General features: G+C 45.7%; 1 protein-coding gene across 2 annotated transcripts; it reads right to left on the reverse strand.

Moving 5' to 3' along the window:
* Positions 1 to 21,834: 21,834 nt before the first annotated feature.
* Positions 21,835 to 39,383, reverse strand: LOC123081023 (very-long-chain (3R)-3-hydroxyacyl-CoA dehydratase PASTICCINO 2A). 2 transcript variants are annotated; one of them, XM_044503989.1, is made up of 8 exons: positions 39,068 to 39,383; positions 38,871 to 38,982; positions 38,677 to 38,784; positions 38,531 to 38,584; positions 37,775 to 37,845; positions 37,574 to 37,655; positions 37,372 to 37,468; positions 21,835 to 22,128 (listed from the first exon to the last, which is right to left on the reverse strand). In XM_044503989.1, exons 1-8 carry the CDS (start codon positions 39,124 to 39,126, stop codon positions 22,058 to 22,060), a joined length of 654 nt encoding a protein of 217 aa, XP_044359924.1. In that variant the 5' UTR covers positions 39,127 to 39,383; the 3' UTR covers positions 21,835 to 22,057. The 2 variants fall into 2 exon arrangements, with proteins under 2 accessions (XP_044359924.1, XP_044359923.1); XM_044503988.1 differs by lacking the exon at positions 21,835 to 22,128 and adding an exon at positions 36,907 to 37,278 and having other exon boundaries at positions 39,068 to 39,380.
* Between the last annotated feature and the right edge of the window lie 32,706 nt (positions 39,384 to 72,089).

Genomic DNA, 72,089 nt, shown 5'->3' on the forward strand with positions numbered 1-72,089 from the left:
CAGATACATGTAGTCCCACTCATAATATATTTGTAGTTTTGTATCCAGTGGCCTAAACAGTTTGTCAGTCAATGACCAGAACTGCATATATGCTACAGTGATCTAGCTAATAACAGGGTTTTTCTGAATGTAGGTACTCATTTTGTATTTCTACCAATTTGTCAGTCATTGAGCAGAACAACATAGGATTACTAGTGTTACAATATATTGGGATCACTACAACCATTCATCATTACCTTGGTGAGCCAAAGCCGTCTACGAGGGGGCCAGCACTAGCATGAACCTGCCTAGCTACGTAATCCGACTACCCGACCACCTTAAGAAACGAGTTGTACCTTGGTGTGCATCCGGGTTGCCCGGAATCAGGAGGCTACCGTCCAGGCAGGGCATGCTCCCATTCATGTTCCTCCGGGAGGGGGAGGGGGTCCGGGCCAGCGCTTCCTTTGCCATTGTTCTCCTTGTTGTAAGGCGTCGAGGGGACACCTGAAACGAGGTACCTGAGGAGGAAACTGACACTCGCTAGAGAGGTGTGGAGACCTCGGGCCTTGAAGGGAGCATCCTCTGTTTGGGGAGGAGTTGTCACACTGCGGCGCGTTGTGTCTCTGTTGCCTGGCGCCTTCTGGTTACCAAGCTCTCCACCGTACGGGATTCTTGTTCTTGTGGGCCCGTCCTTGATTGTGGGGCATGTGTCCGGGCCGGGTCTCCGCACAACAGGGTATGCTGTCGCAGCCACACAGCTCACAAAGGTTGTCAGCCATGAAGCTCAAGCACCTGAACTGGAAGATATGATAGTTGTCAAATGGGACAACGAGGATATAACTCCCCGTCTCATTGGAGACCAATTTGTGTGGACCGATGGGGAAACATCCTGACAAGAGGCCACCGATTTTCTGCTTTGGAGGGGCCATCTCAATTAGTTCAGTAGATCTGCACATGCCGCCCCAAACTGGCGCGCCAACTGCTAGAGTTTCATGACTGGCAGTGCCATCGAACAACGACATATTTGTTCAGATGGGAGTGCAAACGGCGGCTCGATATGGTAAGGCACGAGACTGGAATTTACCCAGGTCCTACAGGAGGAGGTAAGACCCGTCTCCTGCATTTGGTGATTTTATTACTACAGTGCTCACCAGCGGATTGCCGGCGAGATCAGCTTGTTGGGTTACAAGCTCTTGACCTTTGTAGCGGCAAGGGGGAAGCTGGTGATAGGTGAGAGCCCTAGTTTTAGGATTATCTTTTTCTAGGGAAGTTCTAGGATTATCTAAAATGTGTCGGGTGTCTCTGCCTACTTTGCACCCTTCCTTGCAAGAAGATTTAGGGGCACGTGCACGAAGATTTTTCAGCTGTCGTCGACAAAGCCGGACCGGCTCCGGTATGAGAGCGACGACAGTGACGCGTTGGTGGCTCGTTCTGATGGCGGCAATGGTCGTTGAGTGGTCCATGGACCTCGATTTAATTATTATTATGTTTGAGGTGTTTTGCCCTTTATGTGGATCTTTATAATATATCCGATCACATTCACAAAAATTATTTCAAAATATCAATATACGGAAAATATGTTCGTTGCAGTAGAATATTGGTGCTTCTATTCGTCGGGCAGATGTGTTTCCTTCGCACAAAGAAAAGCTACCATCACCAAAAACCCAAACTGGACAAGAAAAACATTGGGTGTTTCGATGAAGCTACCATCGCCGCGGCGTGCTGCATGGCAGCATCCGCCGGTGTTTCGATGAAGCATTGCTAAGGCGCCGGAGCTGCGTCAAAGCATCGTCGGGCTCTCCGGTGCTGCGATGAAGCATTGCCGGGGCTCCGGGGCTGCATTGAAGCATCGCCGGGCTGGTCGATGTTGCGTCGGAGCATCGTCTGCGACCAGACAAGATTCCGGCGAACGGCAGCGCTGCATTGTTTGCCGGGGAGGGGCTGCTGCTTCTAACGACTGGGCACTACGAGAGAAGAATGCGTAGGAAGAAGATGAAGACACGTTGTTGGGAGCAGTGGCGGAGCTTCAGAGAAAAAGTTGGGCGGGCCAGGTTAAAGAAGAGCAAAAAAAAAAGGCATTTGTGAATACTCGACACCTTTTGTTCTCACTGAATTTTCATCGTATATGTTATCAAACAAGTTACTGGGAAGATACTAATGATAACCTTATCACGCCTTGATTAAACGATCTTCTTACACTAAGATGCACTTCACAAAAAATGTTATGCATTAGGTACGAACAACCTGCTGATTCACCAAGAAAGTATATATTTTATCTTCTATTTCCACATATGAATTGATAATGGGTAGCAAAGGCGTTCCATGACTCATGACGCGGTGATGAGGAGACCGCCGGAAACGGCCCCGCCGCTCTAATGGGCGGTGACCTTCTCCACCGCCTTCCTCGATGGCAGGCCGGAGTGGCGCGTCCAGTGGCGGAGCCAACGTATAAGCGTTGGGTTCAAGTGAACCCAACGAAATTTGCATGGTACGTGCGCGTAGGTACTTGTTTGGTTCACGTGAACCCAGTAAAAAGTGGTCGCTGACCCCATCAAATAAAGGACCTCTCGTGGATAGCTAAATAAAAAGGCCAAAAGCCCATAAGCAAATGTTAATGAGTCCATGCCCAGGCCTAAACCGTGATTATAGCCATACAAAACGCACGCAGCCGACGCCTCATCTCTCGTCCGTTTGTTTTCCAATTCGCATCTCTCCTGCTGGCTCTCCTCTATTCGTGTTGCTCCGCCACTGCGCGGTCGCCGAGGCGCCGGCAAGTAGGCCGCTGCAGATCCGCAGCAACAACAACTGTAGCCCAAAAATTGTGGTAATTAGATTACGTTGTCAATTTTCTCTCTCTTGTATATGCCTAATTGGCTAGTATAATTTTTTTGCCCCTAGTTTTTTGATTTGTTTTTCTCTATGGACTTCGATTGATATAGGCTGCGCAGGGAATGGTATTATTCGAAGGGAAATTAGTCATCAGATCCAGATAATGATATAGGCATATCAAGGTCACCCATTAGACGTAGGTATGTCTTGCACTTTTCAGTTTTTAATGCAACAATATGTTATTCGTGATACTATATTTTTCTTTTCGTTATACTCCCTCGGTTCTACAATGCAATGCATCTTTTTTTTAAAGTCAAATTATGCATACTTTTGTTAAGATTATAGAGAAAAATATGTATTAGAAGAATACCAAAAACATATCATTAGATAGGCGATGAGACATATTTTCATAGTGTATGAATTTGGTGTTCTAGATGTTGATAATTTTTCCTACAAATTTGCTCAAAGTTGACGGAATTTGACATTTAAAAAAAATCTATGGCCACTACATTATGAAACGGAGTGAGTGGGTGCTATATTTTTTGTTGCAATTAGGCGTTAATCTTCATAAAGGGAAAGGTGTGATAGCACCCGGGAGTCCCGACACCCTGCTATCCTATGCGTTCAGCCGTTTTCAAGATTCGTGATGTGGTGTGGACAGCAGCACTGCAGCATGCAATTTAAGAGTCATGTTAGTTTAAGCAGGCAATTTAAGAGTCGAACAGGGCCCGGTCCTAGGCTGCAGCATGCAGAGTAGGTAGGGAAACTATTCCTGACCAACTTGTCAGGCCCGGCTACTCTAGCAAGGCGAGATGTTCACGCAGCCCGTCATGTCATTCTTATCTAGCTTTTCTTTGTTTTTTTAGTGAAGAGAGAGGAGAAAGGTGAGGATAGAGCGAAGAGCCTTTTTTATGAGCCCCTGTGTGTAAGAGAGAGGAGGAATGGAAGGAGAGAGAGGCTGTGACCTGTGCGAGAGAGAAGAGACAGGAGAGAAAAGAGTTGTTTTCCGTGGAGGAGAGAGGCTGTGAACGGAGAGGGAAGAAGGTGTGTGAGAGAGAAATGTCAGAAGAGAGATGTTGTGAAAGAGAAAAATAATTGTTTTCCATGAGAGAGAACGATGGTAAATCTTGGGAGGAGAGAGTGATTCCACCGTAACTGTTCAAATAGGCCTGTTAAACAAGAACCATCGCAGAGCCTTGCACAGATCTCCAGAACTTTATTTTTTATGAATGGTGATGATAGAAGGGAGTCCAGGAACCCGGGTTTTAAAAAGCCAACCTCCTTCATAAATTAGTATCAAGTTCTCGTAAGGAGTGAATGAGTGAACCCAATGGCCAAATTTTCTGGCTCCGCCCCTGGGCGCGTCGGCTCTCTTTTCCTAGATCGTCCGGACTTCTGTTTCTTACGGAACAGCGATGGGAAGATCGAGGAAGGGAGGCGTGTTCGGATGGGGAGAGGATCGCTAGCGGGAATGAGATGGTGCTCCTTGACTGTGTTGTGCGCGTTGGCGCACGTGTCTTGCCGGGTCGACGGCGGCTTACCCTCGCGCCGGGAGGTCTTTCGCCGACGATGGCGACTTCTAGCTCTGGATCACGTCTCAGTGTCCTAGCTGAGCCGCAGGTCGGGGAGGATGGTGAGGAGGCCTCGACCGTAGCTGCTTCGTGTGGAGAGGAGCATGTGGCCGTGAAGGCGGCTTCCATGATCCTGCTCGAAGAGAGTCCAGCGGACGGAGGTGCTGCCTGGTCAACTGTCTCGCGTCGTAGGAAGACGAAGGAAGAGCTGGTACAAGAGTTTTGGGAAGACGTTGGTTTTCCGACGCCGGCGTCGCACGCTTGGGAACGTCCGGGATCTTCATCTCTGACGCCCATCTCCGGCCAGGTACGGGATAGATCAATTTCGACTGACGAGTTGCCTTCTCAGTGCAGGACCACGCCGGTGGGAGTTGACGTCGACAAGCCGCCGGCTGCCGCACGCCACATCCGCCGGGGCGTGCTAATTCGGCCGTGGAAAGGGCCTCTTCCATGTCCGCGGCCGATGCAGCCCGTCGCCCTGGCCCTGGCGGCATTCATGCCGCCTGCGTCGTCCGACGAGCCCGCGACAGATAATCCTCAACGGTCGTTGCACGATCCACATTCTGCTGCAATCGTGCCATGCAGTGCGTCAGTTTCGCCCCCGGTTCAAACCCTGCCTAATTCTACGCTGCCAATCAAGACCGGGATGATGGGTTCGAGTGGTGGTGGGTCCTCTGCCAGCGTGTCGCACACGTCAGGGTGGCCCCGTTGCGTTGACTTCGCTCATAGGGGAGGAGTCGTACGTGCCTGGGCCCTAACCCGTACGTGTGAATCGCTCCCATCACCATCTCGTTCGCCGCCGCCGCCGCCGAAATCCTCTTCATCGTTGTTCTGTGCTGAAGCAGCCAAGACCTATGGCAGCCTTAGGTGGTGTGGGTCTAAACGAGGCCATGTTCGTGCATCTGCCCGACTCGGTTTTTAAGGAGCACCTTGCACCATCATGTTCACTAACTGGTCTGGTTATGATATCGGGAGGTTCGGTGACGGCAGCTGTTGTGGAGGCTGAGATTGCTAGAATCGCATCGGTTCAAACTTCATGGAAGTGGGAGGCCGTTCCTCATGGTGATGATGCCTTCTTGGTTGCCTTTCCATCTATGGAGGTTTTGCGTCGAGTGTCTGCTTTCGAGTTCAAAGTTAAGTCTCACAATGTCATGATTGCTATTAGTGAATGGAAATCAGAAAATGATGTCAAGCCTGCATATAATCCGCTGAAGCCAGTTTGGGTACATGTCACTGGAGTTCCACCGCCACTTCGCCACTTTCTTGGTTTGTGGGCAGTGGGATCCGTCATCGGTGCAACACAAGATGTTGACTTGATTTGCTTACGACGTCGTGGCATCGTGCGTATTCAGGTGGCTGTCCTGAATGTAAATATATTCAAGAAAGAGGATAATGCAGGGAGTGCCTCAGTGTCGGCTGGGGTGTATATCAAATTAAATGGTTATGACTTCCGATTTGTTCTCGAGGATGATGATTTCAAGCCCGATGATGATTTTATCCCTCGTATTTGGGAACACCATGATGATGGTCCCGACCATGGGGCTAACAGCGAGGATGACTTGCCTGATCGTGACGCGAATAAAAAGGCAAAAAATTCTGGAGTCTCCGGTGCAGCTTCGTCTGAATCTCAGTCTGATGGGAGTGGGACCGTCCCAATGAACACGGATGTTCGTTTTTCGGATGCACATAGAGTTTGCTCGCACACAACCATGAGCACCATTGAAGAGTCACGTACAAGCCTGGACCTTCCCAGCCGAGTCTCTGCCATGCATCAGATTAATGGGGAGTTTTGTCCACCAGCTGCTGGGCTAGCGGAGACCGTCGGCTCATCTACATGTCCAGCTGATATGCATGAGGCTACAGATCTCCGCCAGCGAATGGACGTGCTGGTTCAGCAGCCGGCTGCTGCTGTGGTCAGCCAACCCACGCAGGCTGGTCTGCAGTCTTCCAAGTCGTCTCACGATGCTACACAGATGGCGCCATGTGTTCGTCTCTCTGCACCGACTTCGTCTTCAACACCTACCATGTTCGCTCCTGCATCAGTGTCGATGGATCGCCCGGTGACACCGGTGGCTCTTATGTCTGAGGGAAGCTCTCCCCTTCGGCGTAGTAACCGTCACCCCGTCTCCATTGACGGTTCTTCTCCAACCGACGAACATACTATGGACAAGGCAATGCGACGTCAGGCTGCACGTAATTTGCACACCGTTCCAGGTAACTTATCCGCAAAATCTTTTCTTTCCTTTTCAGATTCACGTATTTCTTCTAGCTTAAAGAATGTTGGATGCTCTATTGGAAAGAATGATAATGAAATTAATTTATCGGTTGGGGTGCTTAAACATATGGAGATTGACCGATTAAAGGTTTCTCCGAAGTGTAATGCCTCCATACCTAACCCCGAAACCGAGGAGGAGGATGAAGCAGATGCCAAATATGATGGTCCGCTTATATCCCACTTGGTTGGTGAGGTTACCGAGGTTGGATTGGATGACGCAAGACCTGGCTCCATGTTTTGTGACTTCATAGCGTCCTCGCGGAAATCTAAATCACACTCCTCTAAAAAGAAACAAAAACCGCCCAAGAAGGCGAAGAGTTCCACACCAATCCGAGTTTCCCCATGAAAGGCATGTTTATAGAAGAGGTCTCTCGGACTTGGCTAAACATAAACACGTCGGTGATTGTGTAAGGGAACATGGATTGGATTTTGTGGCAATTTCCGAGGCTGGTAAGTGTGATTTTCGCCCGCATGTCCTCGATCACCTATCAGGTGGTTTCGACTACGCATGGCATAGTCTACCAGCTCGTGGAAGGTCTGGAGGAATTCTTCTTGGTATTCTGACAACAGTCATGGACTTGTTGGCCTTTTCAATCGGTGAATTTCATATAAAATATCACCTAAGAAACAGAGCTGGCAATTTTACATGGACTCTAGTCGCAGTCTATGGGGCTGCCCAAGATGAGCAAAAACCGGCTGTCCTTCAGGAATTGGTAAACCTGGCGAAGGATAACCCGTACCCAATGCTTATTGGAGGGGACTTCAATATCCTTAGATACCAGGAAGAGAAAAATAATGACCGTTTTGACACTCGTTGGCCCTTCCTATTCAACGTTGTGATAAACAGTTTGGATCTTCGGGAGGCGAGTATGTCGTGGCGTCAGTTCACATGGGCTAATAACCGATCTGTGTCGACATATGAGAAGCTTGATAGGGTACTCATGGATACCGAATGGGAACTAAAATTTCCTCTGGTAACCGTATGAGCCCTAGAGCGTATCGAGGCGTTATCGGATCATGCACCCATCATTCTAGATTCTAACTCTACGAACCTAGCTGCACGTAGTCCTTTCAAATTTGAATTGGGATGGATGCATCGGGAAGGATTTGTAGACATAATCAAGAATGTTTGGGAGAGGCCTGTTGTTGGTCGTACACCTATTCACAGATGGAACTTTAAAATGAGGGCCATGAGGCAACATCTCACTGGATGGGCGAAACATACCAACGGGATAAAAAAAAGAAAAACAACGACTCTGTACCATTATTGATGACCTCGACAAAATTGCTGAGACGCGCACCTTATCTCAAAAAGAGATTGAATTGAAAAATCAATCTAATGAGAAGGTTGCACGTCTTTTGCGAGAAGAAGAGATCAAATACTACCAAAGATCCAAAGCTGATTTCATTCTGATGGGTGATAGTAATACAAGATACTTCCAATTGGTCGCCAATGGGTGGCATAGGAAGAAATGTATTTACAGTCTCCAACAAGATGAGGGGCGGATCGAAGGTCAGGAGGAGCTCAAAAAGTATATCACCAACTACTACAAATCTCTGTTCGGGGCGACCGCCGAAGGGAACTTCACCCTTGATGAGACCTGGACAGATGATATCCCACAAGTCACGGCTGAAGAAAACGATATCCTTACATCACCATTCTCTGAAGAGGAGGTGAGAGCTGCGGTGTTCCAAATGGAACATAACAAAGCTCCAGGTCCAGATGGTTTCCCCGCAGAATTCTATCAGAATTTCTGGGATATAATCAAGTCTGACCTAATGGAGTTGTTTAATTGCCTTCACGCCGACAAACTTGACCTATTCAGACTTAATTTTGGTGAGATTGTCTTGTTGCCGAAGATTAAGGAGGCTGAACGGATCCAACAGTTCAGACCCATATGCCTCTTTAATGTCAGCTTCAAAATTTTCACCAAAGTGGCTACAAATAGGTTAAACTCGGTAGCTGACCATGTTGTCCGGCCATCTCAAACGGCTTTTATGCAAGGAAGAAATATACTTGATGGCGTAGTAATCCTGCATGAGATTGTCCATGAGATGCACCGAAAAAACATGAGTGGAGTAGTATTCAAGGTCGACTTTGAAAAAGCCTATGACAAGGTCAAATGGTCTTTCCTCCAACATGCCCTAAGGATGAAAGGTTTCTCCGATAAATGGAGCGAGTGGATCCATAATTTTGTAACTGGAGGTAGTGTGGCCATCAAAGTCAATGATGATGTAGGCCATTACTTTCAAACAAAAAAAGGATTACGACAGGGTGACTCCATGTCCCAAATGTTATTTAACATTATCGCTGACATGTTGGCTATTCTGACATGTTGGCTATTCTGCAATATGCCGATGACACGATTCTCTTTATGGAACATGACCTGGACAAGGCTCGAAACCTTAAACTCTTGTTGTCAGCGTTTGAGCAAATGTCAGGTCTTAAAATAAACTTCCATAAAAGCGAACTTTTCTGCTTTGGAGAAGCCACTGAGGCAGCGGCCAAATATGCTGACCTGTTTGGTTGCGCACATGGCCAATTCCCGATTAAATATTTGGGAATACCGATTCATTATCGGCGTCTCACCATTGCGGAGTGGAAGCATGTAGAGGAGCGGTTAGAGAAATGATTGAGCAGTTGGAAAGGCAAATTGCTCTCAATTGGAGGACGAGTAGTTTTGATTAACTCTGTCCTCACAAATATGTTTCTCTATATGCTTTCTTTCTTCCAACTCCCAAAAGGGGTCCTGCAAAGACTGGACTATTTTAGATCCAGATTCTTTTGGCAAGGAGATGGTGAAAAGAAAAAATATAGACTGGCTAAATGGAGTGTGGTTTGTAGGCCGAAAGACCAAGGTGGCCTTGGAATTCATGACTTGCAAATCAAGAATGAGGCCCTACTTAGTAAATGGTTGTTCAAACTTCTTACTGAGGATGGTGTTTGGCAAACCATGCCGCGCAACAAGTATCTAGGCCAAAAGGCGGTGTCTCAGGCATATTGGACACCTGGCGACTCGCACTTTTGGGCTGGCCTAATGGCGGCAAAGAAACATCTCTTTAGTCGTGTAATTGTCACTGCAGATGTCCTAGTATGAGGACTTAGTCGTGAGGCCACGCATCTATGTGGTAGCTTGAGAGGGGTTGATCGGGACGAGAAACGCGAGGCGGATCATCACATAAGACAAGGATTTAGACAGCTTCGGGCCCCGGAAAACAGCATCCGAAATAGCCCTACATGCTGTTTGTGGCTAGGTCTCATTATGCTCATGAGGGAGTCGCCGCATAAACCGTCTCTCCTCTTAGTTGTGTCTAGCCCTAGAGATTATCTTCTTGCTCCCCCTCTTGGGGTGCCCTGCCCCTTCTTATATAAGTTGAAGGGGCGGGTTACATGTAGAGTCCATCTCGGACTAAGACTTAAACTATTCTGTCCTCTCATCACGGGCCTCTCTCCATGGGCTTCTTAACGTCTTGGGCTTCTTACAAACTGGCTTACAATCTGACTTACCATCTGGCTTACCATTTGGCTTACCGTCTGGCTTAACATCTGCCGGCTTAACTGTCCGGCTTATATGACTGTGTCTGCTGGGTTATAGTCTGCCGGGTCACCAATGAAACATCAAGTCCCAGCCGGGTCTTATCTCCAGCCGGGTCATACCGCGGGGTATATCCCTGACATTAGCCCCCAGTTTAATTTGGATTCATCCATGTTAAACTGATCCTGTAAACCAAACACAAGAACAATTTTGACAGATTATGCTCCGGGTTAAAAGCTCTTGTAAGCCGGCACCTGATCATCCTTAATTCCTTGGCATTTCCTTCTTCTAGAAAATCCGAGTCAATAGACCAGCTTCATAATAGAAAAAATTGGACATGAAATACTCATCTGATTTTTCAGCCAGCTTAAAGATGTAGAACTCCATTATGTTCATATCACTTGTAGCCCCCAAGTGTCGGGTCATTATGAAATAATGAGCAGAGACTTTGTAAATATGATCATGTAAACTTGAGCAGCAACGTGTAGCCCCCAAGGGCCGGCTAAGTAAGATAATACTGAGCTGGGACTTTGTAAATATGATCATGTAAACTTGAGCAGCAACGTGTAGCCCCAAGGGCCAGCTCAGTAAGATAAAACTGAGCTGGGATTTGTATATAATTCATTGATGATAACATCATATGATGTAATCTCCACCATGGGGCTTGAATCCACGTCCATAAGGTTAAGAGCTTTGTACTCTACCAACTGAGTAGTGGATCTTTCAATATAATGGGCTGAAGCTTGTGTACCTTGAATTTTTGACAGGAGCAATTGGTAGCCCCCAAGGGTCGGCTCATTACAATGGGATGAGTCGGGTCTTCAATAAGGCCAATAAAAATGACTTTGCATTAGCCCCCAAGTGTCATGGTGCATGCTCGCAGCGACATGAGACTTGCATATTTGATGTAATCTCAACTTGAATAATGTAGCCCCCAAGTGCCGGGTCGTAAGCCTGCAGCGACTCGGGACAATTTCCTCCATTGTGAAATAAATCATGCCCATTGATAAAATAATAGCCATTGCGCTGAAGCGACTTTGAAGACCTCCATCATAATACTGGCTATTGATAACCATAATAAAAATCCAGCTATGTTGGCAATTAAAGAATTGAATAATATAATCCGGTTTGGAAAACCGGTTCCTGTGATATTGAATCGTACTGCCGGTTTAGGATACCTGTGCAGTAAGGGTGATAACCCAATCCTTAGAAGCCACTCACCTCCAAATGTATGATGTTTGTCATATGTTCGCGACTTATCGTCCAAAACCAAGCCGGGTTAAATTTAAACCACACTTATACTTAGATCTGAACAAAAAAGTCTCAAGACAAAATCAAAGATTGTTTTCAAAAAACTTAAGCCAAATAGAAAGAAAAATCGAGGCTTCTGATTCGAATACGATCAGTAAACCGTTTCAAAGGGGTTAAGCTAGGATTCGAATACGATCATGTAGCCCCCAGTGGCTTTGGCGTTGCGCCAATCAAGAGGGTACCGACAGCTATGTTCTCTTTGGTTCGAATACGACCTATGTTTGAACAGAAAGCCCCCAAATGACCTTGAGAGTTTCTTTAACGACTCTGATTCGAATACGATCAAAGTCGGACCCAAAAGGGGTTAAGCTATGATTCGAATACGATCAAGAAGCCCCCTAATGGGTTTGGCATTGTGCCGATCAAGAGGGTACCGGCAGCTATGTTCTCTTTGGTTCAAATACGACCTATGTTTGAACAGGAAGCCCCAAGTGACCATATAAGTTTTGGCATTGCGCCGATCAAGAGGGTACCGACAGCTATGCTCGATGAGCAGGAAGCCCCCAAGTGACCATAATAAGATAAGCCGTAAGGCAGGATACCCATGTTTGAACCGTGCATCATGGCAACAAACTCTCTTTGGCAACCTTTAATTTTTCTGAGAACTCGAACTTGCGAGAGATTAATTCTTTTTGAACCGGAACTTTAAACCGGATTTGAAAGCTTCAAGACTTTGTGGGAGACAGATTGTCCTTGAGCCGGATTGTGAACCGGATATTGAGAGCTTCAAAGCTTTGTGGTAGATAAGTTTCCCTTGAACTCGATTTTGAACGAGAATCCTCATTTTTGAGCCGGAAATCTTCTGACGGCCTTTAAATTTTCACCAATATGGCGGTAGCCTCCGGGACCGGGTTATCTTCCCTTCAATGATCCGGAGTTCTTGAGCCTGCTGAAACTAGCAAGATTTGTTGAGTCATGTCATTGTAGCCCCCGAGTCTTAAGACTACTCGAGGAGTTGGCTTGAGACTCTCCATGCTTGACCATGATATGACCAGTGGATCGCTGGAATATGTTAAATCTCGGCGGGTTATAATTGACCCTGTCCATTGACCCATCCAGTGTAATCGAGGGCCATAGCTTGATGGTCTCCTTTGTAATAGTGAATTCTGCATAAGAAAATGCACGAACGAGAGTAATTATTTCTCAAAGAAAAATATATCAATAAAAACTTGACAGGATGGATCTCACCTGATATGTTTTATCAAAGATTATTAGCTGTAGAGTTGCAGCAACGATGACAGAGGTGACGGTTTAAAAACGCAGCACCGGGCGGCTCAGAAAGATCCTCCGGGTTATGTTGACACCCCCCCCCCCCTTTTCAAACCCGTACTTTGTGTTCTGATTCAGATAGGCGACTGGACACAGAGCGGCTCCAAAGCAGGGGCGGCTCACCCGCGGCGACTTGTTGGTCTGGTAAAATTCTTCTTGAGCTCTTTTTGATCCTTGATCTGATTGCCTTCACAAGACCCCCTCCGTGATAACCAAGTTAAATGATGCCTTGAAGGCATTATCCATCCGAACAGCTGATGATGCCAAATCCTCAGGTGGCTCATTGGAAACTGGTATTGCTGCCGTAACTGACTTGAAAACTGCACCATGATTCCCACATCAACTGCACTACTAGCCCTGGATACGCCCCCTGCTGCAATCTCGCCACTGATTTATAAGTGTAATTGTGGTCAGAGAAATTTTTGAACACTGTAGATACGTTGAAATTTCATCCTCAGCTTAACTCATCCGACGCTCTGTCTTGCACGTTTCTGAAGTCAAGGCACAGAAAACATTTGTGCTGGATCCAACTTGGTAGCTAGGCCTCCCTTGTCTCTTTGTTGTAATAATCCGCCCTGCTGCTGTAGCAAAAAAAAATTTCAGTTGAAGTGTCAACCTGCTCGAAAGGTGTCATCAACTTAGCAGTTTTCTGCCAATCCTGATTACTTCGTCCTTTTATCGTAAATAGTATTCCCTCTGTAAACTAATATAAAAGCGTTTAGATCATTAAAATAGTGATCTAAACGCTCTTACATTAGTTTACGGAGGGAGTACTTCTTTTCATCCTCAAAACTGTACCCGTGCTAAATCGCAGAGCCAGGTTTAGTTGAGCTCACTGGGGGCACTAGAACTAAAAGAAACGGATGCCCTGGTTGCATTATCATCGACACAAGAGGTGCGCCCTGACTCGGCTCGCAGGCAGCCAGGTCCGCAGGGGCCACGGCAGTAGCAGCCAGGCAGGGTGGCGCAGAACGAGGGCCGGCAAGGGTGATGGCCACTCGCAGCAGACGGCGAGTCCGTGAGGTGAGGGCGGCTCCACGAGACCACGACGGCAGCTCAAACTCAAATTCGGCGAGATGACTCGGGCCGCTCGTGGAAGAGCGATGGGCCAGGCTGCAGGTCCATGCGGCGGCTCTGAGCGTGGACGATGGAGGCCGGGCGGTTTAGAGCGGTAGTAAAGGCGGCGCACAGCTGCAGCGGCGAGGCGGCTCACGGCCGCGGCGCGAAGTGGCGCGGGTGCGGAGCAACCGGAGCGGGGAGGAGGTGAGTTGACATGGCGGCGCGGGACATGCTCCGGCAGCGAGGCGGCAGAAGCAGCAATGCGATCCTGGCGGCGGACGGGGCCTTCGGACCGCGGCTGCCGCAACTTGTAGCAGAGAAGGGGGCAAACCGACGAGCTGAGGCAGCCACGGCGGATCAACAAGGGCGGCTCAACAGCAGCCGATGCATTGAAGGCACGAACCATCGACCACGGTGATACGCCTGGCGAGGCTGTTCGGGACAGAAGAAGGTAACGGAGACCGCGTAAGCGGAAGTGAAGGTAAGGCCGTGGCGGCGGCGGGCGACTCATAGAGGCGGCCTCGCGGCAGGGGCGGAGGCGCTCAGTCGGCAGTGCGATGTAGGAGCAGCAAGAACGGCAGTTCGGCAGCGGTCGACGAGTTGGACGCGCAGACCGGCGACGCTGGAATCGCAGCAGGTCAATGAGGCGGCTCACAGGAGGAGCCCGAGCCCGTGGGCCATCTGTGTCCGGGTCATCATGCCAGCAATATTTCCACTTTAACCACGTATACTTGTGAAACTAGGAGTACTAGTCCATGGCCATGACTTGTCCGACAACGATTCACTCAGAAGCCAGCGGCTCACGGAGCAGCATGGGGTGTATGCCACGGCGACTCAAGGCCAGATCAGGGGTAAGCGGGTGGTGGAGCCATCGATGCGGGCAACGGCAAGGCGGCCAGCGAGTTGATGAAGGCGACTCGGCGTGGGCGGCTTGACGCCGTGGCATCGCCGCGTTTAAGGCGGCCAAACGACCTACTGGCGGCAGCGACTCGGCGGCTCGGAAGAAGAAACAGTAGCCATGCTAGAAGGGCAGCAGCAGAAGCAGCTCGTCACGCGGCAAGGGGCTCAAAACAGAGACCTGGCGGGTCAACCCAGGCGGGCTTGACTCCTCGTCCGGGTCGTCGTGGTCGTGTGGAATCCATGCCCGTTCTTTGTACGATCGTTGCACATGAAAAGGTCTCGTGTTAACCAGCAAAGCTTCATCCGATTCAGACTGGTGGCCAGCGAACAGTGGAGGCAGCGCCACGCAGAGTCGGCTCCTCGAGGACGGAGGCCAAGTTGTCAGGTTTGAACCGGCGGGATGCGTCTGTGGAAAAGGAAACACGGCGGAGTCGGTAAGGCGGCAGCGACGCGTGACTTCAGGCGGTTCACTGGCAGACGGCTCTTGGTCTTGGCTGCGAAAAACGGCGACTGACCCGGCCAAACCGCGGTGGAGGTGGACCGGCTAGCCACGGCAGAGGTCGGTGAGGCTTCAGCAGTGGCTCAGCGTTAACCCGCCATCTCGGAGGCGGCTCGGCCACTGAGGTGCCGGCTTGAAGACAACCGCGGCAGCTCGCGGCGACGGCAGGTCATGGCAATGACTTGGGGTTGAACCTGTTGCAACCCGGCGACGGCGTGTAATGACGGCGGCTCGGTGATTTGATAATGTGGAGGCAGCGCGCGGCAGTTACGAAGCACTCGGTCGCGGGTTGAGGTAGGACAGCAGGGTGATTCAGAGTCCGGGTCGTCAACGGGGCGGGTCTTCCGAGGAGTCCCAGCCCGCAGACAATCCGCTCCCGGGTGCGTTGATCCACCTGACGTATCATTAATCATCAATTCGATTTCTTATTGGCCTTCACAAATAATGTCCGATCCGTAGTCTCATCTGAAGGCTTGATTAGGACTTGGCTTTGCGCGTTTTGGTGATTTTGGCAATTCTCATGGAGAGCTGGCGCGGCACCGGCGGTTCACGGTGAAAGCGATTCTGATAATCTTGCCAACCGACCGGATGAATTCCATTAATCCATAACTTCCCATCTTGATCAAAGCTGATGTATATCTTTTCAAAACTTCCTCGGGAAATTTGCAAACTTCTTGAAACCCTAGTTAAGATCCCTCCAAAAACTCAACATCACCGTGCGCAGGCCTCACGGTGGGCGCCAACTGTCGTTGAATTGTCACGACAGATGTCCTAGTATGAGGACTTAGTCGTGAGGCCACGCATCTATGTGGTAGCTTGAGAGGGGTTGATCGGGACGAGAGACGCGAGGCGGATCATCACATAAGACAAGGATTTAGACAGCTTCGGGCCCCAGAAAACATCATCCGGAATAGCCGTACATGCTGTTTGTGGTTAGGTCTCATTATACTCATGAGGGAGTCGCCGCATAAACCGGCTCTCCTCTTAGTTGTGTCTAGCCCTAGAGATTATCTTCTTGCTCCCCCTCTTGGGTCTTTTGCGATAAGGGACGGGTCGGAGGTTCATTTCTGGGAAGACATCTGGCTAGGCAATGCCAGTCTTCGAGAACAATATCCAGCGTTGTACAACATTGCTCGCGAAAAGAATAATACTATTGCGCAAGTGCTCAGTTCATCCCCACCCAACATTTCGTTTAGGCGGGATTTGATTGGCCCCCGACTTATGTCATGGCACAATCTTTTATCCCGTCTGGATTCGATTAATATTAGACAAGGCCGGGATGTGTTTCGCTGGAACCTTACTACATCAGGGTCATTCACAATAGACTCTATGTACCGTGCACTCATGCATTCTGAGGTACCGGTGAATAATAACAAGAAAATATGGAAGTAGAAGATTCCACTAAAAGTTAAAATCTTCATGTGGTATCTCCGTAGGGGAGTTGTTCTAACCAAAGACAACCTCGCACGGCGCAACTGGCCAGGGAGTAAGAAGTGTTGTTTTTGTACTCATGAAGAGACAATCAAACACTTCTTTTTCCAATGCAAGTTTGCACGTTCTACGTTGTCAATCATCCAAATAGCGTCAAATTTGTATCCGCCCACAAGTGTCGCCAATATTTTTGGTCATTGGTTGGACGGTATTCCATATAGATTCAAAACGCTAATACGGGTGGGAGCATACGCCTTACTATGGTCGCTTTGCCTATGTAGAAATGATTTGGTTTTCAATGATAAAAATGCTTCTCCTTTGCAGGTTATTTTTGATGTACGCACTCCATTCGTACGTGGTCTACGCTACAACGAGCGGAGTACCAACCGCTGTTCAAGGCGGTGTGTACGCGGTTGGAGCAGGTGGCTACGGTGGTTTTTATCAACATGGGTGGCAGCATAATCTCCGGATCGGTCCACCATCCTTTGCGACATAGGCATAGTGTCGGTCTATAGGACTCTACTGTCGCCGATTTGTCATTTTTTTCCTTTCATTTTGTCAGACTTTCCGTGTTGGGCTGTGTGCATCCTAGTTATGCAGAGGCCGGGTGTTACTCATAATGTTTTGTATCCGCTTGATGCTATATTTCGAGATAATAAAAGCGCCCTTTATCAAAAAAACATGAATGGATAATGAAATGCATTACTATGCTCAGTTCAATCGATGGATAACAGAAATTCACTGCTCCGGAGATAATTAGACCCGGCGACACGGTGGTCTGGAGGTGAACATCGAGCTCTAAACTCAGCGTTGGCAGTAGACCAGTAGTCCTAGTTGGTAGCGCAGCAGATTAGAGCAGTCAGCGGAGTCAGGGGTCGAAGGCATCTGGGCGGCACCACGGTAGGATCCCTATGGCCGGGGCCGGGACTAGCAGGTGCGGAGGCTGGAGCCATAGAGCAAGCAGCAGGAAGTATGCGTTTAGCAGCGAGGAGGTCGTCCGATCTGCATGGTGAAGCCTGATGGGTTGGCTTGGCTGTCGACACGAAATCATCGCCTGCATGCAGGCGACAGCGGCATCGTGACAATGCCTTCGTCTCGTGGCCTGGTGGGCTACGAAGCGTATAGGTATAAAAAAATGCATGAAAAATCTGGGCAGGCCATGGCCCGGTTTAGCCCCAACAGAGCTCCGTCCCTGGTTGGGAGCCTGCGATCTAACGGTCACCTACGCCTAAATCAGACGGCTGCGCAGGCGGCTGATCTTTTCTAAGATCATTCGACTTACGCGTAGCAGGCGCCTATGATACATTTATTAGTTCGGAACAAATCCAACAAAAGTCCAAAACTATTTACAAGAAACAAGAGTTCTTTTTCTTGAGGGACAAGAGATTTTTCTTGGAGGTTGGAAGTATGGATCAGACGTGAGATATTGGAACCGTTTCTCTCTTCTTTTTTTCGCGGGACGAGAAATTGGGAATCGTTATTAGGAAACAAATCAAAGCCAGAATCTGGCCCAAGTACGCCCATTCAATCAAAGGAGGCAGTTTTTAGAGAAAAGAAGATTCCGGAAGATATGAAGGGAACAACTTCTCTTTTATAGGTTAATAATCTTCCTCGAGAAAAAATCCGTTCAATCTGTACCTAGAAGGCGGAAGGACATTGACGAGAGCATCTGCGGCTCAATCCGGTCCGATCTATCACCTAGTAGCTCGACCAATCGATCAATGGCGTCGTCGAGTCCGCGATGCTGTCAGTGGTCCAAGCTCCCGCGTGACATCCTAGGCCTCGCCATCGACGGCCTCCCATCCGCCGCCGCCCGCCGCCGCGGCATCTGGTGGGCAGTCTGCTCTTGGCTGCTCTTCTGGTCTGCGTTCTATTGGCTACTGTTAGAAGGGAGTGAGAGATTTGGTGGTATAATTCGTTGTATTGCTTAAGCCTTGTGGGCATATATATAGGAGTACAATTATCTACTTGGAGTACAAGATAAGCCAGAACAAATCCTAGTCTATCTCGTCTTTCCTAATAAACATTATACCCAACATCCCCCGCAGTCACAACGGTAGTGACGCAGACGATGAGACTGGAGAAGAATCCGAAGGCAAGCCGACGGACACCCCCCCCCCCCCCCCCCGTCGTAACGGTCGACGCATCACAGAGTCGTGGCTGGAATGGAAACCAACGAGGTTGCTCAAGCAGGCGGTAGCCCTTTGTGCCGTTTGTCGATGTAGCCGAGAGCGTGGGTGGTGGAGCCGTGTGAAGAATGCCGTGGTCGATGTCGAGTCGGGTTAGCCGATGTCGAGGAAGTCGCCGTGGAGCCGCGGGCGCAAGGGGGCGCTGAGTTAGCATGGGCGCAGTGGTGTCGAAGTAGGGGTGCGCCGGGAAGAAAAAATGTTGTTGACGACGCGTCGCGGCGGGTTTGCCAAGCCCGGGGACACATCATGGACGAAGGCACGCACCGGTGTTGCCAGCACCGGGCATGCGTAGACGGACGAAGACGAAGTTGACGAAGCGCCGACCAGGCTTGCCGGGCCCGGGGACACGTCGTGGATGAAGGCACGCATCGGTGTTGCCAGCACCGGGCATGCGTAGACGAGGGACCTGCACGAGCTGTACGCCATGTCGGAGAAGTCGGAGGGTCCAGCAGAGAAGAACTCGACGACGATTGCGGCGTCCATCGACGCGGGGCTGATGTCACCAACAAGGGACCTCGTCATCGACGGCCTCCCATCCGCCGCCGGCCGCCGCCGCGGCATCTAGTCGGCGGTCTGCTCTTGGCTGCTCTTCTCGTCTGCGTTCTATTGGCCGCTACGCGCGCTCCTAGATATCCTGGCCAGCTTGCGGCGGGCGTGCTCTTCCCACCATCACACGGCAGACACCATCGATCATACTCACTTCGGTGCGGTGAACCGTTCCTGGCGCACGGCGGACTCCATCAACCACGCTCACTTCGGTGTGATGTACCGCTCCTGGCGCATGGCGGACTCGGTCGACCGTGCTCGCTTCCGGGCGGCATACTGTGCCCACTGTATGGTCGAGGCGGTGTGCCGTTCGTGGCCCGCCGCCGCGAATGAGCACATCCCCTGCCTACCCCGACGTCGGCCGTGGATTGTTCTGACGTACCCCTATTTCATAACAAGCTCCGACGACAACAGCTCGTGCCGCCGCCTCTCCTACTTGCCGGAGAACACGGAGTGCATTGGCTCCACTGACGACTGGATCGCCCTCCGTCGCGTTGTTGTCGATGATGTGCATAGCTACCTCTTGCACAATCATTTCTCCGACACGACATTGGCACAACAGCTGGACACTTTTATTGCCGACGCTTCTAGGCTTTTCGATGTCCGCAAAGTGCTCGTGCGGTCGACCAATCCATGGGATCGTCGAGTCTAGCCGCCGTGGTCCGACCTCCCGCGTGACAGCCTAGGTCTCGTCATCGACCACATCGCCTCCTTGCTGGCCGGCACCCTGCCTTGCTTCCGGCCGGCACCCTGCCCTTCCCACCACCACGCAGTGGACTCTGTCGACCACACGACGGAGTCTGACGACCAAGCTCACTTCCATGCGGCGTACTGTTCCTGGTGCACGGCAGACTCCGTTGACCGCGCTCGCTTCCGGGCGGATTACCGTGCCCACACCATGGTTGAGGCGGTGTGTCTTTCCTGGCGTGCTACCGCGCGTGAGCATCTCCCAAGGCCACCCCGACGTCTGCCGTGGATCGTTCTCACGTATGGCTATTTCATGACAAGCTCTGACAACTGGTGTCGCCGCATCCCCTCCCTGCCGAAGAACGTGAAATGCATCGGTTCCACCGATGACTGGAATGCCCTCCAGGGCGTCGTCATTGACAATTCCTGTGGCAATGCCCGCGAAACGCATAGCTACCTCTTGCACAATCCTTTCTCCAAGATAACTGTGCCGCTCCCCGAGTTAGACACTCTTATCGGCGACAATGTCTCTATTCTTTTGGAGGTCCGCAAGGTGCTCATGCGGTCGAACCCTCGTGACGTGGTCGCTATCTTGACCAACAACTACAATTACCCGATCATCCTGGTCCGGCCCGGGAAGGGGGTGTGGCTGCCCAGGCTACGATCGGCTCCCTTCATCTACATCATTGACATTGTCTTCATCGGAGATAGACTCTACGGGATCACCCAGGCAGAGGACCTCATCTCCCTCGACATTGCTTTCGGTGTAGATGGCACGCCCATCATTACTAGAGCCAAGCGTGTCATAAGGCACCTGCCCAAGGCCGGTGATCATTCTAAAGTGTGGAGTAATGTTGATTTTCTCCGTGTGAGGTCATACCCATCCAAGCTTGACGATGGTTATGACTTGTGGAGCGATGTCGATGAGAAATATCACAAATATGTTGCCAAGGATAAGGGCGAGCAAGGTGGTGAAACCCTAAACGGGGAGCATGACGAAGACCGTGTACGATATATGATGACAAAGAACACTAACGACAACACAATTAGCGAAGGTATCCACTACGACAAATCAGATGAGCTCTTGATCACTACATTGCAGATCGTCGAGTCTCTTGGGAAGTTACTCATGGTGAGACGGAAATTGCATTGTCCTCCGCTTGGTTACTACTACACACGCAGCGTGGACGTGTTCGAGGCCAACATCACCGCGGGGGAATGGGTGCCAGTGAAGGATGGATTGTGTGGCCAAGCACTCTTCATTAGCAGATATTGTTGCAAGTCCATTCATGCATCTGGAGAGATAGAGAAGGATGCAGTTTATTTTGCCGACACAGGCGAGGTGCTCGACCTGAGGTCTAGGATCATAAGCCAGCCACAGAGAAATCTTTGGTTCAGATGGACAATGTGGCTCTTTCCCCCGGAGCCAGATGTCGATACAATATAGGATAGGATATGATATTAGAAAATTTAATTATCTCTGTTAAGCGAATCACATGGCATCAATCTCTTGGATACTGAAAGTAAAGATGTCAGTTTTTGAAAACAATTCTATTAGTGTGTTCACAATGGTATTAGTTATGAGAATTTTTGTAGTTACATCTTTGTGGATTTTCCTTGTACACCTAAAAAATATTGTTCAAAACACGTCCCAAATTATTTGTCTGATACAGATGTATATAAACATGAAAAGATACAGATTTAGATCCGTATCTAGACAAATTTAGGACAAGTAATTCGGGACAGAGGGAGCAGTAGGTAAAGCTTATATTCAGCAAGGTTTACGTCAAATGAAATGTTGGTCTTTACTGTTTAACATTGTATCTAGCAACCAAATGCAAATTCAGCAACAACCACATTCACATGACACAAAGTTTAATAATCTAGTGTCCAACAAGAACAGACTTTTGATTTTCTGTCATAAATGAGAAACATAGTGATGTGTCACTGAATTTTGTAAGACATATCGATAAGATTTACGCGGTTTTTGACTTTGCAAGCGCCTTCTTACGCTGCCCAAGCATGTAGGTGTACATATGTGGGCTTCCTGTACCCAAAGTTAATATGGTAAGCGCACACACACTAGGTGCTAATGAATGAGACATGAATCGTCGGCGAGGACAGGAAAAGGTACCTGAACGTAGACTAGGAGTTGTTCGCACACGAACACGTCACCGTGTACCCTCGACGCCAGGGGTGATGCACCGCAGCTCACGTCAAAGGAGACCCGTCCGGAAGCGCGGTACGCAGGCAATCCGACGGGCGCTTTTGTTGACCCGAAACCCCACACGCCCGGGAGGGACCCCGTCAAGGCGCATGGTGGCTATGGGCTACCCTAGGTCGACCTGATCGCCCCTAGGGCCTCGAGGTTCGCCGCCCTGCAACAAGAAGAACAGACGAAGAACGAGGAAGAAGAAGAACTAGGGTTAAGGAGAAAAAATAAAAGATAAAAAGTGATAGATGATTTGTTCGATTGTGTGTTGTTCAATCGGCCGTCACCCCTTAGGTATATAAGAGGCGGCTGGACTTCCCGTGCAAGGAAGAGGCTTGGATTCACGTCCAAAACCCTAGTCAAATTTGGATTGGTTTTGTCCGAACTTTTCAAAATTGTTCGGTTTAAACTGGCTGCACCTTGCGGGTAATTTTTGAGGTGGTAAACGACCTCGGATGAAAACAAGCCCAAAAGCAATCTTGAACATTTCGACAAGATGAACAACTTTCATGTTGAACACTTTTAGATCTGAGATCATCTTCAATGGCTAATTGCTCACGCATTGTATCAGACATCCATCAACATGTGTCTGATGTCCAGCGTAATATATTGATCCCTAGCTGGTCCGCACCATATTGACTGTAATTTTTGCATGCGAACTCGGATTGAGATGATTTATATATGAAATCGATCGCCTCGATGATACGGAGACAATTCCTTTAGAGTGCTCCTTCATCCGAGGCCATCTTGAGGATGTAATCAGCCGAATAGTGTTCTAGATACAAAATCTCAGTACTTCGAACACAACTTCGGCCTTAGAGATGAGACCGGATGGCTATGACCCAAATATCAAAGTTTCTCCTTTTGACAATATGGAACTTCCTCATTTTGAGCACTTTTCCATTTAAGGCCTTCTTAATTATATTTTCGATCATGCCAAAATCTGGTGTCAACACATGCCCCCCCTGTTTTTCGGCAAAACTTGTGTGCCGAAAAATAGCTTGCATGAAGTTTGTTCTAAGCGCGATGTCAACACTTCATCGGCCATTTGTACGTGCTTAGGATGATATGTATATATCGGCCATTTAGATTAGCAACAAAGTGAAGCTAATTGAACATATGATGATTTGCTAATACCCTTTCATGATGTAAAAAATTATATTGCATGCATGGATTAAAATAAGCCCATTGAGGGTAACCAATCATACCTGATGAAGAATTCCATGGCATATGCATCAACGACATAGTTGAAGAATATGGATAATGTGTGGACCGAAGATGTTGAAACCTTTGGCTTGGTCCTTCATAGTTTTCACTCTTTTTCTTCTTCATCTTTGCCGCACTTCGTGTAATGGATGCTTTCACATAATTCTTATTTTGAGTACTTCCTTTAGGAACCCATGCCATGTTCCTTTCTTCAAGTTCTTGTGCACTAAGTTTTCGTAATTTCTTTTTTGTCAATATGATAAGCCGAGTGAGCGCCCCGGCTGTGATTTTGTTTGAACTAATGACAATTCTTGTTTTACCTTGTGCACTTTCAACTTCTTTTCTTCAGATTTGACACTTTGATTCTCGACAATTGATTGCTTCATCTCATTGCCTTTAGTAGCCAATGTTAACACTTTAATTGGCTCTTTATCCTTTAAGATCAAATATGAACTGGCACTCTTGCGACCATCTTTTTTAACTCGATATACTTGTTTGATCACCTCTTCCTTCTTTCTTGAGCTCCGGACCGATTCTTTCTTATTGAAACGGTCTTGAACATATGACAGCTCACTGGACGTTGATCTTCTTGGAGCTGCATAACAATGGTGAGATGGTCTAAAATATGATGGGGAATGTGCCATTGTATCATACCTGTCCCATGATGAATATCGATCTACATGAGCATAGGGAGGCATCTACGACATTGGCATTGGCGGCCCAAAATATGGATATGAACACGTTGCATTAAAATTCTCTTCTTGCCAATACCGATTCTTGGATTTGCGCATAGGGGGTGATCTTGATGCTTTTGTATTAGTTGGTCGATAAGCACAGTTCTCCTCACTTATCTTCTGATATTTTTCCAATAGTTGCGCGAACGTGACTTTCGGCTTCTTACCTTTTTGCTTACGTCGGCCTTTGTTTTCTTTGGTTGTGCTTGCACCGGTCTTTAGATTTTCTTGTTGCCCCCCAGTCCTTGGCGTCTCCATTGTAGCTTCGATGTAATTCTCGCCCTCAAGATTATGTTCATTATATATGCTCTTTAACAACTTCTTTACTTGAAAGCTTGATCCCATGACCTGCAGTTTTTACTTTCTCTTTAAATGGATCACCTTGAATCAGCCGATGCAAAAACCTTTTACCATCGGGACCAATTGGAATAGACTCGTTATCTCTTGGTGTCTCAACAAATTTCAATCGTCCTTTATCAATGGCCGATTTAACTATTTGACGAAACTGCAATCCTCAATACTATGCTTGAATGAATCATGCAACTTACAATAAATTCGTCCTTGGATAGATGGCTTGACATGGTGATCAAGAATTCTAATGTAATTATTTTTCAACAACAAATCAAAGATTTGATCGCACATGTTTGAATCGAAGGTATACGTTTTGTTTTTTAGCCGATTTTGGTGTGCGAACGGCTTTGGAAGTAAGCAAACGAATGGTTCAGATTTAGAATCTCCCCATTCGGCTATGCATTGTGTTTTACACCCTATCTCCGATGTATTTGGATAAGATATTATATTAGCATCGGATTTCTCAAAAGAATTTGACCTTGGCTTTAAATTTCTGAAACGAAAATAGTTAGAATACACATGTCTCAATTGAGACCAAGTGCAAGCCAAGTAAGAAACAAGCAAAGCTACCCAATTAGATATGAAATTTTGATAAAGCAATGGGGAAAACTTTGGCTGCAATAATAGGTCACTATCGGTCTTTATAAATGGCACAATAGATTGACCGATATGTTCTATAACAGTTTTATTGCTAACAAGTAAATTTCCCTTCGTCATTGGTCTTTCAAAATTACTTATGAGAATTTCTCTTATAGAAGCATCAACAATAAAGTGCCGACCAAATCGGAAGATAGGTAAATCACTTGCTAGACATACCTTTTCAAACACGTTGGGAGAGCATGATGGTTGCGTTACTTGAACGATAGGTTGTTCCTCTTTCGAATAGCTCCCCAACACCTTGTCATCCTGTTTTTCTAGAATAGATTCAGCATACGTAATATTTGATTCGGTCTTTTCAATAGCCGAATTAACTTTGTTATCCGAATCACCATCTTTTTTGATAATTTTATCAACACCCAATGCTTTCTCTTTTTGACATAATCTAGCTTGAATTGCAGCAGAATTAATAGGCTTTCCCTCTTTTATTAATTCATGTAGAACAACATTGCATTCGTCCCAAAAAGACGTAAGATTTTTCTTAATGTCCCAATCTGGATAGAATTGCCCCCCGACACTTTTAGACTCTTTTGGTAACGAGATGTCACCAAAATTATGTAATTTTGCAAGGGAAACATTGTATGCTACGATACTAGGTGAAGACACATGTGATCCTATAGAATTTTCACTTATTCGGCTATTAGCGTGAAGGTGCGAAGCCGAATTATGAATACCCATAGTTGCATATGGTGCCAAACAATTAGTAGCATGAGGTGTAGCATATGACAATTGAGGGTAATTGGCCGGATAACTAGTAGTAGCATGGCCAATTCCCGTATCCACCGGCATGTTTTGATTAACATATTGCAAGCTAGTTGCCGATGAATAAAAAAGTGAAACACTTTGTTGCATACTATCAGAAGTTCCTATGTGAAGTGTTTCAACTTGATTAACGGAACTCATCATGTTGTTCATCGGCATATGGATTTGTGGGGCTGCCGATGCATGGGAGTTCGTATACATATGTTCCATGTTGCTAAAATTATATGAGGTAGAAGCATGGAGATTTTGTTGCATCGGCTCTTGCACATAATTAGATGCATGATTGATAAAGCTAGGGCTAGCAGATACATTATGCTCATTAAACGATCTAGCAACAACATATGCATTATTTGCATCTACATAAGTGAATTGGGTATTCATGTTACCTTTGTAGATTGCAAACCCTAGATGACGATCTCTTCGTAGCAAGAACGGGCCGGAGACCGTTCAAAGCTTCGTCCTCAGCGGAGTCGCCAAAAAGTGTGTTTGCACACGAACACGTCACCGTGTACCCTCGACGCCCGGGGTGATGCACCGCAGCTCACGTCGAAGGAGACCCGTCCGGAAGCGCGGTACACAGGCAATCCGGCGGGCGCTTTTGTTGAACCGAAACCCCACACGCCCGGGAGGGACCCCGTCAGGGCGCACGGCGGCTATGGGCTGCCCTAGGTCGACTTGATCGCCCCTAGGGCCTCGAGGTTCGCCGCCCTGCAACAAGAAGAACAGACGCAGAACGAGGAAGAAGAAGAACTAGGGTTAAGGAGAAAAAATAAAAGATAAAAAGTGGTAGATGATTTGTTTGATTGTGTGTTGTTCAATCGGCCTTCACCCCTTAGGTATATAAGAGGCGGCTGGACTTCCCGTGCAAGGAAAAGGCTTGGATTCACGTCCAAACCCTAGTCAAATTCGGATTGGTTTTGTCCGAACTTTCCAAAACTGTTCGGTTTAAACTGACTGCACATTGCGGATAATTTTTGAGGTGGTAAACGACGTCGGATGGAAACGGGCCCAAAATCAATCTTGAACCTTTCAACGAGACGAACAATTTTTATGTTGAACACTTTTAGATCTGAGATCGTCTTCAATGGCTAATTGCTCGTGCATTGTATCAGATATCCATCAACATGTGTCTGATGTCCAGCGTAATATATTGATCCCTAGCTGGTCCGCACCATATTGACTGTAACTTTTGCATACGAACTCGCATTGAGATTATTTATATATGAAAATCGATCGCCTCGACGATACGAAGACAATTCCTTTAGAGTGCTCCTTCATCCGAGGCCATCTTGAGGGTGTAATCAGCCGAATAGTGTTCTAGATACAAAATCTCAGTACTTCGAACACAATTTCGGCCTTAGAGATGAGACCGGATGGCTATGACCCAAATATCAAAGTTTCTCCTTTTGACGATACGGAACTTCCTCACTTTGAGCACTTTTCCATTTAAGGCCTTCTTAATTATATTTTCGATCATGCCAAAATCTGATGTCAACAGGAGTACCAGGATTGATGCATAGAAGTAATCAAATGAATAGTTCCATTTGTTGGGCATTCTGATGCAGTACTTCTCTGATGCCTGTCATTATCAATTAAATGTGAAAACAGGAAAATTAGCAACATTCGTACAGTTTGTGAGTGCATTGATCAATTGCTCTAGTGGATTTCATCAGAAAAGATAATACCTTAATGAACAGCAACGCAATGTATATCAAGCCAACCTCGCTGCTGATGCCGGTTGGGTACCTGCAGACATCCAGGTTCGACTCGATGTAATAATTTATTCTTTACATAATCATAATGTTGCGCTGACTTACAATCTGCAACCTTATGCCGAGTTAAGCCTAGTAGCAGTGTAGTGTAGCCTCACCTAGGCCATAGAAGCTTTGATGGGGCAGATCAGAACAGCTCTTTTGTGCTGAAAAAAGGGTACTTATAATCTGCATTGTAATATTGAACACTAGAGTAACTAACTAAGTCTTCAAAAGCTGCAGAATTTACCATTTGTTCATATCAATCATGTAATCAGCACATTTTCACAAACCGTAGACCATATCCATGACTTTGGCAACCTATAAACTCAATCTATATAAGTACCTACTATTAAAGGGAGGAAGATTTCTTACTTCTACTTTAATTACCCCTTTATATCTGTTGATTTTGTGTTAATCATAAAAATTGACCGCTGAGGTAAGAGATCTGCTTGGTTTTTCCACCCGGTTTTTCCCTCATCGATTTCCCCATTCATTAGGCCTCCTATTGTGTAATCTTGAAAAAAAAAGAAAAAGAAACCTCCACGATCTATTCTTTACGGATCTCCAAAGAAACTCCACACCCTCCCTACTGTACCCCCTCGTATCGCTCCCTCCAGGGCGATCGCGGGGGGGGGGGGGGGGGGGGGGGGGGTTGTCCCTAGCGCTCCAGCCGCCGCCCCTCCCTCCGTCTCCTCCACATCGTCATCCCCGGAGACGAGCGTCGGCTAAGCCCGGGCGCCGCCAGTGATGGGGGCGGCGGGGATCTCAGCTGTAGCCCCGTGATCTGGAGGGATTGTAGGCGCGAGATCGCCCTCGATCTTCGTCGTCCCGGCGGTTCGGCGCTGCTCCGGCGGCTTCATAGCGGGGGGGGGGGATTGGGAGAGGACATAGCAAAGTGGCAGTGCTTGATCCCCGGAGCAGCGGCTTCGGTCATGGCGGTGGCGGCATCCCCTCCGCTAGGGATGACGTGCCAGGGGTGGTGGGTCCTTGTGGCGACATCGGTGATGGCGGATCTTGGGATCCCGCTCCCAGGGACGTTGTAGGACGCGCGTGGCGGCCGGAGCTTCCCCCACGTTGACGGCGCTGGATGCAGGATCACGGCGATTGTTGTCGTCGTATGGGCAACGACAGCGGCTGGCGCGACGGTGGGTACTCCCTATAGTGCCCGGAATCAGGTCGACAACCCCTCTTCATCAACGGCGGCGGACTCCGGGATCGTGCGGACGATTCGGAGTCTGGATCTCGAGGTGGTGATGGCCTTCTGAGGCTGGTGGCGATATGGGACGTCCCTTCCATCAACGGATCGGATTCGATGCGGCTCGGCAGGTGATACATGTGCATCTTTCGGAGTTGTCGGGCGGTGCCTGTCGCCGGCAGGTGAAGCCACCGGTGGATGTGCTACCAGCGAATGCTACGCACAACGGCTTATATGGAGACGTCAAGTCATGCTTTGCTACCGGCAGGTAATGCACGGTGGCTCTAGCGGAGGTGTCATGTTTAGCCTGTGGCTGTCAGATCAAAGTGGTGCGACAGTAGCGGGAGGCAAGCGGTATGGGATATCTTTGTCTTTTGTTCTCTCCTCCGGAGGTATCCGGCTATCGAGGTGCCGGTAGACGGATAAGGGCGGATGGTACAGACGGGTTCAGCGACGAGTTTATGCACTCCGGTGGAAACACAAGATCTCTGATCAGACTTTGTCGTCGCACGCCTGTGTCGTGTCTTACTGAAGGTGGTGGATTGAAGCTTGGTTTTGTGGATGAGAATCCGGAGTTCAACCTTGTGGTGGACCCGCCATCATTGGTGCACATGCGGCGATTCCTTCTTGAAGGCATAGCTTAGGAGTTGTGTATTTTTCGGTTATGTTGTATCTTGTATCATAGGGACTAGTGGCTATCTGGGGAGGCATTGTCGCGAGGTATACGACCTCAGGGTTTGTTTCCCGCTTTATTTTCGGGTCCATTGTGTTCAGCTGCTGGATTTTGCACTATTAATAATATATGGCTGCATGCATCGTCCTGATGCAGAGACCGGGGTTATCCCCTTTTCAAAAAAAAAAAACATAAACAACTCCCGACAGGTTGCCGAGAAGAACTCCACGATATCCTTTTTGCTTTAAGTTCGACACCCCTTATCATGGAGATTAGAGAACCCCTGCTCCACATCATCGAGGTTCGAGGGTCCCATACTGCCACATTTACAATAGAATCAATTCGGAAATATGGTGTGATCTACATATAGCAGTCTCTTCCTCTTCTATGAACATGATCCTCCTTGAGATTCCGAATCTTGAATCCCATCAGACCACCTATCCAGCATGTCATAGGACGAATTTACCTCACGATGGTTGACAGCGACGAAGGCATCTATGTTCTTATCGATCTGTGTGTGCAAGATTGATCTGAAGAAGGGGCGGTGATGCTGGTCCACGACTTGGCCGGTAAAACCTGCGAAGTGCTGCTGCCTAATGCGAGACGCCGGCCTGATGTTGAAGCAGGTCCTGATGTCTTTTGCTCACCGAAGTACTGTCCTGGCAAGCTCCGGCTGATACTTTTGGCCACGGTAGACTGATATACGATACGAGAGACGCACAAATACTCGAAAGCAGGCCAGATAGATGGAGTTTTATGAGGCTGGCACAAGCACACACGGTTACAGCATGTAACGTGATATTTTCTCCGGTCAAAAGCACCTGGCAGCGACGGGATCATATATTGCAGTGTAGAAATTATAGGATGCCTGAATTGTTGTATTATTGATTGACCCTCGTATTGTAAGCGGCGATGGATCGATTCGGAGGTTATGCTGTCATGCATGTTGGGAGAAAACCTCCATAGCCTCCTGCTCTAACCGCGTACATACCATCTTGAACAACGGTTGGTGCTCCGGTCGTTGTATAGTAGACCACAGACAAAGCAAGTGCGTACACCGGAAAATAACCTGCAGAGGAGAAGCATTTTTGTCATTAAAACCAAATCATTTCTACATAGCCAAAGCGACCAAAGTAAGGCCTACGCTCACATCTTTATTAGCGTTTTGAAACTATTTGGAATACGATCTAACCCATGACCAAATATATTGGCAACACTTGAGGACGGATACAAATTTGACACTATTTGGATGACTGACCATGTAGAACATGCAAATTTGCATTGGAAAAAGTGGTGTTTGATGTCTCGTCATGAGCACAAAAGTAACACTTCTTCCCTAACCAGTTGAGATTGTCTTTGATTAGCATAACTCCCCTATGAAGATACCACATAAAGATTTTAACTTTTAGTTAAATCTTTGAGTTTCAAAATTTCTTGTTATTAGTCAGAAGATGACTGACTAACGGGCTTATATTTTTTTATTAAAAAGTGCTTTCGAAATAATTGATGTCAAAGGAACATGATACGATTGCCAACAGGTGAAAATTGAATGAGGAATAACCGAAGGAAATCAATCTCCAGGGAGCAGATTGTATGTAATCTTAAAAAGGTTAAACGCAAAGGCGTCATTTCTATATGAAGAATGGGCTGCGTCAGAGTAGATTAACTTGTAGGTTCGAGTGGTTAGCTAGGTGACTTGAATACAAAGCTTCCTTCTCCTCCTTCAAGAAAGAAAGTTAGGGTTCGTGTCTCTCGCCGGCACCGTCGCACGTCCGCCTCGTCTCCGGTGGCCCTAGGGCCATGGAGGCGTGATGGATCCTGGCAAGGGCTGGCGGGAGGGCTCCGTTTTTAGTTTTTTTTTTTTTCAATCTTGTTAGGGTTTGTGTCCTGCTCAAGGAGGCGAGACGGTGGCGGCTCCCTGAAGATGGAATAAAGGTCTCCCCGTCTAGCCCCCATTCCGACGGTGCGTCTAGCATCGTTGGTGGGCGTGTGGAGGTGTGTCTCCGGCAGATCTATCTTTGGTGGGTTTGCTCGGATCTCGTCGTTGTTTGTCTACATTGGCGTGTCTTTGGTTTGGATCCTTCCGGTCTACGTTATTCTTCATCGGCGGCAGTTGCTGTTCTGGGGTGCTGGTCCTATGTGGCCTTAGCACGACGACTTCCCGACTGTCTACTACAACAAGTTGTGCCCGACTCTGGCGATGGAGGGGCGATGACGGCGGCGCGCCTTCGACTCGCTTCAGTGCTTGTAGTTGTCGCTAGGTGGTCTACGGATCTGGATGTAATTTTTATTTCTGGTGTTCGTTGTACTGCCATGATTGAAGATGAATAGATTGAAAGTTTTCCCGCAAAAAAAGGTTCTAGTGGTTAGCTAGACTCCTGCCAATGCCGAAGGAAGGTCCTTGGTTCAAGTTCTAGGTGAATCTATCTGTTTTCATATCTTTTTCCCCCATATGCGCTTTGGTTTGTGAAAAAATGGCAAATTTGCAAATATATTCCTATGAAAATAGTAAGTTCACGACCGGTCTAGGGAGCGTTGACGTGGCATCCACGCAGCTGGTTTTTTCTCTTTCGTATAGGTTTTGGCCTTATTTGATGAAATTCATGAGCTTAGGACCTAAATTGATCATTTTTCGAGTCATTGTTCTAGAGCATGCAATTAATTTGAGTTAATGGACAACCAGAACGTTTAACTGTTCTTCAACATCAACACCTTTATGAAGGAAACGGCGCTCAAGCACTGCCGTTACCGTATCAAACCACCAAACGTGGATTCTAGGTTTTCATCATGAAGAACAGGTATGAGCATAGGCAAGGAATGCCTTCAACAAGATAGTGAGACAAAAACATCGTCGATGCCAGGTATAACTATACGAGTCTGACCTATACTTTACACCCCGAAGATTGAGACCTGATGCTTTAGAAGCACCATCAAGTGGAAGTCGATCTTGTGTTGTCGCCGTCGAACCGGACAAAGTGAGACCCGCTAAAACCCACATAGCAGCCTTTGGGCTTCATCCCGCAAGGTTGCACCTCAATAGTGACCTGCACGGTGCCCTCCACAACAAAGACAAATTGGGACACCGGCAGCCAGCCGGACCCGTCCACCATCAGATCCGGGTGACATGGGCGGCTAAACAGTAGTTCATCAGTCCCAACCATCCGCTGCCATCTCCGGAAGGGGACACCGCAGCCACGTGGAGTGGATGCCACGCCACCAGCTTGACGAGAAGACGACCATCGGGAGTAGCCGCCTTATCCACGCCATACTAGGCCGCCTTATCCACGCCACCAACTTGCAACTGGACCATAGTCATTTTCTTCATTAGTTGCAAGTTGAGGATGTACTTGGAACTGACCTGAATCTTTTTCCGCCTTAGTTGCAAGTCCACCATAGACTCGTAACTAGACACTGGCTCGTAACTAGACACTGGCTTTTCTCGTCCTAGTTTAAAGTTAACCAACGACTCACAACTATACATGTTCCTTTTTTTATCCCAGTTGCAAGAAAACTATATCGACACACAACTGGGCTCTTAATCTTTTTTTGTCACAATTTCTAGTCAACCAATGACTCGCAAATAGGCCCGATCCATTTTCTTTCCCAGTTGTATGTCCATCATTGGTATGCAATTGGGCCTTTGATCTTTTTTGCCCCCAGTTGCATGTCCATTCTTGACTTGCAACCAGGCCAGACTTTTTTTAATCTCCGGTTACAAGTCCACCCATCAGCTCACAACTGGGCTCAATGTTTGTTTTGTTTTGCAACTGGGCCTGCCTTCTTTCTCCATTATTTGCAAGTCAACTATTAACTTGCAACTGGGTTTGACATTTGTTTCGCCATAGTTGCATGTCCACCATCAGACTCACAACTAGGTATTGACTTTTCTTGTCCTAGTTGCAAGTTAACCATCGACTGGCAACTCGGCCCGCCCCTTTATTATCCCAGTTGCAAGATAGCCATCGATCAAACTGGGTCTTGATCGTTTTCTTTGCCGGAGTTGCAACTCAACCAACGACTTGTAACTGGGCCCAAAGTTTTTTTGTCCTAGTTGCAAGTCCTCCATTGACATGAAACTGGGCCCAAAGTTTTTTGTCCTAGTTGCAAGTCCTCCATTGACATGAAACTGGGCCTTTGATCCTTTTAGTTGCCCTAACTACAAGTCCACTCTCGACTTGTAATTGTGCCTAACGTTAACTTTACCCAATTGCAGGTCCAACATTGACTCACAACTGGGCCCGACCCTTTTTATTATCTCAGTTGCAAGTCTATCATCGACCCGCAGCCGTGTCGACCATTTATATTTGTCTGAGTTGCAAGTCCATCATTGACATGCAACTAGTCTCTTTCGTCGTTTTTTCTTCCTTTGCAAGTCCATTATTTGACTCACAACTGGGCCTGAATTTTTTTGCCTCAGTTCCAAGTCCACCATCCCCTCGTAAATATGGCCGATTTATTTTTTGCCTCTTACGTGACTAAGTCGAGCTACATACTGGCACTAGCATATATACAAGGCAAAGATATAAAGGTATGCACGATGATCAGCGCATACAAATACGCACTAAAAATCTAAAAAGGTTCACCATACACTAAAGAAAAGTTTAGTTTGTTAAAGGAAATGTTCAGCGTATATTAAAAATAGTTCACCACACACTAAAAAAGTTCAGTTTGTATATAGGAAATGTTTCGAATGTTCAAAACATGTTACCATTTTCAAAAATTGTTCACGAACTCAAAAAAACATATTTTGATAAAAATATCAGGTTTTCAAAAAATGTATGTGAATTTCAAAAAGTGTTCTCATTTTCAAAATGTGTTCATGTTTTGAGAAAATGTTCAGAATTTTCAAAAATTATTCCCATTTTCAAAATTATTCACAAATTTTCACTCAATGTTGGAAAAGGTTTCAGATCTGACAATTCATTGAGTTATTAAAAATGCGCATTGATAATTTGCCACCAACAGCTATTTGTTCTTGTGGCTACAAATACACGTTTAGTAGTCTGAGGTTGGAAGTTTGATTCTTGATTAGAGTGCTTTTTTACGTCTTGTTCCCAGAAGCTGGGTTGGGCAATACAAAAAAGAAAAAAAAAAGAACAAAGAAATAATAAAACAGCGGCTGGCTGGACAATAAGAAAACCAAACAGTGGGAGGAAGTTTTCAACAAGGGGCCACAAATAGGGGTGACGTCATTTTAGATGCAAAACTACTACATGAAGGACAGTTTGCCAGACGAACTATGCACGATGGAGGATTGATGGTGCTGTCTAGGTGTGCAGTACGCACGGACGGCTTGATGAGATGCGTCGTCCGGAAATCGTTTTCAGACTGTCGTGTGTATAGCATCTTTTTAAATGTGACATATTATGTTACATCTAGATGAGACATAATCACACCATAGATTTTGTATAGCATCTCTTTTGTCAGGTACTAGTTTTGTTTGGATTGTAACTGACCCACGTTTCTAGCTAACGGAAATCCAACTGAACCACTAAAAGATCAGAAGAATATACTCCCTCCGTTTTTAAATATTTGTCTTTCTAGAGATTTCAATAAATGACTACATACGGAGCAAAATGAGTGAATCTACGCTCTAAAATATGTCTATATACATCTGTATGTGGTAGTCCATTTGAAATCTCTAAAAAAACAAATATTTAGGAACGGAAGGAGTACGTACCATTGAAGGAAGCGTACGTGCACTGGGCAACCAGGTTCGTTTTGAATCGGAGAGCCCAATCCGGTCCGATCGATCATCGACTAGCTAGCTTGACCGATCGATCAATGGCGTCGTCGTGTCCACCATGGTCCGAGCTCCCGGGTGACATCCTAGGCCCTCCTCATCGACCGCCTCCTGACCGCCACCGGCCACCGCCGCAGCTTCAGGTCGCCGGTGTGGCTGCTACGGACGCTTCAAAACAGCCTGGCTCGCTTCCGCGCGTCGTGCTCCTCCCACCACCGCATGGCGGGACCACCGCCTCTCCTCCTTACCCGAGGACGCGACGTGCATTGGTTCCACCGATGACTGGATCGCCCTCCGTTGCGTCGTCGTCAACAATGCCTCCAAAACGAATAGCTACCTCTTGCACAATCCTTTCTCCGAGATGACCGTGCCGCTCCCTGAGCTAGACACTCTTATCAGTAATAATGCATCCCTGTTTTTCGAGGTCCGCAAGGTGCTCATGCGGTCAACCCCGCATGACGTTGCCGCTCTTATGACCAACAACTACAATTGCCCTATCAACCTGGGGAAGGGTGTGTGGCTGCCGCGGCCACGATCGGCTCCCTTCGTCTACATCATTGACATCGTCTTCATCGGAGATAGGCTCTATGGGATCACCAAGGCGGACGACCTCATATCCCTCGATATCGCTTTCGGCGCCGACGGTACACCCATCGTTACTAGAGCCAAGCGTGTCATAAGGCACCCGTCCAAGGCCGGTGATCGTTCTGACGTGTGGAGCAACATCGACGTCTTCCGTGTGTGGCCATACCCATCGCTTGATGATGGCTATGACTTGTGGAGCGATGTTGATGAGAAATACCACAAATATGTTGCCAAGGATAAGAGTGAACAAGATGGTGAAACTCTAAACGGAGAACATGACAAAGGCCGTTCACGATATGCGATGACAGAGAACACCGGCATCCACTCGATTAGCGAAGACATCTACTATGACAAATCTGATGACCTCTTCATCACTACCTCGCAGATCGTCGAGTCACTTGGGAAGTTGCTCATGGTGAGACGGAAATTGCATCAACCCCCGCATAGCTACACCTGCAGCTCAGATGTGTACGAGGCCGACATCACCAGGGGGGCATGGGTGCCAGTAACGAATGGACTACATGGCCAGGCACTCTTCATCAGCAGATACTTTTGCAAGTCCATTCATGCATGTGGAGAGGTAGAGAAGGATGCAGTCTATTTTGCCCACACGGGCGAGGTGGTCCGCATGAGATCCAAGATCATAAGCCGGCCACAGAGAGATCTTTTTTTCAGATGTACGACGTGGCTCTTCCCCCCAGAGCCAGTTGTCTATACAATATAGGAGCTTTGATATATTATACAGTACTAGTAAAGATGTCAGTTATTGCCTGCAATTCTTTCAATGTGTTCGTAACGGTATTAGTTATATAATTTTAGTAATTACTACTCCCTCCGTTTATAAATGCAGATGTATATAGACATATTTTAGAGTGTAGATTCACTTATTTTGCTGTGTATGTAATCTGTATTGAAATCTCTAAAAAGGCTTATATTTAGGAACGGCGGGAGTATATGTTTGTGGTATTCCTTCTGCACCTCGGAAATATTGTTCAAAATAAGTGTAGACATCTGGTAGGTACATTTTGGCTTTCAGCAAGGTTTACGGCAAAAAAAAAATTGCTGGTCATTACTGTTTAGACGTTGTATCTAGCAACCAAATGCTAATTCAGCAACAACCACATCTACATGACACAAGAGTTTGATGATCCTAAACACAGCTGGTGCCGAACAAGGACATACTTTTGATTTTCTGACATAAATGAGAAAAAACACAATGATATGCCACCAAATCTTGTAAGAAGCATCAATAAGTTACGCAGTCTTCGACTTTGCAAGCGCCTTCTTGCGCTGCCCAAGCATGTACGTGTACATATGTGGGCTTCCTGTGTCCAAAGTTAATTTATCCACAGTAAGCGCACACACACTAGGTGTAGATGATTCAGGCATGAATCGATAGCGAGGACAAGAAAAGGTACCTGGAACGTAGACTAGGAGTACCAGGATTGATGCGTAGAAGTAATCAAATGAATAGTTCCATTTGTTGGGCATTCTAATGCAGTACTTCTCCGATGCCTGCCATTGTAAATTCGAATGAAGAAGCATAAATTAGCAACATGCATACAATTTATAAGTGCATTGATCAACTGCTCTAATGGATTTCATCAGAAAAGATGATACCTTGATGAACTGCAATGCAATGTATATCAAGCCAACCTCGCTGCTGATGCCGGTTGGGTACATTACTAGGAATGAGCTATACCTGCACACATCCAGGTTCGATTCGATGTAAAGATTCATTCTTTATATAATTATTTAATGTTGCGCTGACTTACAATCTGCAACCTTATGCAGAGTTAAAGCAGTGTAATGTAGCCTCACCTAAGCCATAGAAGCGATGATGGTGCAGATCCAAACAGCTCTTTTGTGCCGAAAAAAGAGTACCTAATAATCTGCATTTGAACACCCAACACTAGAGTAACTAACTAGGTGTCTGAAAGCTGCAGAATTTACAATTCCTTCATTTCAATGAAGGGATCGGATAATTTGAGATAAACACATTTTAACAAACCATGGACCATACGCCATGACTCTGGCAACCTATAGGGCTTGATGAATAATAATATGCAGCACAATTACTCTGTCATCCTCTGCTTTAAAGGTTCTTTCCATTCAAGTTTGAAGTTTCTGGTGTTCTTTTTCTGTTACATGAGCATTATTAACCTGATTTGTCTAATTTGGGATTAATCATACAAATACTAGGATACATGATTGGAAAATATACGGCAGTAAGTAATGTGCACATATTAGTGCCTCTGACTTCTAGTTGACTCAGCACTACCCTGATGATACACACCTCCCCTGGTGTAATGTATAGTGAATTAAGCTATAGTATAGTGAATTAAGCTAGCAATTTTGTGTGAAATTCCTCTCACAAGTATCTTGAAATTCAACCTTGAACAGCAACATCAATATATTAAAACCATCCATATTTCAGGAAGACATTTTCAGTTATTCTAACAGCAACAGCGGCTCCTCGCGGCTTGATAACACAGTTAATTTGAAGATCTGTAATCTCTAGCTTACAAGGAGCATGCATGATGATCTTAGTGAACTCATTGGTGGATACATACATACCTCGGTGATGGACCAGCTGATGACCAAGGAGCTCACCAGGATGTGTGTCCTGGTCTGCAGAGCCGTACAAGAAAACAGAGCATCAGGTATGCTCGCGGCAAGAAGAACAGAGAGAGACGCCATGTTCAGAGAGAAGAACACCGCACCTCGGGGAAGCTCCAGAGGATGCCCCAGGTGACGAAGAGGCGCGACCCGATCTGCGGCAGCGTGGCCGACACCGGCGACCTCACCAGCCCGACGAGCCCGTGGAGGATCTGGCATGGGACACGCAGGATGCAGGGCTCAGAAGTCAGGACTGAACAGATCGAGAGAAAGAAGCAAGATCCAGCGGGCGGCGTACCTCGAGGACGGCGGCGGTCTGCGCGAGCTGGAGCGGCCGCTCGACGGCGGCGTACACGCCCTCGTGCCCCGACCGGAGCAGCGCGTCCACGGCGAAGTAGAGCACCTGCGCCCTGCACCCACGCGCGCACGGATCCTCATCAATCAAGAACTCGATGTGGAAGGAGAGATCAAGCAGCGTGGGAAGAAGGGACGGACCATCCGAAGAAGACGGCCCAGTTGTAGACGGCGAGGTAGGCGCGCTTCACGGCCGCCATCGTCTCCGCTGCTGCTTCTTCTCGTGCCGCCGGCCGGATCTCTGGTGGTGCGGAGGGGACGACGCGGGGCGGGGTTATAGCTGCGGCTGCTTGCGGGCGGGTCCCCGGCGGTTTAATTGGGGCGGGTCGAGGTCGCACCTCGGAGCAGAAGCCACAGCTCAGCTGCACATCTCAGCTCAGCTCAGCTGCCACCAGCATCCATTTAGTGGCAATCAATGTACTGAACGACCACCACGACCCAGGGAGGATGAATTCTGCTCAACTGCACTCCAGCTGCCTCAGCAACAGATTACCTAGTTGCCCGTCGAGTCACGGAGATTGGATTCTGTTTGCTCATCGATTTCGCGTGCACGGCAGAGGAGGAGGCACAAAGCTCCTCTCTGTTTTTCTCAGAGCAATTTTTCTCTGTATTCATCTGTTGGAAGAGAGTAGATTTCCTGTTTCTTGCAGTCGTTCCTCTGTTGAAGCACAGTGAAACACCGTTTATCTGTGTCGCGTCTACAGATCTGGCTGCAGCTTTCTTGATCCTGACACTGATTGCAAGATGAATCAGGTTATCTGCGTAGAGACAGTTTGAACAAGCGGTCTGTTTTCTGAACCCTGAACAAGCATGCAGAGGAACAACCGGCGATGTTCCTTGTGTCACATAGTGTTGATCATGGTTCAACCAATCAATCATCCACTGCATCCAAGATTGTATATATAAGGACCAAAGGGGCAGACCCAACAAATCTCGGCCATCAAACTAGGCCCATCCAATGACGCAGGCTATCCAATGGTGAACGCTCAACGCGTTCAGCGTGCAGTTAATATCATACCAAATAACAATTTCAGCGCTACACATAATTACCACACAAATAATATGCTACCTAGGTGCAACTAATATACCGTCTAATATGAATGTGCATTGCCCGTACGGATTTTCTAGTCACACAAACAAACGGACACGAGAAATTCCAACACGATCTTTAGAATACTTATTTGTCTAAGGAACAAAGGAGCCTTTTACCAGGTTGCTATCTGCGCCACCTCTTGTAGGATATACGGTGGATGATGCGGCTAGGCACCTGCCACCTGGAATCTCATCATGCTGGATCGGGCATGGAATGGTACCGTGCGCCCCCCACGCGTTTTGGGGTTTAGGCTTTGGCTATCGATTTGACCAACGAAACCCAACACCAATCATAAAACTTCACATCCAAGATGTAATACTATATCATATGTGCTCTTGCAAACAAACAAACCACATGATGTGTAGAATACTTATTGCTACAAGGAAGGAAGGATCCTCTTATGAGGTTCTTAGGTGACTTATTCTATGGGATATATGGTCGATGCGGCATCCAAGCAAGCGGCACAAGTGCAGCTAGCCCAACATTGAATGACAGAAGAGGAAACACCACATCTAACAAGAGACACCCAAGACTACTGAACAGGACCAGAACCGCGCCGTCTTGAGAAACCATCGAACACTGTAGTACCGAACACACCGAGCCATCTCCGGAAGGGGCCGATTTGCAGTTGCGACTGCCCACTCGCTCCAGGTCGTGGAACACCACTCCTGCCAAGAGATAACATGGACCGAGAGCAAAGATCATGGCGACACATGTATAAGATAGGAGATCACTGGAGGCACCCCCACGCTAGAGTCGTGAGCGCTACATGTTAGGGATAAGGCATGCTCGAAGTCACTGACCAGCTAAGATACCGGGGCTCCGCAATGACGAACTCAAGATGGTAATGACAGAAGCACGCCCCACCATTGAGCCCGACAAGATGGACTGGGCTTCTCACGTAGGATCCCCGACACCGTGAGGGGACCCGTAGCAACACCGAGAAGAGGGAAGCAACACCGACATTGTCATCGCGTCTCGGAGCATGGCGTTTTCACCTAGGAGCTAATGATCTCTACTAGTGTGGAGCCCATCAGGCCAGCCGACTATTTTAGTATTAATTTATAGATAGGCATGCACCAGGGGCCCTCGTATCTGCCGCATTCTACGGCAGAATGGCGGGGCTTCGCACATGCAATCCTCCGCTTGGGCCGGCCCACCAATGTGCCTCTTGTTGTTTCCTATCGCGCGACAAAAAATAAACATCTGAGACAAGCAAGATTCCATTCCGAGACCTCGCATAGTGTAGGCTCCTAACCATGAGCTGTTAGCCAATACAACACACATCATCTGCTGGACATGAAGGCCCAAAACCATATAAGAACATACAACACAGGTTGAGATTTGGAAACATTTTAAAAACATTTCTTTAAAATTGTGAACGTGTTGAAATGACACAACTTTTTTTGATATTTTAAACTTATTTTGAAAAGTAAACCATTTTTTAATTCTAATTAAAAAAACAGGAAATTTTTTTGCTAATCCCAAACTGTTTTGTAAAATGCGAACATTTTATAAAAGTTGAACATTTTCTGAAAAACCAAACAAACTATGGAAAATGTGAACATTTTCTAAAAATCCCGAATACTTTCAAACATCACGAACAATTTTTTATTTTGAAAAAAATCTGGTAACAAGAACATTTTTAAAATTATTAAAAACAATTAAGAGCATGAACAAATATGAGAACAACATTCATATTTCTATGCTTTTTTTTGAAATGCAAACAAAATTAGAAACATGGAAATTTTGTTTGAAATTGTGAACGAAATGTTGAAGCCACGAATTTTCTTTAAGCGTTAACATTTTTTCGGAATTTATGAACAAACTTTGAGAATGAGAATATTTTTTGTATATCCTGAATATTTTTGGACACACGAACATTTTTTTTATATTGTGACATATTTAAAAAATGAGAACATTTTTGGAAATTCCTTTACTTCTTGAAACAGAAACATTTTTGAAATTGGGAGCAAAGTTTTGAAAACGAGTTGAAATTCTTGAACATTTTTTGAAAACCAACATTTTTTAAAATTATGATTTTTTTTGAAAACAAGAACATTTTTTGAAATTCCTGAACATTTTATGAAACACGAATATTTTTCAAGAATTGTGAACAAATATGAAACGAGAACACTTTTTTGAAATTCTGAATATTATTTTAAATGTCCAAACAATATAACCCGGAAAAAAAAGAAAAAAACAAAAAAAGGAAAAAAATGAAATATAAAGAAAAAAGGAAAATGAACATGACAGAGAAAATGAAATAAAATAAAAAGGAAAGAGAGAGAAAAAATAAACATAACAAAGGGAAAACATAAATAAAAATAAACATAAAAACATAAAAAGAAAAAATGGTTAAACAACCTTCTAGAAGGTTGCCCATACTGGAAAAACCTGGGCGTAAACCGAGAGCAACTAGTTAACGAGCGCTCCTTCGGGAGCCTTATAACGATCAGCGACACTTGGCGCGCTCTGGACGCTTCGTCCGAATTTTATTTTTATTTTATTTTTCCGCACGTGTTTTCGGCTTTTTAAACGGTTTTTTTCCGGGTTTTTCGACATTTTGGTTTCTCCCGGTCTTCCTTAGCCAAAAAACGCGCTTTCATTTTTTTTTTCTTTTGTGAAAGTCACGATTTTTCTTCCGCGAGAGGTACGGTTGTGCTTTAGCGAGAGTCACGGCCGTGCCTTTCGGAAACGGAAAAAAACGCGTTTTTTCTTTTTTTTTTCTTTCACGAGAGTCACAGTTTTGCTTCTGCGAGAGTCACGGTTGTGCTTTCGCGAGAGTCACGGCCGTGCCTCTCGAAAAGGAAAAAACAAAACGCGTTTTCTGTTTTTTTTCTTTCGCGAGAGTCACGCTTTTGCTTCCGCAAGAGGCACGGCTGTGCTTTCGCGAGAGTCACGGCCGTGCCTCTCGGAAAGGGAAAAAAAATACACGTTTTCTGTTTATTTTCTTTCGTGAGAGTCACGGTTTTGCTTTCGCGAGAGGCACGGTTGTGCTTTCGCCAGAGTCACGGCCGTGCCTCTCGGAAACGAAAAAAAACGTGTTTTTTGTTTTTTTTCTTCCACGAGAGTCACGGTTTTGCTTCCACGAGAGGCACGGTTGTGATTTCGCGAGAGGCACGGGCGTGCCTCTTTCGGAAAGGAAAAAAACCCGTGCAACCGGTTCGGTTTTTTCGTCCGGTTTTTTTCATGAAAAAAAAGGTTCGTCTAAACCTATCAACATGGGATCTGGTTTTGAAGATCTCGACGCGAGGAATCCAATGATGAAAACGGTTCGAGATTTGGATGCACGGTTTAAGAGAAAAAACATTTTGAATAAACGGATCTACGAAAAAAGGGAAACTCGCAGGTCGCGACCTGAGAAGGTGGAGTGTTCTTTGCAACGAGTACTCCTTAATTAGTGATTTCGGTGTAAACCTCTAGAATATTCCGGAGCCAGGATCGCTGAAACGATTTAACGGGCCGGCCCAAGCCAATCGATCGCTCGATCTCCCTGTGCGAAATTGCAACAGTTCGACGCAATGAGCGTCTGTTAGGGAATTCTGTGCACCAGGTGTCCAAAATAGATGGCCGGGCCCAAGCTAATGACGATGCCACAGTTGGTTTGCTCCAACCAGACACTTGTTCGATTGTTCAGGGCGCTAACCAAACAGACGAATTTAAGGGAAGTTTGTGACCAGCCACGAGAAGGCCATGATGCCAACCAAACTGACACTCAATGAACATAATTCAAATTTAAACTGTGGGTACATGAAATAATCATCATAAATGGCTTGAAAAATATTATTGTTAGTCTTTAGTCTATGCTTAGGACTCATGTAAGGAAAGAAAATGTGTCCTAGACGCGAGGTTCTGGAGGCTCGAACACCAACATGTTGGTTATTGCCATTTTAGTTCTCAGAATTCTCAAAAATCACGGAACTTGCCATAGTGTCATGATATGATCCCTAAAGACTGTGCTAAAAATTTGAGAATCTTTCACAGAAGTTGCCACATAGACTGCTTACAAACCGGACCATCTCTGAGGAAGAAACTAGGTTTTGAGAGGGCATATGTCAAGTTTGGAGGCAAATTAGTGACCACCGGTTCATCATTTGGCCTTAAAATTAGTGACATTTCTAAGGTTTGTTTGCTATATTTAAGTTGTTAAATGCATTTCTAGGTATTTAATAGATATAATTCAAATTTGAACTACAGGTCTTGATAAATCTTATTTGTGGTCTTTAGCCAATGTTTAAGGCTTATGTAAGGAAAGAAAAAGGGTCCTAGACACTAGGTGGCCGAGAATCGAGCACAAACATGGTGGTATTGTCATTCTAATTTTCAGCAATTCAAATAAAACTAACAAATCACGAAACTTGGCGTGGTGTGATTATATAACCCATACAGGGTGTGGCTTAAATTTTAGAATGTTTTGGAAAAGCTGTCATGTACACTGTTACAAACCAGAGCATATCCGAGCAAGAAGATAGGTTTCGAGAGGGAGGGGTGCCCTAAAAAATGTATACACTTGACACACACCACTATGGTAACATGTAAAATTTGGAAAAAAAATCTGGGTCCGTCCGCACTATTTAAGCAACTAAGTGCATTTCTTGGCATTTAAATTTTAGAAAATATTTAATCAATTCAAAGATTTATGAAGGCTACTAAAAATAACTTATATGTAGTATGTTACATCTAAAATTATATTAAGGCATATAAGACAATATTCTGTTTGTTTACCTAGTTGCGTGTCATGGATAATTCTGTTTGTTCATCGATTTTGCATGCACCGCACAGGAGACACAAAATTCCTCTCTGCTTTTGTTTAGCCCAAATTTCCTCTGTATTCATCTGTGGGGAGTAGATTTCCTGTGTCTGGCAGTCATTCCTCTGTCGAAGCACAGTGAAAACATCTGTTTATCCGTCTCGTGCCTACAGATTTCTTTATCCTGACCGATGGTGATGGTTTCATCCTGAACCGTTTCAACTTGTGACGGTTGTTCCCAAGGTCATTTCAGGATGGATCAGTTGAGCTACGTAGAGACAAGTTTAAGCACGTTTTGCAGAGATACTGAACAAGTATCATGCAGAGCGGCCCCTGAAGTCTGAACCGCGAGCAAGCATCAAATTGACGATGCTTTTCGTGTCACGCAGAAGCAGTGCCACGTTTCTGGTTCAACCAATCAATCATCCTCTGTACGTAAGTACCGAACGACGCATCCAATATGTACCGAACGACGCATTCAACGCGATCATTAGAATACTTATTATTGCTCCGAGGAAGGAAGGAGGCTCTGATGAGATATGGTCGATGCGGCTAGGCACCTCGAATCTCATGATGCTGGATCGGGCATGGAAACGTACGGTGCGGCGCCCACGCGTTCCAAGGTTAACAAACAAAACCCAGCACCAATCACAAAACTTCGCGTCCAAGATGCATATTGCTAGATGCCACATGATCGGCACAATAAACAAACAAACAAACAAACTAACTAACATACCACATGATCGGCAGAATACTTATTGCTAGATGTATGGAAGGAAGGATCCCCTGACGAGGTTGTAATTTGTGACTCCTGGTGCAGGATATATGGTCGGTGTGACTAGTCACAAGTTTTGGAATCTCATGATGCTCGACAGGGCATGGAATGCACTACTCCCCCTGTCGTCGTCATGGTCTGCATGTGGTCCACGTGTTTTGAGGTTTAGGCTTCGGCTACCGGTTAGGCAACGGATCCATAGTTATACCATCGAATTTGTATTCTAAACAGGTTTTGATGGTGTGATTTTCATGAAATGTGGCTCCTCCCGAGTCGCCCCCGTATGGCGGCCGGGAGGCTCCCAGATCCCGTCGCCCGGCCTCCCCTTCTCCTCCTCCTCCTCCCCTCGCCACCGCCCGAGGGCGCGGCAGGGCGAAGCCTTACCGTCGCCGGCGGCGGCGGGGACTCGGGGCTGGCGCGGGCGCCCCCGGGCCGGAGCGTGGTGTGCGACCGGGCATCACGGCGGGGGGTGGTGGCGCTCCGGCGATCCCATACCTCCACGGCAGGCGGCATCAAGGTCTGGGGCATCGCGGTTGTCAGGGACGGGGGCGGCGCGACCGGATCGGTGGTGCGGATGGATCTGGGCCCAGGCGTGGGCTTGGTCTCCGGGTCGCGGTCGGCGTGGTGGCGGGTGCGACACGTCGGCAGCTGGGCGGATCTATGGATTCCATCCTTATTTGGTCCTTGACAGCGCGGGCAACTCTGGGGGAAACCCTAGTTCTCTTTGGGATCAAGCAATGGCGGTGCTTTTGCGTCATAGTCCGTCTTCAGGGCATCGTTTTGGAGTTTACTTCAGTTGACGGGACCAGCGATGCTGACGGCGCATGCCCGGTGGCGCAAGTGCCGATGAAAATTGCGCCGACTACGGTCATGGCGGACGATGGCGGCGTCTTTGATGTCGTTTCCTTGTCGAGGTATCGTCGTTGCAGTTTGCGTCATCAAGCTCGGCATGCTCCGGGGGAACCCCTAGATCCGGGTCTCCCAGATCGGAGGATGATGGCGTTCTCTGTATTGCTACAACATATAAGTCTATTTCATTGGCCATATTAAATACTTCCTCCGTTCCAGAATATAAAGTGTATTATTTTCCGTGCAAGTCAACCATTTCAATGGTTGACCAAAAATACAGAATAAACTAACAACACTTGCAATACCAAATAGATAAAATATGAAACTACTTTTCGTGATGGATCAAATGATATAAATTTGTATTGCGGATATTGATATATTTTTCTAAAAACTCGGTCAGACATGGCCTCGTTTGACTTTTGGAAAACGAAATACACCTTTCATAAAGGAACGGAGGGAGTACGTGTGTGCGCCTGACAAACCGAAAGGGGATGAAGTTCATCCATGGAAAGTAGATTTCTTGTTTCTAGGAGTTCTTCTAAAGAACAGTGAAAAACTTCAGCTTGTTAGAATCTCACATGTCTTGTTTTCCTACTCACAGAACTACAGAAGGCTCGCAGCTTTCTTGATCCTGAAATCATGAAATGCTACAGTGTTGTCGTCATGTAACATATGTTCTTTGGAAGAGTTGCTTCATGAATTGGACAATCAGATGAGCAGATGCAGTGCCAGGATTGACAATGTTCCTCCTGTCACATGCGACCTCAGCGATGTTGTTCCAAGTTCAACCAATCAATCATCCTGTCTGTACATAAGTAGCAAACTCTGCATCCAAGATGTACCACACAAACATGCAGACAAAGGGGAAAACCACAGGAACTGTAGAATATTTACAGCTGGGAGGAAGGAAGTGACCTGATGGTTGTTATTTGCGATTCCTCCAGCAGGATATATGGTCGACGCGGCTAGGCACCTGTGTTGGAATCTCATGACGCTGCATTGAGCATTGTTTCAGGTTTAGGGGGCTACCAGTTTAACCAACATAAGCGTGTGGTATGTGCCATAGAGATTAAATATGCCGTTGGTGTGATTTTTATGACACTCGTGGATTAGTTGGTGAAATTGGTGGCCAGAGTTAAAATCTCAGCCATCAAACTGGGCAATCCAACACCCAGGCTGCTCCAATGATGATTGCTCAACACATTTAGCGTACAATTAATATCATATCAAAAATCAATTCAGCACTAATCACATAATTAACATGTAAATAATATCCTACGGAATATCTAGGTGCAATTAATCTACTATCTAATATGAACGTGCATTGCACACACGGATTTACTAGTCACACAAACAAGCAGACATGAGAAATTCCGACACGATCTTTAGAATACTTATAGCTCCGAGGAACCAAGGAGCCTTTGACGAGGTTGTTATCTGTGGTGCCTCCTGCAGGATGTACGGCCGATGATGCGGCTAGGCACCTGGAATCTCATCATGCTGGATTGGGCATGGAACCGTGCGGTGCCCACGCGTTTCGGTGTTTAGGCTTTTGCTATCGATTTGACCAACGAAACCCAACACCAATCATCAAACTTTGCATCCAAGATGTATTATCATATCATCTATGCTCTAGCAAACAAACAAACAAACCACATGATGTGTAGAATACTTGTTGCTACAAGGAAGGTTCCTCTTATGAGGTTCTTATCGGTGACTTATTGTGCAGGATATACAGTCGATGTGGCATCCAAGCAAGCAGCACAAGTGCAACTAGCCAAACATTGAACGAGAGAACATGAACACCACACCAAACAAAAGGCACCAAAGACTACTAAACAGGACCAGAAACCGCGCCGTCTTGAGAAACCATCAAACAATGTAGTACCGACTACCGAACACACCGAGGCATCTTCGGAAGGGGCCGATTTGCTATTGAGACTGCCCACTCGCTCCAGGACGTGGAGCGTCGCTCCTGCCAAGAGATAACAAGGACCGAGAACAGAGATCATGGGGACACATGTATAAGGCAGGAGACCACCAGGGCTACCCCATGCTAGAGTCGTGAGCTCTACATGTCATGGATAAGGCATGCTTAAAGTCACTGGCCAGCTAAGGTACCACAGTTCCGTGACTACGAACTCAAGAGGGTAATGACGCCAAGCACCCCCGCCATCGAGCCCGAGAAGATGGACTAGGCTTTTCGCTTTTCACGTAGGAGCCCTGACACCGTGAGGGGACCCACAATAATACCGCCAATAGGGATGCAACACCCGACATCATCGTCGCGGAAGCATGGTGTTTTCACCTAGGAGCTAAGAATCTGTACTAGTGTGGAGCCCATCACCCCAGCCAACTATTTTAGTATTAATTTATAAAAAAAATTCAGGGATTATTAATTTATAGATAGGCATGCACCAGGTGTCCAAAATAGATTACCTAGCCCAGGCTAATGACGATGCGACGGTTGGTCCTAACCTAACAACGATTGCAGGCTTGCTCCAGCCAGGGGGAGCCTCCTAATCGGCGCTTCAGGCACCAGGGAAGCTCCCTGGCGCCCACGCACCCGCGCTGGTGGGCGAGCCCATGTACACGATCGCATTTGAGAAAAAAAGAAAAAACATGGGAAAACATTGAAAAACAAAAAAATAATGAATACAATTTTTTTATGGAGTTTGAAAAACAGTTCATGAATTTGAAAAAAATTTCAGCACATATGAAAAAGTTGATGAATTTGAAAAAAAACCATTGAATTTGGAAAAAGTTCACCGATTTTGAAAAACAAAATCATCGAATATGAAAAAAATTCATCGATTTTGCAGATCTTTCTATAAAATTCATTGATTTGAAAGAAAGTTCATCAATTTTGAAAAAAGTTCATCAATTCTGTTAACATTTTAGAAATTTGAAAAAGTTAGACGATTTAAAAAAAACTTCACCGGTTTTGGAAAAAGTTCACGAAATTTAAGTTAAGAAAAAGAAATACAAAAAAGGAAAGAAAAGAAAAAGAATATGAAAATGAAAAAAGAAAAAGAAGAAAAGAGAGAACTTATCACAACAAGTGTTGTGGTTGGGTGGTTAGTGCAGTTTATGAAGGACGGGAGATCCCTGGTTAAACTCTCCGCATGCGTATTTGTTTTTTTTCCTTTTTTAGAGAAAAGAAAAAAAATAGCTAAATGGGCCGGCACAGCTTGGAGGGCTTCAGGCGCCTGTTTGCAAAGTGCACAGTGACGGGCGCTTCTTTGTGCATAGGCACGAGATGGCCATGGTGCTAACAAAACAGACCCTTAATGGACATAATTCAAATTTAAATTGCGGGTACATGAAATAATCATCATAAATGGCTTCAAAAATATTATTGTTTGTCTTTAGTCTATGTTTAGGACTCATGTAAGGAAAGAAAATGAGTCCAAGACGCCACGTGGTCGAGGCTCGGGCACCAACATGTTGGTTATTACTATTTTAATTATCATAAATTCAAACGAAGCTTGAAAATCACTGAACTTGGCATAGTGTCACGATATGATCCTTCGTGGCTGTGCTAAAAAATTGGGAATCTTTCACAAAAGTTGTCATGTAGACTGCTTACAAACCGAACCATCTCCGAGGAAGAAACTAGGTTTTGAGAGGGCATATGTCAGGTTTGGAGGCGAAGTGACCACCGGTTCATCATTTGGCCTTGAAATGTTTTTCACACTCAACACACGCCATTAAATGTATCACGTCAAATTTTGACATTTTCTAAGGCCCGTTTGCTATATTTAAGTCATTAAATGCATTTTTAGACATTAATGGATATAATTCAAATTTGAACTACAGGTAAATCAAATATTCACCAATAATGGGTTGATAAATCTTATTAGTGGTCTTTAGCCAATGTTTAAGCCTTATGTAGGAAAGAAAAAGAGTCCCAGACACAAGGTGGCCGAGAATCAAGCACAAACATGGTGGTACTGTCATTTTAATTTTCAGAAAATGTATACACTTGGCACACACCACTAAAGTAACATGTAAAATTTGGAAATAATTCGGGTCCACTAGCCACTTGGCACACACTAGCCACTTATTTAAGCAATTAAGTGCATTTCTTGGCATGAAATTTTAGAATTTTTTTAATCAGTTCAAACATTTATGAAGGCTACTAAAAATAACTTACATGTAGTATATTACATCTAAAATTATATTGAGGCATATAAGATAAAATTCTGTTTGTTTACCTAGTTGCGTGTCACGGATAATTCTGTTTGTTCATTGATTTTGCGTGCAGAGCACAGTAGGAGACACAAAATTCATCTATGCATTTCTTAAGCCAAAATTTCCTCTGTGTTCGTCTGTGGAGAGAATATTTGTTGTTTCTGGAAGTTGTTCCTCTGTCGAAGCATAGTGAAAAACCAATTTTTTTGAGCCGAAACCGTAGAACAATTATTCTACGGTAATTTTTCATTAATTAAAAGAACAGTACAAATACAAGTATAGTATAAATCAACCAATACCAGTTTTAGGAAACCCCATGATTAAATTAAGTGTTCTGTTCTATCCAAAATCTGATCTTCTCTGACTTTGATGATTTAGCTCTGAGCTCTGAAGCTTGGAGTCCTTCTTTCAGGTAGTCCTTCCAAGTATCCACTGATGGGGCCGCTCTCCTGAAAATTTTGTCATTTCTACTCATCCAGATGCCCCAACAACCCTGAATAATGATGTCCATTGCAATGTCTGATGGGAGGTGTCTCATGGATAGATGAATTTCATCATATACAGATATGCCTCTAAACTTGTTTGGTAGTATGGTGTGCCAGCATATCGAAGCAAATTGGCAATCCCATAACAGATGGATAGCTGTTTCCTCTGTGGCATCAGTACATAGGGCACAATTGTAGTCGTCCAGATACATGTTTCTCCTATGGAGTAAGTTCCTAGTACTCAGGTGATCCCAAATAAACAGCCAGAAGAAGATCTTATGCCGGAGTCTGCATGCTGACTTCCAAAGAGTTCTGAAAATGTCATGGGCTGTGCTCTCCCCTCTGACTGCTTTGTACATTTTCATAGATGAGTAATTAGGTGACGCCCAAGAGTATGACCATTTATCATTGTGAGTAGAAGAAGCTTGCCCATTCATTATCGTTTGCAGGGATGTGAATTGCTCAAATGCTAGCCGGGAAAGGGGTCTGTGAAAAAGTTGGATGATGTCTGTGTGCACAAGGGCACCACTCAAGGAGATTGCCTGATTCATAGCATATGAGTGGAGCTCGGGGAATTTGGTGAGGAGTGGTAGCTCTTGCCACCTATCAGTCCAAAAGCACACTGAATCTCCAGTGCCTGCTTTACAGATAGCATGCTGCTTAAACATTGGGAGAAGTTTAAGAACATCTCTCCACCAGAAAGATCCCACCTTCTGCTCCCCTGGTAGCCTGTTATGATAGTGTTTCTCCCAAATGATATTCACCCATGGTGTGTCCACTTTGTTGAAGAACTTATGCAAGAATTTCAGGAGCAGTGCCTTGTTGTGCATGTGGAGGTCTAAAACCCCAAGACCACCATGGTTTTTAGGTCTGCTAACTTTGTCCCAAGCAATTAGCACAGTGCCTCTATCCAAGGTGCCATATTTTCTCCAAAAGCAGTTCATTAGATAAGTGTTGATTTGCTTGATGACTGTTTTGGGTATCATCAGAGTACTCATGAAGAAAGTGGGCATACTTGTGAAGATAGATTTTATGAGGGTGAGTTTATCTCCTGTGGACAACATGGTAGAGCAACTTAGTAACCTAGTCTCAATCCTTTGAAGCAAAGGAATGAAATCCTCAACTTTAGGCCTGGAAAGACACAGAGGAAGCCTCAGATAATTAAGTGGCAGAGTACCAATCTTGCATCCTAAAATGCTTGAAAGTTCAATCATCTTCTCAGAAGGAGTGTTGATAGAGATCATTGTAGACTTTGCATAGTTCACTTTGAGTCACGTGTATTGAGCATAATGTAACAGGAGATTTTTGATATGCTGCACCTGTCTATGATCAGCCTTTGCCACTAAGATAGTGTCATCTGCATATTGAATGATATGATAATCAGGGCAAGAAGTGTGGCTGAGAGGTGACTCAATCATGGAAGCATGGCAGGCTTCATTGAAAATTGTGTGTAGTAGATCAGCAGCAATCACAAATATCAGGGGTGACAGAGGGTCTCCTTGCCTCACACCATTGTTACGGAGAAATTGTTTGCCAGGGACTCCATTAAGCAGTACAGATGAGTACCTAGAGCCATAAATCATTTTAATCCAGTGGATCCACTTGGCACCAAAACCTTTAGCTTGCAGGATCTCAATAATGGTGTCATGATTCAACATATCAAAAGCTTTCTCAAAGTCCAATTTAAGGAGAATGATTTCTTTCATGCTCTGTTGGCATTGGTGAACATATTCAAATGACCATGCTAAGCAATCTTGGATACATCTGTGATTCCGAAAGCCATATTGATTTTTGTGGACCATGCCAAGAATAAGCTTCTGGAGTCTATTGGCCAACAACTTGGTGATGATTTTGAGAGTGCAATTCAATAATGAAATAGGCCTGAATTTTGCTGGTGTAACTGCATGATCCTTCTTAGGGATGAGGGTAATGTAGGAGTAGTTGATACTCCGAATGTTAACATGGCCTGAGTGAAAATCTGCAATGAGTTTATAAAAATCAGGAGCAATAATATCCCAGCAATGTTTCAGGAATGCAGCATTGAACCCATCAGGGCCAGGAGATTTATCTGCAGGCATATGTTTGATGACATAGTCAATCTCCTCCTTGGTGAATGGAGCTTCTAGTTCAGAAAGATCTTCATGACGATGGAGCAGTTGGTGCAGCAAAAGTGGATTTGATGTTGGAACCCTGGTTCCCAGTCTGGCCTTAAATGCTCTATATAGAATAGCAGCTTTAGCCTGATGATCCTGATGTTCATGACCTTGTTCATCTTTCAACATGGCAATACAATTATTTCTGAATTTAATAGTAGCTTTGGCTTGAAAGTACTTGGTATTGGCTTCACCCACTTTGATTTTTCTGATTGCTGCTCTCTGCTTCCAATATTGTCTCTGATGGTCTAGTGTTATTTCCAGGTGCATCTTAAGTAGATTTCTGCCATTGTTTTCTTCAGTAGTTAGTTATCTGAATTCGTCAATAGTGTCCCAACATAAGATCATGAAGTTGGTGTTCTCAATAATCCTCTTCAGATCAGAAAGGCCCTTAGCCCACACCTTTAGTCTTTTCCTCAGTCTCTTAAATTTGGCTGCAATCACTTTTGCACTGTCTGTTTCTGTTACTGGTTGTGACCAAATGGAGCTAACCACATCTTGAAGTTCTGGTGCTCAAGCCAGTAATTCTCAAATCTGAAGATGTTGGTTTTGGGGTGTTGGGAATCGTAGCATAATTTAAAATTTTCCTACGCTCACCAAGATGCATCTATGGAGTCTACTAGCAACGAGGGGAAAGGAGTGGATCTACATACCCTTGTAGATCGCGAGCGGAAGCGTTCCAATGAACGTGGATGACGGAGTCGTACTCGCCGTGATCCAAATCACCGATGACCGAGTGCCGAACGGACGGCACCTCCGCGTTCAACACACGTACGGTGCAGCGACGTCTCCTCCTTTCTTGATCCAGCAAGGGGGGAGGAGAGGTTGATGGAGATCCAACAGCACGACGGCGTGGTGGTGGATGTAGCGGCTCTCCGGCAGGGCTTCGCCGAGCTTCTGCGCGCGAGAGAGAGGTGTTGCAGGGGAGGAGGGAGGCGCCAAAGGCTGTAGTGTGCTGCCCTCCCTCCCCCCCCTTTATATAGGCCCCCAAGGGGGGTGCGCAGCCCTTGGAGATGGGATCTCCAAGGGGGGGCGGCGGCCAAGGGGGAAGGGGTTGCCTTGCCCCCCAAGGCAAGGGGAAACTCCCCCCCCTAGGGTTCCCAACCCTAGGCGCATGGGGGGGAGGCCCAAAGTGGCGCCCCAGCCCATTAGGGGCTGGTTCCCCTCCACTTTCAGCCCACGGGGCCCTCCGGGACAGGTGGCCCCACCCGGTGGACCCCCGGGACCCTTCCGGTGGTCCCGGTACAATACCGATAACCCCCGAAACTTTCCCGGTGGCCAAAACTGGACTTCCTATATATAATTCTTCACCTCCGGACCATTCCGGAACCTCTCGTGACGTCCGGGATCTCATCCGGGACTCCGAACAACTTTCGGGTTTCCGCATACATATATCTCTACAACCCTAGCGTCACCGGACCTTAAGTGTGTAGACCCTACGGGTTCGGGAGACATGCAGACATGACCGAGACGCCTCTCCGGTCAATAACCAACAGCGGGATCTGGATACCCATGTTGGCTCCCACATGTTCCACGATGATATCATCGGGTGAACCACGGTGTCGAGGATTCAATCAATCCGTATGCAATTCCCTTTGTCAATCGGTATGTTACTTGCCCGAGATTCGATCGTCGGTATCCCAATACCTTGTTCAATCTCGTTACCGGCAAGTCTCTTTACTCGTACCGCAATGCATGATCCCGTGACTAACGCCTTAGTCACATTGAGCTCATTATGATGATGCATTACCGAGTGGGCCCAGAGATACCTCTCCGTTTACACGGAGTGACAAATCCCAGTCTCGATCCGTGCCAACCCAACAGACACTTTCGGAGATACCCGTAATGCACCTTTATAGTCACCCAGTTACGTTGTGACGTTTGGCACACCCAAAGCACTCCTACGGTATCCGGGAGTTGCACGATCTCATGGTCTAAGGAAAAGATACTTGACATTGGAAAAGCTCTAGCAAACGAAACTACACGATCTTTTATGCTATGCTTAAGTTGGGTCTTGTCCATCACATCATTCTCCTAATGATGTGATCCCGTTATCAATGACATCCTATGTCCATAGTCAGGAAACCATGACTATCTGTTGATCAACGAGCTAGTCAACTAGAGGCTTACTAGGGACAGGTTGTGGTCTATGTATTCACACATGTATTACGATTTCCGGACAATACAATTATAGCATGAATAAAAGACTATTATCATGAACACAGAAATATAATAATAACCATTTATTATTGCCTCTAGGGCATATTTCCAACAGTCTCCCACTTGCACTAGAGTCAATAATCTAGTTACATTGTGATGAATCGAACACCCATTGCGTCCTGGTGTTGATCATGTTTTGCCCTAGGGAGAGGTTTAGTCAACGGATCTGCTACATTCAGGTCCGTGTGTACTTTACAAATATCTATGTCTCCATTTTGAACACTTTCACGAATGGAGTTGAAGCGACGCTTGATATGCCTGGTCTTCCTGTGAAACCTGGGCTCCTTCGCAAGGGCAATAGCTCCAGTGTTGTCACATAAGAGAGTCATTGGGCCCGACGCATTGGGAATCACCCCTAGGTCGGTAATGAACTCCTTCATCCAGACTGCTTCCTGTGCTGCCTCCGAGGCTGCCATGTATTCCGCTTCACATGTAGATCCCGCCACGACGCTTTGCTTGCAACTGCACCAGCTTACTGCTCCTCTATTCAAAATATACACGTATCCGGTCTGTGACTTCGAGTCATCCGGATCTGTGTCGAAGCTAGCGTCGACGTAACCCTTTACGACGAGCTCTTCGTCACCTCCATAAACGAGAAACATATCCTTAGTCCTCTTCAGGTACTTCAGGATATTCTTGACCGCTGTCCAGTGTTCCTTGCCGGGATTACTTTGGTACCTTCCTACCAAACTTACGGCAAGGTTTACATCAGGTCTGGTACACAGCATGGCATACATAATAGACCCTATGGCCGAGGCATAGGGGATGACACTCATCTCTTCTATATCTTCTGCCGTGGTCGGGCATTGAGCCGTGCTCAATTGCACACCTTGCAATACAGGCAAGAACCCCTTCTTGGACTGATCCATACTGAACTTCTTCAATATCTTGTCAAGGTATGTACTCTGTGAAAGACCAATGAGGCGTCTTGATCTATCTCTATAGATCTTGATGCCTAATATATAAGCAGCTTCTCCAAGGTCCTTCATTGAAAAACACTTATTCAAATAGGCCTTTATACTTTCCAAGAATTCTATATCATTTCCCATCAATAATATGTCATCCACATATAATATGAGAAATGCTACAGAGCTCCCACTCACTTTCTTGTAAACACAGGCTTCTCCATAAGTCTGTGTAAACCCAAACGCTTTGATCATCTCATCAAAGCGAATGTTCCAACTCCGAGATGCTTGCACCAGCCCATAGATTGAGCGCTGGAGCTTGCATACTTTGTTAGCATTCTTAGGATCGACAAAACCTTCCGGCTGCATCATATACAACTCTTCCTTAAGGAAGCCGTTAAGGAATGCCGTTTTGACGTCCATCTGCCATATCTCATAATCATAGTATGCGGCAATTGCTAACATGATTCGGACGGACTTCAGCTTCGCTACGGGTGAGAAAGTCTCATCGTAGTCAACCCCTTGAACTTGTCGATAACCCTTAGCGACAAGTCGAGCTTTGTAGATGGTCACATTACCATCTGCGTCCGTCTTCTTCTTAAAGATCCATTTGTTTTCTATGGCTCGCCGCTCATCGGGCAAGTCAGTCAAAGTCCATACTTTGTTTTCATACATGGATTCTATCTCGGATTTCATGGCTTCTAGCCATTTGTCGGAATCCGGGCCCGCCATCGCTTCTTCATAGTTCGAAGGTTCACCGTTGTCTAACAACATGATTTCCAGGACAGGGTTGCCGTACCACTCTGGTGCGGAACGTGTCCTTGTGGACCTACGAAGTTCAGTGTAACTTGATCCGAAGCTTCATGATCATCATCATTAACTTCCTCCCCAGTCGGTGTAGGCACCACAGGAACATTTTCCCGCGCTGCGCTACTTTCCGGTTCGGAAGGGGTGACTATCACCTCATCAAGTTCCACTTTCCTCCCACTCAATTCTTTCGAGAGAAACTCCTTCTCTAGAAAGGACCCGTTCTTGGCAACGAAGATCTTGCCTTCGGATCTGAGGTAGAAGGTATACCCAATAGTTTCCTTAGGGTATCCTATGAAGACGCATTTTTCCGATTTGGGTTCGAGCTTTTCAGGTTGAAGTTTCTTGACATAAGCATCGCATCCCCAAACTTTTAGAAACGACAGCTTAGGTTTCTTCCCAAACCATAATTCATACGGTGTCGTCTCAACGGATTTAGACGGTGCCCTATTTAAAGTGAATGCGGCAGTCTCTAAAGCATAACCCCAAAATGAGAGCGGTAAATCGGTAAGAGACATCATAGATCGCACCATATCCAATAGAGTGCGATTACGACGTTCGGACACACCATTTCTCTGAGGTGTTCCAGGCGGCGTGAGTTGTGAAACTATTCCACATTTCCTTAAGTGTGTACCAAATTCGTGACTTAAATATTCTCCACCACGATCTGATCGTAAGAATTTTATTTTCCTGTCACGTTGATTCTCAACCTCACTCTGAAATTCCTTGAACTTTTCAAAGGTTTCAGACTTGTGTTTCATTAGGTAGACATACCCATATCTACTTAAATCATCAGTGAGAGTGAGAACATAACGATATCCTCCGCGAGCCTCAACACTCATTGGACCGCACACATCGGTATGTATGATTTCCAATAAGTTGGTTGCTCGCTCCATTGTTCCGGAGAACGGAGTCTTGGTCATCTTACCCATGAGGCATGGTTCGCACGTGTCAAATGATTCGTAATCAAGAGACTCCAAAAGTCCATCTGCATGGAGCTTCTTCATGCGCTTGACACCAATGTGACCAAGGCGGCAGTGCCACAAGTATGTGGGACTATCGTTATCAACTTTACATCTTTTGGTATTCACACTATGAACATGTGTAGCATCACGTTCGAGATTCATCAAGAATAAACCATTGACCAGCGGGGCATGACCATAAAACATATCTCTCAAATAAATAGAACAACCATTATTCTCAGATTTAAATGAGTAGCCATCTCGAATTAAACGAGATCCAGATACAATGTTCATGCTCAAAGCTGGCACTAAATAACAATTATTGAGGTTTAAAACTAATCCCGTGGGTAGATGCAGAGGTAGCGTGCCGACGGCGATCACATCGACCTTGGAACCATTCCCGACGCGCATCGTCACCTCGTCCTTTGCCAGTCTCCGTTTATTCCGTAGTTCCTGATTTGAGTTACAAATATGAGCAACCGCACCGGTATCAAATACCCAGGAGCTACTACGAGTACTGGTAAGGTACACATCAATTACTTGTATATCACATATACCTTGGGTGTTGCCGGCCTTCTTGTCCGCTAAGTATTTGGGGCAGTTCCGCTTCCAGTGACCACTTCCCTTGCAATAAAAGCACTCAGTCTCAGGCTTGGGTCCATTCTTTGACTTCTTCCCGGTAACTGGCTTACCGGGCGCGGCAACTCCCTTGCCGTCCTTCTTGAAGTTCTTCTTACCCTTGCCCTTCTTGAACTTAGTGGTTTTATTCACCATCAACACTTGATGTTCTTTTCTGATCTCCACCTCCGCTGATTTCAGCATTGAATATACCTCGGGAATGGTCTTTTCCATCCCCTGCATATTGTAGTTCATCACAAAGCTCTTGTAGCTTGGTGGAAGCGACTGGAGGATTCTGTCAATGACCGCGTCATCCGGGAGATTAACTCCCAGCTGAGACAAGCGGTTGTGCAACCCAGACATTCTGAGTATGTGCTCACTAACAGAACTATTCTCCTCCATTTTACAGCTGAAGAACTTGTCGGAGACATCATATCTCTCGACCCGGGCATGAGCTTGAAAAACCAGTTTCAGCTCCTCGAACATCTCATATGCTCCATGTTTCTCAAAACGCTTTTGGAGACCCGGTTCTAAGCTGTAAAGCATGCCGCACTGAACGAGGGAGTAATCATCAGCACGCTGCTGCCAAGCGTTCATAACGTCTTGGTTCTCAGGGATTGGTGCTTCACCTAGCGGTGCTTCTAAGACATAATCTTTCTTGGCTACTATGAGGATGATCCTCAGGTTCCGGACCCAGTCCGTATAGTTGCTGCCATCATCTTTCAGCTTGGTTTTCTCTAGGAACGCGTTGAAATTGAGGACAACGTGGGCCATTTGATCTACAATACATAGTGTAAAGATTTTAGACTAAGTTCATGATAATTAAGTTCATATAATCAAATTATTTAATGAACTCCCACTCAGATAGACATCCCTCTAGTCATCTAAGTGAAACATGATCCGAAGTCAACTAGGCCGTGTCCGATCATCACGTGAGACGGACTAGTCAAGATCGGTGAACATCTCCATGTTGATCGTATCTTCTATACGACTCATGCTCGACCTTTCGGTCCTCCGTGTTCCGAGGCCATGTCTGTACATGCTAGGCTCGTCAAGTCAACCTAAGTGTATTGCGTGTGTTCCGAGGCCATGTCTGTACATGCTAGGCTCGTCAACACCCGTTGTATGCGAACGTTAGAATCTATCACACCCGATCATCACGTGGTGCTTCGAAACGACGAACCTTCGCAACGGTGCACAGTTAGGGTGAACACTTTCTTGAAATTATTATAAGGGATCATCCTACTTGCTACCGTCGTTCTAAGCAAATAAGATGCAAAAACATGATAAACATCACATGCAATCAAATAGTGACATGATATGGCCAATATCATCATGCTCCTTTGATCTCCATCTTCGGGGCACCATGATCATCTTCGTCACCGGCATGACACCATGATCTCCATCATCATGATCTCCATCATTGTGTCTTCATGAAGTTGTCACGCCAACGATTACTTCTACTTCTATGGCTAACCGTTTAGCAACAAAGTAAAGTAAATTACATGGCGTTATTCAATGACACGCAGGTCATGCAAAATAATAAAGACAACTCCTATGGCTCCTGCCGGTTGTCATACTCATCGACATGCAAGTCGTGATTCCTATTACAAGAATATGATCAATCTCATACATCACATATATCATTCATCACATCTTCTGGCCATATCACATCACATATATCACTTGCTGCAAAAACAAGTTAGACGTCCTCTAATTGTTGTTGCAAGTTTTTACGTGGTTTGTAGGTTTCTAGCAAGAACGTTTCTTACCTACGTATGACCACAACGTGATTTGCCAATTTCTATTTACCCTTCATAAGGACCCTTTTCATCGAATCCGTTCCGACTAAAGTAGGAGAGACAGACACCCGCTAGCCACCTTATGCAACTAGTGCATGTCAGTCGGTGGAACCTGTCTCACGTAAGCGTACGTGTAAGGTCGGTCCGGGCCGCTTCATCCTACAATGCCGCCGAAACAAGAAACGACTAGTAGCGGCAAGAAGAATTGGCAACATCAACGCCCACAACTTCTTTGTGTTCTACTCGTGCATAGTAACTACGCATAGGCCTGGCTCATGATGCCACTGTTGGGAATCGTAGCATAATTTAAAATTTTCCTACGCTCACCAAGATGCATCTATGGAGTCTACTAGCAACGAGGGGAAAGGAGTGGATCTACATACCCTTGTAGATCGCGAGCGGAAGCGTTCCAATGAACGTGGATGACGGAGTCGTACTCGCCGTGATCCAAATCACCGATGACCGAGTGCCGAACGGACGGCACCTCCGCGTTCAACACACGTACGGTGCAGCGACGTCTCCTCCTTTCTTGATCCAGCAAGGGGGGAGGAGAGGTTGATGGAGATCCAACAGCACGACGGCGTGGTGGTGGATGCAGCGGCTCTCCGGCAGGGCTTCGCCGAGCTTCTGCGCGCGAGAGAGAGGTGTTGCAGGGGAGGAGGGAGGCGCCAAAGGCTGTAGTATGCTGCCCTCCCTCCCCCCTTTATATAGGCCCCCAAGGGGGGTGCGCAGCCCTAGGAGATGGGATCTCCAAGGGGGGGGCGGCGGCCAAGGGGGGAAGGGGTTGCCTTGCCCCCCAAGGCAAGGGGGAACTCCCCCCCCTAGGGTTCCCAACCCTAGGCGCATGGGGGGAGGCCCAAGTGGGCGCCCCAGCCCACTAGGGGCTGGTTCCCCTCCACTTTCAGCCCACGGGGCCCTCCGGGACAGGTGGCCCCACCCGGTGGACCCCCGGGACCCTTCCGGTGGTCCCGGTACAATACCGATAACCCCCGAAACTTTCCCGGTGGCCAAAACTGGACTTCCTATATATAATTCTTCACCTCCGGACCATTCCGGAACCTCTCGTGACGTCCGGGATCTCATCCGGGACTCCGAACAACTTTCGGGTTTCCGCATACATATATCTCTACAACCCTAGCGTCACCGGACCTTAAGTGTGTAGACCCTACGGGTTCGGGAGACATGCAGACATGACCGAGACGCCTCTCCGGTCAATAACCAACAGCGGGATCTGGATACCCATGTTGGCTCCCACATGTTCCACGATGATCTCATCGGATGAACCACGATGTCGAGGATTCAATCAATCCCGTATGCAATTCCCTTTGTCAATCGGTATGTTACTTGCCCGAGATTCGATCGTCGGTATCCCAATACCTTGTTCAATCTCGTTACCGGCAAGTCTCTTTACTCGTACCGCAATGCATGATCCCGTGACTAACGCCTTAGTCACATTGAGCTCATTATGATGATGCATTACCGAGTGGGCCCAGAGATACCTCTCCGTCACACGGAGTGACAAATCCCAGTCTCGATCCGTGCCAACCCAACAGACACTTTCGGAGATACCCGTAGTGCACCTTTATAGTCACCCAGTTACGTTGTGACGTTTGGCACACCCAAAGCACTCCTACGGTATCCGGGAGTTGCACGATCTCATGGTCTAAGGAAAAGATACTTGACATTGGAAAAGCTCTAGCAAACGAAACTACACGATCTTTTATGCTATGCTTAGGATTGGGTCTTGTCCATCACATCATTCTCCTAATGATGTGATCCCGTTATCAATGACATCCTATGTCCATAGTCAGGAAACCATGACTATCTGTTGATCAACGAGCTAGTCAACTAGAGGCTTACTAGGGACAGGTTGTGGTCTATGTATTCACACATGTATTACGATTTCCGGACAATACAATTATAGCATGAATAAAAGACTATTATCATGAACACAGAAATATAATAATAACCATTTATTATTGCCTCTAGGGCATATTTCCAACATGGGGATGGAAGAGCCTATCTGAATCTTAATAGGCACATAATCAGAAGTGGTTTTAGCCAAAGGATAAGCAAATGTAGCAGGATATTTAAGGGACCATGCTTCAGATGTGAAACACCAATCTAGCTTCTCAAGTAATGGTGAGTCCTGCATATTACTCCAAGTGAATTTTCTACCTTTAAGGGGAATCTCAACCAGGGCCTGCTTGTTAAGTGCTTCATTGAACAAGAGCATGTCATTAATGTTACCCCCTCTCTGCTTCTATTGTGTGGGTATCTGATAAAGTTGAAATCTCCCACAATTAGCCAGTTATCATCATCTGGTACTTGAAAGTTCTGGAACCAATTGAGGAAGAGAATTCTTTCATTTTGTTGGCAAGGACCATAAACATTTGTTAAGATCCAAGATTCTCCATTGTGGGTGGAGGTGAATTGGATAGATAGGAAGAAATCATTGACATGGTAGATCTGGCCAGAGAATACATTTTCATTCCAAGCAACAAGGAGACTACCAGCAGCTCCAACAGATGGGAGGAAAGAAAATTTAGAGATTCTTTTGGGGCAGAAGTTTCTGATAAAAGTGCTATCAAAACTTTCTTTCTTAGTTTCTTGAAGGCAGAGGATGGAGCATTGTGACTCATCAATCTTATTGGCAATGGCAGGCCATTTCTTGGGGTCATTGATCCCTCTAATGTTCCAATTGAGCACATTCCATTGTCTGTTCATGGTGTGATTGGATAGAAGCATTATCAAGGAGAAACATATTCCCTAACTTGGAGATGTGGCAACAGATCTTAGGGAAGCAGATATTAATAGAGAGCATTACAGCAAAAGACAACTCAGTCACATGAAGTTCATTACAGAGCAGATACACAAACATGTCCCAAGAGAACTTTCCACTGCAGTACAGTTGCAAAATGCCCATGGCAAAAGTTCTAACACCACTAATAAATCTGGTTGGAGTGGTGATTATCTATTTGCTAATGACCCTACTTCCTTTGCTTGCTTCCCCTCCTGGATTCCCTCCTTGAGCCTTCTTGGCCTTCTTGGTAATCACTGCCTCAGAGGTGTCCTCAGAAACCTTGCAGAAAGATGTGTTTAGAATTTTAATAATTTTGGCAGGGATATTAGGGGGGATAGCATGATAAGCCAGGCAATCTTTGTCCCTACAAATTGCTTTTTTAAAACATTTGGAAAGCTTTTGGAGTCGACAGCTCCTCCTTACCTCTGTTTCAACCAGGGGAACTTTCTCTTTTCTTTTCTTGTTGAGGTGGAGTGCATATGTGGAAGAAGCAGACATAGCTTCAGTAGAGGTGTTATCTGTTGGAGAGGAGTTCCCCTGATCATGTGCCACCTGAAACCCAAGAGACAGAGAACATGCAAGAGATGTTTCATTTGTAGGAGATATGCCCTAGAGGCAATAATAAATGTTATTGATTATCTCCCTGTTCATAATTATGTTTATGTTCCATGCTATAACTGCTGTGGTTCCCGAGCCCGTATATCCATAAAGGCTCTGGGGAGAACCCATATGCACGTGTGGAATAATAAACGGTAAAATGTATTCCTAGTCGTGCCTCTAAGACTAGCTCAAGTGTTGCATGATGATTATGTTTTCCCAATCATGGGCATGTCTATGCCAAGCAATTTTGAGGGCAGAATGTCAGGAAGGACATTTGTGTTGAATCAACCCGAATTGATGTTATGCTATGAGATACATTCGTCACAAGTTAATGGTTTATAACACAGAGATAGTTAATGTTTGCATAATTCCTTAGACCATGAGAGTATCGAGTTTCTTCATGCTTGCTTCATGAACTTTGGGGTTTGTTAAACGTCATCCGTAACTGGATGGCTATTACGGCGGCTTACGGGTTCATGGGAAAGTATGTTAAGTGACTTGATAGCTCGAGATTGGGATTTGCTCCTCCGACGATGGAGAGATATACTCGGGCCCTCTCGGTGTTACGGTGTCCATCATCGTCTGGCCAGACACTTTGTGATTTGATCACGGGGATGCCGGAACACGAAACGAGAAAAGAGAACAAAACCGGTAACGAGGTAACTAGCATAGTGGACAAGTTGTTGATCCACGGGAATGCCAACATGTCTCACCTCGGGTATTTGTAACATATCGCGAAGCAACAGGAATAGCACACGGCAACTGGAGGTTCACTCGAATATTTATTCGTGTGGGTATAGGGGTCAATATGGGTGTCCACGGCTCCGATGTTGATCATTGATCGGAAGGGGTTCCGGGTCATGTCTATACTTCACCGAACCTATAGGGTCACACGCTTAAGGGTCATCTATCTGCTGAATACTAGACAGGGAGTCTGAGAGAAAATCACCGAAAAAGTTTCGGACACCGAAAAGTTTCGGACAGCGGAATCGTACCGCAGAGAGAGGTCATCGGATAAGTTTCGATGATACCGAAAAGTTGTTTCGGGATACACCATTAAGTCAAATTGGTTTCGGCACATGCCTGATAATTCTTGGAGGATGCCAGAATCATTCTGGAAGCTTTTTGGAATTTTCAGAAATAAAAACCGAAAATGTTTCGGAGCTGCCGGTACCGCTTTGGTTGTTTTTCGCAGATGAAATTCACTAATCTGAAATTGTTTCAGAACGAATCCAAAATCATTTTAGTGGGTACTGGAATTATTCTAAGACCCACAGAAATATTTTCGGATTTAGTGGACGCGAAAAATTGTCTTCATGAATAGTGAAAACGCATTCTTGTTTGCTTTTCGCAGATGAAAATCACTAAACCGAAATTGTTTCGGAACGCGTTGAAAATTATTTTAGTGGGTACTGGAAATGTTCTGAGCCCACATAAATATTTTCAGTTCGAACGGACGCTGAAAAATGTCGTCATGAATAGTGAAAGTGCTTTTTGCTTGGCTTCTTGGAGAAGCCACCTTGAGGGCCTTTTTGGTATTTCCCCCCTTGGCTTCTTGGAGAAGCCACCCTTGGGCTTGGCCTATAAATAGGGGTGGAGGGGGCTGCCTAAAGGATCATCCCTTGCTCTCATACACATGCCATGCATTATCTGGCTTCTTCTCTCCCTCCCACGAAAAGAGTTTCGTAGAGCCGTAAGGCTGTCTGGGTTCCGGCAGGAACTAGTTCTGGACGGCGAAGCCCTGCCGGATAGATGACACCGTATGTGTGCAACTCTGTAGAGAGATCGTAGTTTCGGTCTTAGTTCGTGAGTGCCTCCCGAAGGGCTGTCCGTGTGACCGTCCGAGTTTCGAAGGTCCTCCCGAAGGGCTGTCCGAGTGACCGTTCGAGTTTCGAAGGTCCTCCCGAAGGGCTGTCCGCGACACCGTCCGGGGGGCTGTTCGACCGCCTCCCGGAGGGCTGTCTGAGGAGCAGATGAGGGTATACATCCTCGCGGTTGGGAGGTTGTAAATCCTAGCTGCGGGGATCTGCACCGCCGATCGTCATCGACTCTACTTCCCGCTGCGCTACGAGTCGGTAACGAAAAAGATCAAACCATGTATGCAGTCTCCATAGTGGTCCTGGGCTGGTGCGTAGGTCGGAAATTTTTTGTTTTCTGCTGCGTTACCCTACAGTGGCATCAAGAGCCGTGCTATGCGTAGATGCAGGTTTCGATCTAGAATACATGGAGATGTATGGGTATTGCATAATATATTAGGTAGTAGATGAGATCTATTGCTGAAAATTATTTATGCGGGTGACAGATGAAATCTGTTACCCGACGTTCTTGTTGCTTCCCTAGAATTTGCGTTTGCTCAATCTCGAGACAGCATGGTGGAATTTGACAAAGTTCTGGCAATCCGTGATCCTGATTGATCATGGAAGTGCTATCAGTTCTTTGGGTTCTGCCGTAGTCAAAAGAAAGATGAAATTCGCAGATGAAAGGGCATTGCAGATATGATCTGCACGGGGGTCATGCGTATGACGAAGTTTAGTATGGGGCTCGAGATTTAATTATCTCGTGTTTCATACACCCCGAGATGTTAATCTAGCAACTTGAATAATCATACTTGATGATAAAACGTTGGTAGCTGCGGTTTAAGTCAAAACCTTAGAAGCCACGTAAAATAAATTTTGCATAAACCGATTAGAGGCGTCTAACTTGGTTTTGCAGGATGTGCATGTGATGTGGTATAGCAGTGCTCATACTAATTCGATTATGTATGAGATGACTATATGATGTAATTTGATTAACATGACCTGCGTGTCATGATTCGGCATGATGGCTGGAGCCATATGATTGCACTTTAATGACCTGCGTGTCAACCTTAAGTAATGCATTAATTTTATACGCTATGGAGATAGCAATATTATCTGGTGCATCGACAAGGTGGTGGCAATCTTCGCGAAGGTGAACACCAACACGAATGCCGAAGACGAAGAAATGAAATACTTCTCCGTCAGAAAGGGCTATACCATATCATGCTATTATGAATTGCCTGAGATGTTTATCCCTTATGATGCACCCTTCTTGATTGCGCGGTAGTCGCTTTTTATTAGGGTGATCTCTCACAAAAATACCAAGTAGTTAGTGTTCTCCCAAGTGTAGCACCGTCACGGCACCTATCTTTTCGGGGTGCGCCGTGTCACACGGGTACGAACGATTAGAGAAGTGTGAGGCGGGTGAGTTGAGACCTCGCAGCGAGATCACTTGGTTGTCTTGACGTTCAGGCATGACCGTCATGAGCTCGGAACACACGCATCGAAAGATGAACAAGAGTCACATAGAGATGTGATTGGCAAGTTGGCCTACCGGTTGAGATTTTTCGTCATCAGTGGTGTTACACCAATGGCGAACAATTGAAATGTGGGTCTTGTATCACTCACAATCAATTTTGAGAGATATTGATTTGAGTGGGAGCGCACTGTTGAATTAACATGTTTAATTCTCAATGCAATTAATTTTGAACACTGTCTAAGTGTGGTTTGCATAATAGTTGTAGAATAATGGCTCGCATTTCCACCTTCCCTATTAAAATTGAATAGCTGTTAAATATCTGGTTAAAACTTTACGATTGGTAACGTAATATGAGGATTGTCCTCAAAAGTGCCGAGAAGGACTTTGTCCTATCGCATGCTTTCCGTATCCTCCCGCTAATGCTATGGATCATGTGACTCTCGTCCTTCGATCCAAAAGCTAGAATTCTGTTACGGTCAAGTGGAATATGTTTGCTTCCATGAAACCCAAACTTCGAAAGTTGGGATAGTTATATGATATTCATGGAACTGAAAATTATTTTCAGATACAAACAAAGCAATGTTTGTTTGCAAGTATTAGTAAAAGTGTTTACTATGCATTTGACTGTTGGGAAAGGGATCCAGAAGAACGCCTGTCATATAATGAAAGGTGAATAAAACAACAACTTAAAGAGAAAGGAAGTGTCCAAAGGGTGTTAGTATGACTTACACGCCTAGGAAGTCCGGGGCTAATGCCACTCTTAAGTTGGGTGCTTCTTCTGAGAGTAGGAGAAATACTAAAAGTTAAACTGTTAGAAGTATAAAGGCAAAAGGAAAGAAGACTGGAATATCCAGCTCATGTATGAATGTCATACAAGTTTTTGATGTATAGAAGGCTGGTCAAAGATATAGTTCTTGCGAATTATGGTTAAACATGTTAATCACTAATTCTTGGGTATTGTGAGTTCATCACAAAAATGCCCGCTCGATTGCATTCTGTTGCAACTCGATGTAAGAACTACTATGGCCTGAAAGACTAGCTAGAAATGAGGTTAAGGTATACACAGGGAACATAGTAAATGTTACTATACCTTCCATCGGTGTATTGCCGTCTGTATTTATTTTCATAATTCATTTAGAGTTTTACAAACTCTATCCCATTGCATAAGGTATCTTGCAAGAAGGTTGTTCATAAGAGAACTTTTATGTTCGATGTTATGAATAACACAAGGGCCATACTTTCATTATGAATGAGATGTATGTTATGAATATTGATAATAATACAATACCTCTGGGTTTACTTTCATAATTCATTTTAGAGTTTCATACACTCTAGCCCATTGCACAATGTTTGTTGCAAAAGAGTTGTTCATAAAAACAACAATTGTTGTTAAGTATTATGAATAACATGAAGGGCCATGCTTCCATCCAAGATGGATGTATGTTATGAATATTGATGGTAATATGATACATCCATAACACTGACGCTAAATGTCGCAAGACTATGAGAATACCACACAAGTGTGGCACTGTATTTGGTCACATTGGAGAAACCCGCATGGAAAATTCCATTATGATGGATTTTGAAGTCGTTTTGATTTTGAATCATCTGACACTTGCAACTTTCCTCCGAAAAGTGAAGTGACTGAAATACCGTTCACAGGCCATAAGGAACGAGCAACAAACTTATTAGTGATCATACATTTGATGTGTGTAGTTCAATAAATGTTGTTGCAAGTAGTGGATTTATATATCTTCAGAAATGACTCAAGTAGATATATGGATATTTGCTTGATGAGACGTAAGTCTGGATCTTTTGAAATCATTCGAAAGGTTTTCAAAAATGAAGTAGAAGTTATTGTAACAAGAAAATTATGTTTCTGCAATTTGATTGCACAAAGGAATATTTGAGTTACATGTTTAGCGAATGTCTGATGAGTTGTGAAAGGGGTTTCATAACTTGCACCTCCCGGAACACCACTGCAAGTGAAAAGTCCGTGGAGATGTAATCTAACCATTTATGACATGGTAAGGTCAAAGATGACATAAATAAATTTGCCATTATCCTTTTTAAAGTGATGCTTTAGAGACTGCGGCTTTTACACTGAAAAGAGCTACATCGGGTCTGTTGAAATGAAGCCATGGTATGGTACGCCCAACCATGTTATATCTTTTCTTAACATTTGGAATATGGGGCTTGTGTAAAAGGTTACAAACCTATTCCAAATCAGACAAGTGCTACTTTGTAGGTTATACCAAAATGTTGGGTATTCCTCCCTCACTATACCGAGGCAAATAGTTTTGCCGCGAAACGGTGTGCTTTTAAAGAGAATGGTTCTTTCAAAAAGGTGAGTGGGAGAATAGTGCAACTCGACGAGATAAACAGTATCTACGTCATCAGATCAAAGGAAAGAGACCTTGGAAGTAATTCCAGAGTTTCCTACTGCGACTGATACGGAAGTCTCTACAATAAAATGTATGAACTTCGGTCGAACTTGCAGCTGAACCACGTAGGCAAGGCTCGTGCAAACCTCTCAGGTGCGCAAACGAGATATTGTTGTTAGACAACATTATACCTACGATACACAAGGAAGCGTTGATGGGCCCTGACTCCGGAATTGGCTAAATGCCAATACAACCCGAGTTAGTTTCCATATAAGTGATTCAAGATTTAAACCTTGATACACCTTTCGGAAGACTTAGAGTCTAACGAATATTTATGGAACTTAAAACTGATACGGATAAAAATGTTTTATCCATAAAGCTCGACTTGTTGAAATAACAAGTTCAAGAGTTGACTATGATGAGGTTGTTTTCATCGTAGCGATGCTTAAAGTCGGTTCGGGTTGAACTAGCAATTAATACATATTTCAATCATGAGATATGAAACATGGATGATAAAAGGATTTCCATCTGATGGAAATGAAAGCTAGGACTTGTATATGATACAGTCCAAAGTAATTTGTCGATCCAGAGGATGCTAGTAGGTATGCAAACTTCAGAGTTCCAACAATGGACAGAAGAGAGCAAAATGGAGTTGGAATCTTCGTGTTTTGATGAAATGGTCAAAGGGGTTTTGACTTCATCAATGGGTAACGAAGATGCTTGTAATTCAAGAAAGTAAGTGGGAGCGTAATAATATTTCTAAAAACCTTATGTGCTTGGCACATTGGTAATTGGAAATAAATTTCTTGACACGAATTAGGACTTCATTTGAAAATAGTTTTTCGATGAAATGCTTAGGCTAAATAGACTCAATATTAGGCATGATGATCTATGGAGATAGATTTACCTAATGGGGCTAAGCAATGAATACATATTGACAAGATGCTAAAACCTTTTAGCATTTAAAACGCCAAGGAGTGATTCTTGCCAAAGTCACATGGAAAGAGTTTTTGCAAGACTCGGTGTCCCAAAACACTGATGAGTAAAATACATGATGCAGATTCCACACACTTTTGTGTTTGGATTAATCATGTATTCCATGGTATGTAAAACAACCAGATATGTCCGATACTCCCAAGGTGTTGCGAGTATGGATACCAAAGTGATCAAATTACTGATCATGGGACAACAGTGAAAGATGTCACAGAGTACTAGAGTAAGTACTGATGACATGGTTTTCTCGCAAGCAGAGATCATGAAGAGTTCGTTGTAAAATGTTACATCGATACAGTCTTCATCTTTTCTCCATGCGATTTTCGATTTAAATTAAGGGTTTTGTGTAACACACAATGTGGTGGCACAGTTAGTTGGAATTTGTTCAAACTAGTTACTGTGGCGAATTCTATAACAAGGGCTAAGTATGTTGACGCTTTAGAAGCGACAAAGAAGATGTTGAATCATATAGTTCATTCATGAACTTAGTATAGTTCCAAGATGGCTTTTGACAATGGGACACTACTGCAGGTAGTTGCTCCATAACTCAGTCTGAGGAATCCAGGTTCGACCTGTGATTCACATACATACAAAGCCAAGTCCACACAAAATATGAATTTTGTGAAAACGTGAAAACGCGAGGACATGCAAAGATACACACGGAACTGAAGTCGTCAGATCCGTTGGACATCAGGCTATACCACAAGCGAAGCATATTTACACCGGTGTGCCACAGGTGTGAAGTGCATTAGCATAAGCTAGATTATTGTCTCTAGTGCAAGTGGGAGTCTGTAGGAGATATGCCCTAGAGGCAATAATAAATGTTATTGATTATCTCCCTGTTCATAATTATGTTTATGTTCCATGCTATAACTGCTGTGGTTCCCGAGCCCGTATATCCATAAAGGCTCTGGGGAGAACCCATATGCACGTGTGGAATAATAAACGGTAAAATGTATTCCTAGTCGTGCCTCTAAGACTAGCTCAAGTGTTGCATGATGATTATGTTTTCCCAATCATGGGCATGTCTATGCCAAGCAATTTTGAGGGCACAATGTCAGGAAGGACATTTGTGTTGAATCGACCCGAATTGATGTTATGCTATGAGATACATTCGTCACAAGTTAATGGTTTATAACACAGAGATAGTTAATGTTTGCATAATTCCTTAGACCATGAGAGTATCGAGTTTCTTCATGCTTGCTTCATGAACTTTGGGGTTTGTTAAACGTCATCCGTAACTGGATGGCTATTACGGCGGCTTACGGGTTCATGGGAAAGTATGTTAAGTGACTTGATAGCTCGAGATTGGGATTTGCTCCTCCGACGATGGAGAGATATACTCGGGCCCTCTCGGTGTTACGGTGTCCATCATCGTCTGGCCAGACACTTTGTGATTTGATCACGGGGATGCCGGAACACGAAACGAGAAAAGAGAACAAAACCGGTAACGAGGTAACTAGCATAGTGGACAAGTTGTTGATCCACGGG

The sequence above is a fragment of the Triticum aestivum genome, chromosome 3D (genome assembly GCF_018294505.1).
Source record: "Triticum aestivum cultivar Chinese Spring chromosome 3D, IWGSC CS RefSeq v2.1, whole genome shotgun sequence".
In the NCBI taxonomy this organism is placed as follows: domain Eukaryota; kingdom Viridiplantae; phylum Streptophyta; class Magnoliopsida; order Poales; family Poaceae; genus Triticum; species Triticum aestivum.

Bases quoted from the DNA above. Each gene is read 5' to 3' on its own strand.
- LOC123081023 (XM_044503989.1), bottom strand. From the start codon at position 39,126: ATGGCGGCCGTGAAGCGCGCCTACCTCGCCGTCTACAACTGGGCCGTC. The intron at 37,469-37,573 runs GTATCATCTTTT...TTACAATGGCAG, and splicing joins TTGCATTGCAGTTCATCAAG to GCATCGGAGAAGTACTGCAT. The intron at 22,129-37,371 runs GTACCTTTTCTT...CTTTGGGTACAG, and splicing joins ACTCCTAGTCTACGTTCCAG to GAAGCCCACATATGTACACC.